The sequence below is a fragment of the Artemia sp. Qi Xiang Cuo genome, chromosome 7 (genome assembly GCF_049724085.1).
Source record: "Artemia sp. Qi Xiang Cuo chromosome 7, ASM4972408v1, whole genome shotgun sequence".
Classification (NCBI taxonomy): domain Eukaryota; kingdom Metazoa; phylum Arthropoda; class Branchiopoda; order Anostraca; family Artemiidae; genus Artemia; species Artemia sp. Qi Xiang Cuo.
The window spans coordinates 68,048,393-68,120,481 of record NC_142800.1 but is presented as its reverse complement, the minus strand read 5'-3'; the positions used below and the strand labels follow the sequence as shown (position 1 = coordinate 68,120,481).

Sequence of the window (72,089 nt, the reverse complement as noted above, 5' to 3'; positions counted from 1 at the left end):
ATTTATTCCTCAATACTTTCAACCTGACGAGCCTCAAATTTCTTGGATACGATTGTGGGAATCAAGCTAAAACTTCCCGGGAGTTTTTTTTGAAGAGAAAGGGGCTTAAAATTTGTTCCGTATGGAAAGTTGTTTTTATCCGTTCCGTTGATTTTTGATTTACAAACAAATTGCCGTCCAGCCATGGCTAATTGGAGAAAAACCAAGACAGATAGTCTAAGTCAGAGGCAAAACTGGCTTAAGGTTTTTTCAGGTTTCTTTAAAAATGAAGTCATTTTCCCTTGTAGATAGATATTCAATAATCCATTCATCCATATATCCTAGGGCAGAGCTATGCATAGTCAAAGAACTAAGAGTTGATCGAGATTTTTGGCTCCTGAAAATTTGTTCGTTTGCAAAAGTGCCGACGTGTTTTAAAATCAGAATTTGAAACAGATTCGTAAGTTTTTTAGGGCATTTAGACCCTTAGGCACAGAAAAACCTTGAAAAAAATAGACTTAATGAGGACAATAAATTTTGAAAGAAAAGGATCGTTATATCGATTTTCGAAACGAACAATTGAATTTTCTTATGCTGTATTTCTTGAAAATTTCAGGCCATAAGAACAGTTAAAGTTTGACTTTATTACTAAGGGAGCCTCATTTAAAACAAAACTCAAACCAAAAATTAAAACGGTTTTTCTATATTTTGTTAAGGAAAAAAAAACAGAACATATTCCGATAAATAGCCTTGATATACATTTATTTAAGTTCTTAATAAAATGGTGATTAAGATACTTTTATTCACGGTATTCAAGGATATTTTCCGTCCTGTCTTTTGGGATGGTTCCAGCTTTGGTTGGAGGACTAAAACTACACAGATTTTTAATTCATATGAATAACAATCCCCCTTCCTATCCAAACGAAATACTATAAGAAACTACTATTAAATTTCAGTTATACAAAACTAATGCTCTTCAAATGGTTCGACTCAATATTTAAATACTTAACAAAGTTTGCATTACAATTTTACATCTCCATTCTGAATCTGAAAAACTTATGAACTTCACAAATATTCCTAAGTCCAGTCAATTATAAAATTATATTACTTAAAAACAAAAAAAAATAACTGAAAAAAAGTTTTCAGAAAAAATTCAAGATATGGTAAAGACCCATGTTATTGCCGAACACGGGCATAAATAAAGTCATTAAATATTTTTAAGCTAAAACAAAAAGTAATTAATACAAATAAATTAGTAATGACCAAAAAGGGTAAACGATGAGCAGAAAGCTATCAAACGGACCAAATTGCTGAGACGAGAGTAGTATCCCCTCCATTGATTCTGGAAGTCAGATAGGGAAATTAACACAGGGAAATTAACATATGTTTGTTGGTTATGTTTGATGTTTGTTGGTTATGTAATTTGTTTTTTTTTGATGTTTGTTGGTTATGTTGGTTGCTGTTTGAGTTCGTGTTGTTTGATGTTTGTTGGTTGTTGGTTATGAGTGTTGGTTTTGTTGGTTGATGTATGCTGGTTATGTTTGATTGTTATGTTTGATATGTTGATGTTGTTTTTCGGTTATGTTGTTTGATGTTTGTTGGTTATGAGAGTTGGTTAAGTGATTTGATGGTTATGAATATTAGTTATGTGATTTGTTGTTTCTTGGTTATTTTACGTTGATGTTGTTTGTTGCATGTTGTTTGGTGATTATGTTGTTTGATGTTTGTTGGTTGCTGGCTATGTATTTTGATATTTGATGGTTATGAATGTTGGCTATCTTACGTTGGTTTAATGATTTGTTGTTTGTTGGTTATGTTTTTTGGTTATGTTGGCTGTTGTTTGATGGTTATGTTGTTTGATGTTTGTTGGATATGTTGTTTGTTGGTTATGAATGTTATGTTGTTTGTTGGTTATATGGTTTGATGGTTATGATGGTTATGTTCGATGGTTATGTTGTTTGTTGGTAATGTCACCAGAAACATCCTCCCCAGGTGCTAGAAGCCATTTTTATTGATCCCCTATGCAAAAATATGCACCCCCAGGTACTAGAAGCTAATTTTATTAATCTCCTATACAAAAATATGCCTCCCCAGGTGCTAGAAGCCATATTGTTTTCCCCCTATACAAAAACATGTTTCCAGGTGTTAGAAGCAATTTTATTGATCTCCTATGCAAATCATGCCTCCCCCACAATGTTTTTCAGTTGAAGGCCTTAGAGGGCTTACCCTTCAAGGATCCCTTTGCGCGGGGAATTGTGTAAATACTCTGCATAGGGAACAATTTTTCATCAGTCTCTTATAACTAGTTGACGAGAATACAACTATTTATAAAAATAATGGATAGTTCCTACCATAAAGTAAGTCAATTTCTCTATTAGAGCTTTTTCCTTTCTCAGGGTTTTTGCTAACCGGGACCTATCCCCCTTCCCCCCCCCCCCCAAAAAAATCTCCACTACGCGTTGTTTATAGTAGTTTGAAAGCATAAATACACTCTTAGTACTGTGTAAAAACCCAACCGTTGACGATTAATTCTTTCAAAAGAAATGATTCCCTTTCGCCAAATATGTGCAATTTTTATGTTTTCTATATTCTAGCTAAAATCGTCAACTAGCATCCGTCAACTCTTTGGCTTAAGTATATTGCTCTCCTATGACGTTAAGCCGCTAATTCTTCAGGGTGGCTTAATCAGTAGACAGACTAAAACCTTAATTATTGCATCCCCTCAAATGCGCATCCGGCTAGCTAAATCTTATAAATTTGCACTGAAGCATAGCAATTGTTTCACAAAAAAGATACTTGTTTCTGTCAATTTGGCGATATATCTTTCTACAGTAAAACTTATGAATTGCAAGAGGGGGCAGGTATCGCTTATGATAAATATTTTCGTATGGTAAATGTAATTGCTTCCATTTTGAGTACTCAGTGTTTATATGGGGGGGGGGAGGGGGCTAAGAAAAAGAGACAAACTTGTGATGAGAAGATATTTCGAAGCAGAGGTCCATTTAAATGATCTAAATTGATACACCTTTTGACCCTAGAGAATTTTACTTTAAATGTTTTGCATTTCTAGGCATGTATTTAAATTTCTCCTAAATGGTAAAAATAGGAACAGTTATTTCTAACATATAACTAAATTTTGACAGGCTTATTTTCTGCATGGAGTGTATTTAAATTTTTTTCTAAATGGTTAAAATAGTAGCATCTCTATCATAAGGCTACTGACTGTCGGGGTGTATTTCTCACAAATTTTACTTTTTGCTTTGCTGAAAAGGGAGGCCTTATCTTAAGGCGAGAGGGACTTTTTTGGGCAATGGCAGATACTTTCTAAACAAAATTATGCCTTCCAATAAATTCTGCTTTTCTTCTGTAGGAGAGGGTATTAATTTTTCTTCTGTAAAAGGGGGACGTTATTTTATACTAAATTTTCTCTTCTTTTTTTGAATTTTCCAATTCTCACCCGTCCATCAAAGAAGGGCTGAACTACTGATAAAACCCCTCTGAGGGCATCAGTTGTCCAGTATAGCCGTTAGCCAAGGCTTTTAGGTTCTTCCACACCAGTGATGCTGGCCCAGACTCCACTTGCATTACAAAAATCAACCCGTCAAGCTGCAGTGCAACCAGCGCAAGCCCCGGTGCAAACGATAAGGAAGCTAAAAAGTGAGTTAGCGGTCGCTCATATGAAGGTGAGCCCTGCTGCTCCAACACCCATGTCCGCGACGTCCCAGGGCCATTACGCAGCACTGTGACTCCACTCATGTCACACCCCTACCTCTGCAGCCTGTCCAAGACATTGGCAATGCCCTGTCGACACAATTAGAATATGTAAGCATTTTTTCAATCTAATTTTTATCTGTCATAGAGCCTTTTATTCTTTTGTCTTTTCGCTATTTTTTCTATGTCTCGGAACCAAGCTATAGAAATATCTAAACAAAACTATTTTTCAACTTTTTTTCTCACCTATTTTTTCACAATTTTTTTATCAAATTGTATTCACTACCTACTAATGGCTTTCTATTCTTTTAAGTGTCCCCTCGGAAATAAATAAAATAACGCTGTGTGTCAGCTTTTCGAGAGCCTACTCGTCAGTTTTTCTTTGGAGGGAGTCTTCTATGTCCCCCTGTTAACTTCATTCATACCTAAATTTATGTTTTCTAGACTAGCTAACTTTTCACTCCTTTCTAAATTCCTTTATTCATTTAAGTATCTATTCTTACCTTTTCAGGTTGCATGCCTCCCTTAGTTTAATAGCATTAATGACATTTATTCACCTTTTCTAGCCTTGCCAGTTCTTTTATTCACTGGCGTTTGGGAGGGGTTATTCACTAAGAAGGTTATTTCGGTGTTCCTAATAAGAGGGTACTCATTTTATAGCTAAGAACATGACTCGATTAGTTTAGGGAGTTCCTGCTAGTTTCATTCATACCTACGAATTTTTTTTTATCTAAGCCGAAATTGATCAGCTTGTGGCCCAATTTATTGGACGAGGAGCTTGAGCAGTCAAGGAAGCCTCAGATGAATTGATGGGCCAATAAATTTCTTACCAGATGACCAAAACCAAATCACCCCTCGGTAAGTTTAAACATTCTTAACCGCTAGTTAAGAGGTTCAAGCAAAAGGGTCTTTTAGAGCATTGTCACATATATAGCAGTAGTTTGGGCATACCTTTCAATGCTTCATAATACATACAAAAGGTACCCTATGGAAGGGGATTACATTTATAGCAGTAGTGTGGGCATAGGACGCCTTTACATACATGGTCACTAGTAGAGGATGTACACTTCCAAGAGGGCATGGTACTCATAATACATTTAGTAGTGTGGGTCTATGACTTCAAAGGCTAATATATACTCATTTTTCTCTTTTTCATAGGGCATACCTTCCAGCGAGCTAATATTCTCTTATTATTTTCCTAGGTTCAAACAACACCTACACCAGAGCCCTCTTTTGAGATCCTGTCATCGAATTCAGAATTCCGTGACATTTTGACGGAGAGCGAACGCGAGTGTGGGGTTTAAGTGTGGGGGTAATTCAGAATAGTTTAGAGTTCCCTGACATTGACTTTAGCACCATAGTGAGGGATCTCGGCCTCAGTAATGATTTTTTGGATAGTGTGCTAGAACAAGTGCCACCTACCGAGGTTGAGACAGTACCCGCCCCTCACAGTGATTTATGGGAGCAAAGTGGAACTGAATCGCCCCCAGGGCTGCTTAATTTTATTTATCAGATACCGCTTTGCGCAACACGCCCGTGTATAGATCCGAGTTCGGTGATCCATTCAATTCCCTATCAAGTGGTAATATTCACACGAATCCTATAAACACGGCATACTCCTATGTCAGAATGATTTGGGCGCTTCTAGAAAACTATATACGGGAGGCGGGCAGGCGAGACTCTTTAAAAGCATCCATCACGTTTAAAGTTGTTTTTTTAAATGCAAGTTCGGTTGTTTTGCGCGAGCATCACATACAAATAAGAATGCAGACGCTGCATCCTAACTTGCATAATTTTGAGGGTGTGTTTTCGGATTGGGTGTGGGAAATTTTTAATAGAATGGAGGGTTATAATGAGAATGGGAGTTGGTTGGTTTTATTATAGAAAAATTAGAAGTTAAAATTAATAGCTTTAACAAGGAATTTGCTTTAATAGACGGGAGAGTGGGGAAGGGGGTTGGGGTACAAAAGATAATAGTAGTTTAAAAGCTACTAGAGATGTACAATGATTCTTTTTCGACACGGGCATGGAGTGTTTCAAATATTCCGTCCTTACGGCAGGACATAAGCCCAAGGTAATGGCTGCCACTAAGACAATGCTGGCCGAATGAGCAGTAAATGGTGGTGGGGAGGGTTCTGAATTTCCAATAGTAGATTTTAGTTGTTTAAAGGGACAATATTCAGTTACACATAAGACATTTAATACATTTTATAGACATTTTTATAGACATTTTACACTTATACGAATAGATGTTTTTGAAAGGGCAAATGAACATTCAAAAGTTGGGGTTACAGTTTTACAGTTTGATGAAGAATATGAAGATGGGGAACTTAGTGATAAAAAAGGGGTAATTTATTCCGTGAGAGCACCGTCCATTGAATTAATGAAACACTGGGAATGGCTTCTCTACGAGCCTGCCAAAGATCCTGAATCAGTTCCATATTTATTTTCAATCCCTAATATTAGCGGAGTTTTAAGTGAAGGTAAGAAGCAAAGTTCACGTTACTACTGTCCAATGTCTCTATCTAAGTTTCACAGTGAATTAAAATTAAATAATCATTTGCGACATTGCAAGCATCATTAGTATCTGTCTGTGGAAACATTTTCAGGGGGCAATACTACCTTGCGGTTCAAAAGCTTTCAGAACACGCAGTTTCAGAGCAACAACGTGACGTTGGACATGGAAGCTGCATCCACGGATGTGTCAGATCTGTCAAATTTGAACTGTCTTAAGGGGCATGAAGCCATTGCAGTTCTCTTTTGCGCATGCGCGAAAAGATTAAAGTAATACCAAGCAATAGGTAGATTTTTTTGAGACGTTGGGTGGTGAGGAATGTGTTGGCACAGTTTTGGTTGTTCTTATTAAAACAGCAAATGAGGCAATTTCAAAACTGCACCATACACACTATCCAGTGAATCTATCCCAAGAAGACGAGTTGTCTATTAAAAATCTAGACATTTGTTGGGTTTGTAAAAAGAAAATTAATGATGGGGATGCAAAAGCCCGCGATCATGATCATTAATGGCAAGAAATTTCATCAAGTTGATATAGCTTTCGGGGGGTTGCGCATAAATCGTGTAATTTAAAAGTTAGACAGCAATACTTTTTAGCAGTTTCCATGTAGAATTAAAACTATGATTTAAAATTCCTATTACCAGCGTTGGCAGAGTTGCAGAAAGGTGAAGTTGTAGATGGTGCACGGGTAGATGGTTCTTTTTCATATAACATCATACCGAAATCATCGAAAAAGTTGCTAGTCTTAGAATTTAAATGGCAAGCTATTGATAATGGTAAAGTGTTCTTGAATAAAATCCGTTTTATTTATTCGTTTAGTTTTTACCCAAATCTCTAAGTCAATGGATTCAAGTACAAAAAATGGATGATTTTAATAGTTTCCCCCTCCTCATAACTCAATTTCCATATAACGAACTAAATGATTTATTAGCACTTAAAGACATATACCCGTACGAGTATTACAGCTCCGCCTCGAAGCTAAGTGAGGAAAAATTACCACACATCGCAGAGTCTTTTGATTCACTTCGCGTTCGTCAATGCATTCCTGCCGATTATGAATTTTCCAAGAAGGTTTGGGCAAAGGGAGGGTGCAAAAATTGGTGGGATTATTGTAAAATGTACCTGGAAAGTGATGTTTTGACGTTGTTTGATATTGTCTGTTAAGAACACAGACACAAAAAAATTATGAAGAATTTGGGTTAAATTTGGGGTATTATTTTTCCGCTCCTCATCTGGTTATGGATTTAATTCTTAAAATCAGTAATGCCGAAATAGGTCAGATCGCCGACGTGGATCAGCATCTGTTTGTAGAGAGATCCATGCGGGGAGGGTATGTTTTCCACGGGGACCGTATCCTTGAAACCGACCCGAATGGACAACGCACCGGTGAAAAGTCGGACGCCGTATTCTGGGATATGAATTCCCTTTATCCATTGGCAATATCTCACTTTTATTTGCCGCGTGGGAATTACCAATGGCTTGAAGATCCTTCTGCTCAAGATTTCCCCAACATTCAGACTGTTGAGGAGAATGGACCATAAGGAGAGTTTTTGGAAATTGACCGTGACATACGTCTGGAACTTCATGACTCGGTAAAAGACTTTGTTTTCCCCTCCATCAATTGACTCTTTACCTAGGTACTCTTTGATTCCCTACAATTTATCATTAGTAGAGAATAAAGGTATGCATTGGACACCTTCAAAACAAAAGCTTATTGCCGACCTGGAGCCGAAACGGAATATTGTTATACACCACGTTCTTTTGCGGTGGATGCTTGCCAACGGTTTCAATGTCACAAAATAGAGCCCTCCAATTTAATAAAAAACCTTAACTGAGGACGTTAGGTGACACTTTTGTCTATAAACAGTCTCAAGCGCAAACAAAGGTCGAAAAAGAGATCTTTAAACTCATTTTAGTTCCGGCCTTTGGTAAGATGTGTGAGAGTGTGCCTAACAGGAGTTTTTGTGACATTATGACTGACCCAAAAGAATTATCTCGAATCATTGCGGATCCAAACTTCACATCATTCACGGTCATAGATTCCAATATGGTCCTTTTACATAGAAAAAAGAGACGAAGTTTTAAATATAAACATTACAGCTGGCAGTTGCATCTTCAAAATTTCGAAAAAAACTCGAGTTGGTAATTTATTACATTGTATGTAAGCACCAATGGCCGGGGTTGGGACAACCCCAGGTGTATATTGGAGACACATATTGACTCCCGTTGAAATTTAAAACAGATAGTCTGCTACATGATTTGAAAAACGGAGAGTACATTAGCTTTCTGATCAATTATACAAACTGGGATGAGTCCTTTTATCCGGAGCTGGCGAAATGCCAGGCCAAAGATGAATTGTTTAAATTAGAATCAGAGACGGGAAGTGACTTGGTATTGCATGGTGTATTTCCCGGTCCGAACGTGTATTGCGTGGAAACGCACAATGAGACTACGAACAAAGTCTACAAGGGGATGCCCTCACACTATGTAAAGGAAAATTTCAACCTGAGTGTTTATAGGAGCTGTATAGAAAATAATTTAGTTCCAAGAGCTAGTGTCATGGTCACTCTTTAAAATATAAAAACTATACAGCTCTGGTCGATAAAAATGCCATGTCCACTATATCAGACAATGTCTATGTACTCGAGGGTGGTGTGAAAGTACTACCGTATGACCACTATTTTAATTCAGATCGAGTTGAATGTGTAAATTATAGAAAGCAACTCGGTCTGGAGAAAGCCTTATAGTTCTGGGAGGGGGAGGAGGGCCGTCAGTGGGGGGGGGAGGGCCATCTTTTCAGTTCTCAGCTCGGCACTGCCTTTTTTACCTGGTGTTTTATACTTATAAATTTTTCTCGTTGCGCAAAGCGGTATCCTTCAAGTGTTTTAAATTGTTTAATTTATATATTTGTTGCGCAAAGCTTTAATTTTTACTTGGTATCACCCTGCCAGGCCTCGTTGTCGGCCTCCGTGGTACCTTACATCGCATCCTTCGGAGGAGCGTCCGGCACTCCGAGCGGCATGTTCAAGCGTTTATGTAAATATATATATTTTATGATGTCATTTTATGAATTAAAGAAACCATGTATATCCTATTTCCTCTTGCCTGTTTATTCAACAGATTGAGCTTAGGTTAGGTTTGTTGCATTTTGACATTAGAAGAGTATATTTCAATTTAAAACACCATTCAGATCTTTTCTTTGCGGACCGTCCAGGTCCGATAAAACAACACTTTGAATGAAAATAATTCAGAATCGTGATAAAATTTTTTTAGAGAATAAAAAAAACCCATTATTGCTATAGTATATGGCAAGAATCTTATGATAAAATAAAGAAGATTGATCCAAGCATAAAATTCATCCAAGGACTTGACATGTTTACTAGTATTGCGCCAAACTCGTGGTTGAATGTTGACGATTTAGCTAAATCTATTGAAGAATGGTTACAGAAAATGTTAAAATTATTCACGGTCTGGTCTCATCACGAAAAAATTTCTGTAACTATTTTTCTCCATAATCTTTTCAATCAGAGTAAATGTATGAGAACACTTGCTTTGAATTGTACCTACTATATCATCTATAGAGTTTTTTGCGATTCTAGTTCTCTTATAACTCTAAACAAACAAATGTAACATGGTGAACCCACAATGTTACTGTCCGCATACAATCAATCAACTAATAAACCTTATGGTTACATATTATTAGATCTGAATATAATCACGCCAAAATAGGTAGTCATAGATATTTTCGATAATAAAATTACTGTATATCTACCGGTGAATAGTTAAAAAGGTCATTAGTTGCAATCATGACATTGTAGAAGTTACATGAACATCGGCATTTATTTTCCGTACTAGCCAATTAAAAACCGCGACTAAGGAAAGCAATACACAAACATGGTGTTGACAAGGAATTTATTAATCTCTTATCGGAACTTTGTTTAAATTTAACAGAAGGTAATACTCAACTCTCAGATCGTGTTAAGCAACGGACAAAGCAACATCGGTCACTTGAACGCACTCTAGCTTGCAAAAAGAGAGCAAATTGTAAAAGAAAACGTCTTGTTCAAAAGGTGGTAATTTCTTTTCATTGTTACTATAATTCCCGGACTTATAAAAACTATTCTCTAGAAATGGCTAAAACCTATAAATTGACGCCAATTGAACTTGCTCTTTCACCAAAAGAAGACTTTGAAGATAATCTTGGTAAATTTATTAACAATAAAAGAATTGCCGATGATGAAAAATAATTTTACTTCAAAATGCCCTTTGTCAAGCCAATAAACATAAGCCTTCTTGTGAGAAACCACTCAAAAGTAAATGCCACTGACCAACCTTCTGAAAATAGTCAAATTTCTTAAACATTTAAAACACTGAAAAGAGAAGATTTATTAACAAGTTCTGTAGACTTGTTCCTCCAACCTATCGTGAAAAAAGTAAACGACTCTTGACGTATCTCGCTGAAAATGAAGAAATTGATGAGAAAAATAATGAACTTATAATCCATTTCAAGCCCTACAATTTAATTGATTTGTCATCGGATCTGATTGCAAATCGTAAAAGAGTCGATTCCCTTGACGGACATTTATATAATTTTGTAACGTCGTCAAATTTTACTAAAAGTCTTATTAGCAATAAGCAATATCTAAAGAAATCGACTCAAGGGAGTCAAATCCCTTGACGGACATTTATATAGTTTTTTTTAAGTCGTCAAATTTTCTTAAAAGTCTTATTAGCAATAAGAAAATTCTAAAGAAATTAAAAGAACATAGTTCATAAAGTACATTAAAGGTAGAAGATGATGAGTCTTAATCTTTCCTTGAAAAGCACGCCTAGTGGCAATTTCACAGGAGTAGCTAGACAAAAGCGAAGACATATTGATTCACCCGGTAGAATGCAAAAGGGTAGCAGACCGTTCACACCACGTTTATGGTCAAAATGGATGAAGGTTTTAAAGGTGTTTATGAAAATATGGGAGAACCAGGAAGTCTAAGTTCTCCCACCACACTTGCTCAGGTTACAGGAATTAAAAAGAAGCTAACAAAAGAGTATTCACAAAAGGAACTCAGTTATACTCTTCATCGAAATCATAGGACTAAGGGTAATAACTATCAAAAAAATAAAGCCTTTTACCCTCTGTATATATTACAAGCAGATCTTTATCCTTTAAACGTGATTAAAATACGTCATTATAAACCCTCAAAAGGCATATTTTACTTGCAATAAGTGTTTTTAGTCGGTATGCATATACAGTTACATTGCAGTGAAAGCGAGGCAATGAAGTTGCTAATGCTCTTGAATACATCTTTTCACAGACCGTGAAAATGAATTTTTTAATCCACATGTAAAAAGAGTTTTATTGAAATATAATGAAACGCTCTATCATAGTTATATTCCTATAAAGGCGGCATTGGCTGAACGTTTAATACGAACAATTCGACTTTTAATTTCACGATTATATACATTGAAAAATACGGCTGTATTTATTCATGATTTAGATAAAATCATATTGATTTATAATTAATGTCCTTATCGATTCTTGTTCGATGCTAGCCCGCAGGAAGTTCATTAAAGTGACAATACACATTTCCTCAAACAATATTCTAATGAAAAGGCGCGGAAGAAAATATTTAATGTTGGTGATTCTGTTCAAATCAACCGTACAAGAAATATTTTTGAAAAGGGAAATACTTGTGGTCGACTGAACTGTTTTAAAGTTTAAAAAATCATAGATACTAAATCTATAACTATCGGCTTCCTGATATGAAAGATGAAGAGATTCTTAGCGGTTTTTAAGATTATGAATTACGAAAAGTTGGAAATATTGAAATTTATAAAATTGAAAAGATATTAAAGACTCGTACCCACCAGGATAAGCGACATTCGCTTGTTCGCTGGCTAGGATACAACTCTGATTTTGATTCATGGATACCCGCTGAAGACGTTCAAAATGTCTGAGGGTTTTTATGTGACATTCATTTCCAATTATTTCCGATCCTCTTTATGACGATTTGAATAAAACGAATGATTTTTGGAAAAAACTTTCTCCTGCCATTAAATTTCATGAAAGTTATGAAGTTGCTCTTTTGGATGGTATTCTTAAATATACATATGGCATCCTAAGAAATAATCGTGTATACAATAGAAAAAATAGACACCATGATTGGCCAAACGTTAGCGATCAATATGTAATTGAAAATATGAATTCATTTGAATACCCCTTTGCCACATTATCATCTAAAGAGTTTGGGACTATGAACGAATTATTTCGTGCTATCAACAAAAAATTTCGTATCGTAAAAATGGTGCCTTTCACTTCCATTGTTAAAAGAAAGAGGGTTAAATCTACATTAGATCACTCATCGAAAATGAAAATTTTATTCACAACGATAATCTAAGAGACGTGCTTGGTTTTAAACATAATGTTATCGATGGTAAAAGGGCAGAAAGTGCTAGTGGTATGAATCGTGTCATTTTCACAGAGTATCCACCCTCCTTGTCCTTGGACAGTTGTATATTTCTTTAAGCTTCCTTTGTCGGGAGATAAATTGTTGGTAATACCAATGTCCCGCTCCTACGAGTTCTGGAACAAAAAACCTCTAATGACCATATTCTGAGCTACAATGTAAAGCATCTTCAATACATTCCAGTCAACACTTCATATTTGGAACTCTGTCAGTTAACATTAAGAAGCGAATTGGGTGATCATCTAGCAATAACAAAAGGTTTGGCTGTAATTATATTTTCGACCCATTGAGTGAGATGGCTATTAGAACTGAGTTTGTATGTCCTGATATTGATTGCTATCCTGCTACTCTTGGACCCCGGCAGTTGGGCCATGGAATGGACTATTATACAGGTTGTTCGTCAATGTCCGGGTACGGTCTCCATAGTTGGTTTGCTAAGCTGTTTCGTCCTCCACTACCCTTGGCTTAAAAAATATATTGCATCGGTTGCAGAAGATTTTGCGTCCTCTACATTGCATGATTGGGGCTCTGCAAAAGATATTCCAGAAAGTATTTCACAAAATCTAAGGCGAACGCGCGATCCCTCGGTGACCGATTGAAACAATGAGGAAAAGGTTTATAAAGGAGGAGAATGACCCCATCACTCATCAGTCTCAAGTCAGCCCGGAAGCATAAAGCATCAAAGTAGATAAAAAGATCCTAAAAGGATTTTTGCCTAGAAAAAAAATATGGTATATGTACCCAATAAGGATTCTCACCCTTCAGTCACCTCATCTCTAAATTTTTTCAATGCGGAAACTGTAGATGTCAGTGTAAAACATGGATACAATGAATAACTTTAGCCGCGACATCCAATCTTTAAAAATTTTAATTTTCAAATTTGTTCTAATGAAGATTAATTCATTGAGTGGACATCGACATGTATTGATTAAATTTTACTGTTAAAAAATCTAACAATGAAAAACCAGGTGCCGCCAAGGGGTTATCCTACAAAAATTGAGAGTCATAAATCTCTTCAAGACAGGAATTACAGTATTTAATTTGCACTGCATTTCCTCTATGCACTTTAAATTGATTGCATAATTTACGCTTTTCATTATAGTCATCAGCAAAAGCACGATTCACACAGGATGACCGGCTGCTCGACGTATACAAGCATAATGGGCATGTACAAAAATTTTTCGATGTTCACACTCTCACTTCCAGAAAGAAACTGATTGTCGATCAATAAAAATGGCTTCTAGTACCTGGGGGTGCATATTTTTTTATAGGAGATCAATAAAAATGGCTTCTAGCGCCTGGGGTTGCATAATTTTGCATAGGGGACCAATAAAAATGGCTTCTAGCACCTGCTGATCTTGTTTCTGGAGATTTGCCTAGGTCCACAAGGCGGTAGTTTTGCCTAGTAACACCATTTATTTCAAATATATCCTGCAAAAATAACCAACAAACAACATAATTAACAAACAACATAGCCATCAAACAGAAGCATCATAACCAAAAAACCACATAACCAACAAACAACATAACCAACATAAGCAGCATAACCAACAAACAACATATCCAACAAACATCAAACAACATAACCATCAAACAACAGCCAACATAACCAAAAAACATAACCAACAAACAACAAATCATGTTACCAACGTAAGATAAACAACATTCATAACCATCAAACATCATACAACACAACCAACAACCAACAAACATCAAACAACATAACCATCAAACAACAACCAACAACCAACAAACAACATCACAATAACATAACTAAGAAACAACAAATCACATAACCAACATTCATAACCATCAAATCACATAACCAACGCTCATAACCAACAGACATAGAACAACGTAACCAACAAACATCAAACAACATAACCATCAAACAACAACCAACATAACCAACAAATAACATCAACATAACATAACCAAGAAACAACATAACCATCAAACAATATAACATAACAATCAAACATCACCATCAAACATAACCAACATACATCAACCAACATAACCAACACTCATAACCAACAACCATGAAACAACATAAACATCAAACAACAACCAACATAACCAACGAACAACAAATCACATAACCAAAATTACATAACCAACATAACCAACAAACATCAAACATAACCAACAAATATATGTTAATTTCCCTGTGCTAATTTCTCTATCTGACTTCCAGAATCAATGGAGGGGATACTACTGACGAGTAGAGAGCCTAGGCAAGGTTCTGGCCCTTAGATGTTTTAGATGGGGTAAAGGTGCTGTTGTAAGTGGTAATATCTGTTTGTTTTAAGTTTTAGTTGATTATTTTTTTTAATTTTAGTTCATTTTGGTTTTCATATATTCATTCATAGTGTTTTTGTTTGGCAGATTTTGGCTAATTTTGGGAGGTTTTGAAATTAATATAAAAGCAAAACAAAAAACACAGAGTCCACTTTGCTCTTTACTTAGGCTGTGCAATCGATCTACCTATCATTATTTTACGATTTCTGCCTAAAAAATTAAACAAGGATGGTTGGTGAATATGATTTGGAAAGACGTAAAACTGTAACACATAAATGTGTATTATATACATTCAATAGTAGAAAAGAGATCAACATGAAAAAAATAGAAACCTCGTAGTAATTTAAGTGGTCCTTTCTCCTTTTAGATTCGAACCCCACATTTTGTGTTGAGACAAAGCTTGCATAGAATTTTCAACATTTTTTGGAAGCTCGCTGTGGCACAACGGAAGTTATGTCCCTAATGTAGATGATGACGAATTAAAAGTCATAGAAGAAAAAATTCGCAGTTAATTTCATATAAAGACAATTCAGATGGGATGAGGGATCAAAATTAAATATGATTTAGAGAAATCTTTTAAATATAAGGTCTACTGATAATCTCCGCTGATGACTAAATAATAGTTGTTACTATCTTTAAATGTGAAAAACAAACCATTAAGTCCAAATATTTGATTCGTAGCCAAATTATAGATTCTTTTTACGTGTTCACCGTAATAAATTTAAATTTTCCATAAGAGTTTAAAGCCCTTTACTTCAACAAAATAAATGCGACGAAGGAAACTGTTTGAATAGACAATTATTCTTTCATTAAGACGCGGATCTTTTCATCTGCTGTAATAAACTGAGATCCCAACGGGAGTACTTAAAGACCCCTTTTCATAAGAAATTCAACCTATTGACGTCAATGCAGTAATCTTGTATTTTGAAATGCTCAAGAAGTTTTAAAACTACTTTTTTCAACTCTAGTACTTCTAAGTATATCCAATTTCAAAGGGTAAAGGTAGCAATTTCATAAACGATCCCTACAATATGGATATAATTATGTAGGGGTTCTGTTCTCTTTTTCTTTATTGACGAAAAATTGGATGCAATAGTTTATACATATATTGAATCAAATAGTTTTTGGTAATTGATTAAATAAAAAAACAAATTATTTAAACTGAAAGTAAGGAGCGACATTAAAACTTAAAACGAACAGAAATTATTCCGTATATGAAAGGGGCTGTCCCCTCCTCAACGCCTCGCTCTTTACGCTGAAGTTTTTTATTGTTATAAAACATAAATTTGTGAGACAGAGTCAAACTTTAGCGTAAAGAGCGAGGCGTTGAGGAGGGGACAGCCCCTTTCATATACGGAATAATTTCTGTTCGTTTTAAGTTTTAATGTCGCTCCTTACTTTCAGTTTAAAAAACTCTTTTTTTATTTAATTTCTGATCGTTTTTTAGTTAATGCAGCTTTTATTTCGGCTCACCGTCATTGAATAAGTAAACAAAATTGGCATAAAAATTTTACTTTTCTTTTGCTAAATGGCTGTCATTAAATTTGGTTCTGACGTAATTTACAAATTAACTTACGTAACGAATTTCTATATTCGTATTTTTTTCTTCTGGCGAAAAATACAAAGTTGCAGATTTTTTCAGATATGAGCAAGAAATCTGTGTAATAGAGTTTTCTGATATGTTAAATCTGATCGTGTGATTTCCATTAAAATTCTTTCACTTTTATGGCGCTTTTCCTCCCTCTTTCAAAAATCAGAGGAGATTTCTCAGACTTTTAGCCTTTGATGAGTACTACTAAACTTAATAGATTTTATATATTTAGAATTAGCATTATAAGCCCATTCTTTTGATACATTTATTGACATCAAAATTCCGTTTTTAAAAGTTTCGATTACTATTGAGCCGTATTGCTTGTTTTTCTTATTATTTTTTTTTATTACGTATATGTTATTACGTATATGAGGGGGATCTCCCCTTAGTCAATACCACGCTCTTTACGTTAAAAGTAAAAAAAAATTTATTCTTAACCCCCTGAGTCACAAAGGCCGTTTAATTAGAATAGATAGCTCTTTTGAAAGCACTAAAAAAAAACTGTAGCGTAAAGAGCGAGGTATTGACTTGGGGGAGAACCCCCTCATATACGTAATAATTTCTGTTCGTTTTAAGTTCTAATTTTGATTCTTACTTTCAGTTGAAAAAACTTGTTTTTTAAAATTTAATTTCTGATCGTTTTGAAATGATGCTTGTAAATCCGGCCCCCCCTTCATAGAAATGTCCCTTACCCCAAAGAAACATCCTCCACGGAAAGATTCTCTCGAGTAACCCCCTCCTCCAGCCCCCCCCCCCACAAGAGAAACAAATCCTTCCTGAAAATGTCTGTATACTTCCCAATAACCAATACTATGTGTAAACAATGGGCAAAGTTCATAACTTGCAGCCCTTCCCCTGGGAACTGTGGGGGATTAAATCATCCTAAAAGACATATTTATTAAATTTTCGACTATGCTGAACAAAATGGCTATCTCAAAATTTTAATTGGGTGACTTTTAGAAAAATATGAGCGTGGGAGGGGGCCTAGTTGCCCACCATTTTTTTTGTCACTTAAAAAGGGCACTAGAACTTTTAATTTCCGTTCCAATGAGCCGTCCTACGATATTAAGTTTTTCAAAGAAAAGTAAAGATCGTTTTAAACTTAGGATCAGCAGATACTAACACCTGTTAAAAATCAAACTCAAAACGACCAGAAATTAGTATTAAAGAATAAACGAAACCCAAAACCAACAGAAACTAAATAAACAATCATAGCAAAAAAAAACATGCAACAACTAATAATATAAATGAATAAATAAGTCTTAAAGCGAGTAATACTTAAATTGAATCTGCAAATCAATCTCAAAAAAAAAAAAAAATTAGCTATTGAAGTATAAATGAAACCCAAAACGAACAGAAATTAAACAAACAATCAATGAAAACAAAAATACAATAGATACTAATTTAAATGAATAAATAAATATTAAAACGAGTGAAACTTAAATTAAATATGCAAATCTAGCTTGAAACGAACAAAATCACTACAAACTAGAGCTTGGGTATCGCTTCCTTCTCTCACTGTAAAAGTCTAAAACCTACTGCGTCATTGGCGCTTTACTGAAAACTATATGTGTCTTGAACAGTCTTGGAAAGTATAAACAAAATTAAATTGAATATTTGATATATAATGATATTAATTGTTGAGAAGGCGTTGAAGGACAACTCCCCCACAGCCCTCAGGGCAAGGGTTGTAAGTTATGCCCTGGGGGCATATAAGGTTTTGTATAGACAACGTTATCGTAGAAACTTCAGAAAGGGCTCATTCGATTAGAAATTCGTCCGGAATGATGCAAACTTTGTTTGCTGACCACGTGCCACTGGATATGGGGCTTAACCCCCTAACTAATCGCTCCGAACAGGGCTGCCCCAACCTCGTGGGTGCAGGTGGAGCCCACCCCAGGGTTTCTCAGTGCCCATGATTTCCCTAGTGTCAATAAGAACCCAGGCCTAGGGACGGTTGGGCTTGCGACCCTCCTCCTGAAAACAATTGCAATGAAAAGAAATGTTACTCAAGCCTCGGATACTATTCGTTTTAACTCCTTACGACCTCGGCACGTCCCCGGACATCTTTTGAACCTTACTGACCAAGGTGGGCTTAGAATAGCCACCTGGAATGTTTTAACCATGAATAACCTCGGATCCAAAGACCTTCTAGGGCTTGAGATGTTGAGATGTGGGATTGACATACTTGGAATGATATAAACCCACTTGACGGGATCAGGCGATGAAGAAATTGCCAGTTCTGATCACAGGTTAGGTCAACCCAATCCAATCAACCAATATCCCCCAACCCAATATCGGATAGACTACTCACTGCCCGCTTCAACCACAAACACGGGAAGATGACGATTGTTGTGTGCTACGCACCAACAAACATCTCTCCAACAGATGTGAAAGACAAATTCTACTTGGCACTGACAGCTGCTCTCTCTCGGATTTCCTCTCACGATGTTTTGGTCATGGTACGCAACTTTAGTACAACTGTATCTGATCCCAGCGGAGCTTTTAAATCTGTAATTGGTCAAGTTACCCCTGATTCTCTGAACGAAAATGGGACCCGGCTGCTCCAGCTATGCGTCATGCAAGATCTGGTCATTACAAACACCTCGTTCAACAGGAAGAGCATTCATAAATCAACATTGCATAGCAATGACGGGCACACACGAAAGATGATCGATTATATTATAATCAGCCAAAGACGGCGGTCATCAGTCACAAAGTGCAGAACCTATCGCTGCGCCGAGATCGGGAATACTGACCATAGATTAGTTGCTGCGAACTTCCGTCTACAACTCAAAGCCCAGCCTACAGAACGACACCAACCAAAGTTGGACACTCAGAAACCAAAAACCGAGGAATTCCGCCAAAATTATTTAGTTGAAGTCCAGAACAGATTTGAATACCTGAATACCCTTGTTGACCAGGACACGTTTTGGCAGACGTACAAAAACAATATATTAGAGGTGGCCACTGAGACCGTCGGTCGAAAGCTGTACTCAAAAAAGCCCTGGCTGTCGCAAGAAGCTTTGTGAATCCGTGAGTAACGCAGAAGAGCGTGGCTGGTCGTAGATGTTCCCTCCTACAGACGGTTAAACGGTGTCAGGAAAGAACTTATCCACCGAGAAATGGAATAATTTGTTGACAAAAAAGCTGATGAGCTAGAAGACACAGCACGAAAAGATGACACTATGTCGCTTTTCAAGCATGTCAGAGAACTCAGCGAGGAGAAAGCTCCAAAGATAGGAGCAGTTAAATCCACCTCCGGCGTAATGCTCGAAGATGAAACCGCGCAGCTTGATCGATGGAAGGAGCATTTCAAAAAGCTGCTGAACGCCGACAGAGTCGACGTCGATCCCGACATAGTCGCATCCGCTGAGCAAACAACAAGCAAAATCTCCCAGAGCCTGAGCCTCCCTCTGTAGAAGAGATACAGAATGCTCTGAGGAGGATGAAAAACAACAAAGCACCAGGAACCTGCGGGATCACCGTAGATCTGCTAAAATTCGCAGGACCGACGATGCTATGGCTGCACATGCTGTTTTCCCTCGTTTGGACAACAGAACTGATTCCACAAGAATGGAAGGAAGGTATAATTCTCCTTCTATGGAAGCGTAAAGGTAGTCGAAGTGATTACTCCAACTACAGAGGAATCACCCTCCTGTCGGTTCCCGGCAAATTATTTGCCATGACTTTGATAGATAGAAGTACCCAGTTCATCCGTAAGTGCCACCGGATTCAGCAAGCAGGTTTCATGCCGAACAGATCCACGACCGAGCAGATCTTCACCGTACGCCAGGTCATCGAGAAAGCTCGTGACTTCCAGCGCACAGCATACCTCGCCTTTGTTGACTTTAAAGCAGCCTTCAACTCGGTCGACCGTCAGTCTCTCTGACTTATACTAGAACGAACAGATCTCGCAGAAAAATACAGTCTCCTGTTCAAGGCGCTCTACACTGGTACAAAAAGCTTCATCCAGGTTAATGGTCGTCGAAGCTCACTGTTCGAAATAAATACCGGTTTACGGCTAGGTTGTGCTGCTGCTCTTGAACTGTTCAATGCGGTGATTGATTATGTCATGGATCGAACCACGAACCGGCTCCCCTTGGGACTAAGCTATGGCGACAGAGTTTTAGCCGATTGTGACTTCGCTGATGATATTGCTCTGATATACACTTCTGCAGCTGAACTCGAAGAAGCCCTCAACACACTGTCGGAAGAAGCCCTGAAAGTGGGACTACATATTAGCTGGCAGAAAACAAAAATAATGATCGTTGACTCCGCAGGTAACACCGCCAACTCACCAGCATTCAACGTATCAGGGCAAACCGTCGAGGTTGTCGAGTCTTTCACCTACCTTGGATCTGTCATCACGGAAAACGGCTCAGTCGAAACTGAAGTTCAGTCGCACATCGGAAAAGAAACATCAATTATGGCACGACTATACCGTTCAGTGTGGTCAAAGTCCAACATCAGCCGAAAAACAAAAATGCAGATCTACAACACCACCGTAACCCAAGTCCTTCTCTACGGTGCTGAGACCTGGCCGGCTGCTGCTTCTGCTCGTGATGCCATAGATGTGGCCCAAACAAAGTTCTTGAGACGTATTGAAAGGATCAGATGGGACGACTTTGTCTCGAACACCCGATTGCTGGCACTAACAGATCAGACCCCCAACTCTCGTCAAGTCGCTGCACGAATCCTACGGTGGTTCGGCCAGTTGGTCCATATGCCAGCAGAAACACCTGCCAGCACTCTCTTCAATTTTGATCCCCCTGCGCATGGCTGGAAGGGCCCCCGCGGAAGGCCCCGGTTCAGATGGGGGGACAGCCTCACCCAGTACCTCTCAATGATCGGCACTGATATACAAGAAGCAGTCACGCTTGCACAAGACCGTTCCGAATGGAGGCGAAAAGTCACGTGTCTCTCTACGCTGGACCACTAGCAGGATCATTAAGTCAAGTAAGTCAAGTAAATCTTTTTAATAGTCGAAAGTGATTCAAAGGTAACTGACATCCCTTCCACGCCCACCATTTTCCCAAAAACATCCAATTAAAATTTTGGTATAGCTATTTTGTTCAACGTAGTTGAAAGTTCTGCAAATTATATTTTTTAGCAGGACACTTCCCTCCACAGCCTTCAGGGGCAAGGGTTATAAGTTGTGCCTTGGGGCATATATGGTTTTTATGGAAGGAATGCTCGTATAAACTTCATAGAGGGCTCAGTTGACTGGAAATTAAAAGTTCTAGTTTACTTTTTAAGCATCAAAAGATATTGTAGGGTAACCAGTTTTCCCATGCCCCTCCCAAACCCTTTTTTCCCAAATGTATCCAATACAAATTTTAAGATAGCTATTTTGTTAAAAATAGTTCAAAGATTATATAACAAAAATTTCGGTGTTGACACAACCCACCAGGACCCGGGGGCAGGCGTTTTAAGTTATGCCCTGGGGGCATATATGGGTCTTATGGAAGAGATGCTCGTATTAACTTCAAAGAGGGATCATTTGATTGGAAATTGAAAGTTCTAGTTCACTTTTTAAGAGTCAAAAGAAATTACAGGGCACCTAGCCCCCCCACCCCCTCCCCGCCCTTTTTTTCTCAAACCCATCCGATAAAGACTTTGAGATATATTTTTTTTTTATAGTTCAAAGATCTCTCACCCTTCCCCTCTCCTGCTGTCTACACTAAAGTTTTCTTCTTATGCCAACTACGCTGCCCCCACCCCAAAGACTTTAATGAGGTAAAGTTTTGTATGGGAAGAAAGTTAAAAGTTTCAAGAAATTTCGAAGGGACGTTAAGAAACATCAAAATACACTAATAAGAACTAGATAAAGAGTTTCCTATCCAATTACTCCCAGAAATTCTCTCAAACTGAAAATGCTAAAATACTTCAAATTACAGCCATACTAAAATAAGGTTGAAATACATACTTAGCAATAAATGCTAAATTATTGTGGCAAAAAATGGAAAAATGTTCTAATCAAAATGATCCTGTTCTTTCTGCATCAACAAATGAAATAGCCTAACTACTGTATTCTGAAGCTATTTTTTCGATCCATTCATTGTTGCGTGAAAAAATCACGTTTGATTTATCAGAGGCATGTAATTAAGTTGTCTATAGCAAAGGCCATAAGGTTTCAATGTTTTATTATTATTATTAATTAAAAAAAAAAACCTTGCATAAAAATAAGTTTTCAAAGAAAAGTAAAGAACCAAATTGAACTCAGGACCAACAGAGATTAATTTATATTATAGTTAGTAGAAAGGCCTTATTGACTACAGAACGAACACCCTGCTGCCACCTACAACTTTTTTTAACACCAAATTTGGGCATAGAGTCCCTAGGGAGAACACGTGGTTAATTAAAGCGATTGGGAATTTGGAAAACCTGTGCTGTCAGTCATTAATCAAATTGTTTCCGGGCAAAGTTCAATAATGTCTGACAGGTACTGTCAATCATTAATCAAATTGTTTCCAGGCGAAGTTTAATAATGTCTGACAGGTGATGTCATGATTGATTGATTGACATTAAAGGGGAATTAATTTGTTGTTTCTAAAGAGAATTGATTCACGAGAGGGGAATTAATTTGTTGTTTCAAAAGAGAACTGTCTCCCAGCGAATGTTTCGATCTTAGTAATGAAGAGATTGATTCACGAAATACCTTTCAAAAGGCATTTCAGAGCAACATCTTTTCTTAATGTCCCTTCTAAAACCATTTTACAAGTTGAAGCATCCATCCTTTTCACCCACATCTTTACTCTACAGCTTTTTGGATGCCTCAACACCAAATATACCTTTCAAAAGGCATTTCAGAGCAAGTTCCTTTCTTAAAGTCTCTTCTAAAGTCTCTTCATTTTCCAACTTGAAGTACCAATCCTTTTCACCCACAACTTTACTTTACAGCTTTTTGAATGCTCCAACACCAAGCGATACCTTTCAAAGGCATTTCAGAACAAGTTCTTTTCTTAATGTTCCTCCTAAACCAATTTTACAAGTTGAAGCATCCATCCTTTTCACTCACAGCTTTACTTTACAGCTTTTTGGATGCCTCAACACCAAGAAATACCATTCAAAAGGCATTTCAGAGCAACTTATTTTCTTAATGTCCCTTCTCAACCCATTTTCCAACTTGAAGTACCCATCCTTTTCACCCACAACTTTACTTTAGAACTTTTTGGATACCTCAACACCAAGCAATACTTTTCAAAAGGCATTTAAGAGCAAGTTCCTTAAACCCATTTAAACCCACTTAAACCCATTTTCCAACTTGAAGTACCCGTCCTTTTCACCCACAACTTTACTTTACAGCTTTTTGGATATCTCAACACCAAGCAATACTTTTCAAAGGGCATTTCAGAGCAAGTTCCTTTCTTAATGTTCCTCCTAAACCAATTTTACAAGTTGAAGCATCCATCCCTTTCACTCACAACTTTACTTTACAGCTTTTTGGATGCCTCAACACCAAGAAATACCATTCAAAAGGCATTTCAGAGCAACTTATTTTCTTAATGTCCCTTCTAAACCCATTTTCCAACTTGAAGTACCCATCCTTTTCAACCACAACTTTACTTTAAAGCTCTTGAAGGCCACAACACCAAGCAATACTTTTCAAAAGGCATTTCAGAACAAGTTATTTTCTTAATGTCCCTTCTAAACCTATTTTCCAACTTGAAGTACCCATCCTTCTCACCCACAATTTTACTTTACAGCTTTTGAATGCTCCAACACCAAGCAATACTTTTCAAATGGCATTTCAGAACAAGTTATTTTCATAATGTCCATCCCAAACCCATTTTACAAGTTGAAGTACCCATCCTTTTCACCCACAACTTTACTTTAAAGCTTTTGAATGCCCCAACACCAATAAATACTTTTCAAAAGGCATTTCAGAACCAGTTATTTTATTAATGTCAATCCTAATCCCGTTTTACAAGTTGAAGTACCCATACTTTTCACACACAACATTACTTTACAGCTCTTGAAGGCCACAAAACCAAGCAATACTTTTCAATGCATTTCACAACAAGTTCTTTTCTTAATGTCCCTCCTAAACCCATTTTACAAGTTGAAGTACCCGTACTTTTCACCCACAACTTTACTTTACAGCTTTTTGAATGCCCCAACACCAAGCAATACTTTTCAAAGGGCATATCAGAACAAGCTATTTTCTCAATGTCCCTTCTAAACCTATTTTCCAACTTGAAGCACTTATCCTTCTCACCCACAACTTTTCTTTACAGCTTTTGAATGCTCCAACACCAAGCAATACTTTTCAAATGGCATTTCAGAACCAGTTCCTCTCTTAATGTCCCTCCTAAACTCATTTTACAAGTTGAAGTTCCCATCCTTTTCACCCACAACTTTACTTTACAGCTTTTTGAATGCCCTAACTCCAAGCAATACTTTTCAAAAGGCATTTCAGAACAAGTCATTTTCTTAATGTCCCTTCTAAACCTATTTTCCAACTTGAAGTTCCCATCCTTCTCACCCACAACTTTACTTTACAGCTTTTGAATGCCCCAACACCAAGAAATACTTTTCAAAAGGCATTTCAGAACCAGTTCTTTTCTTTTGTCCCTCCCAAACCCATTTTACAAGTTGAAGTACCCATACTTTTCAACCACAACATTACTTTACAGCTCTTGAAGGCCACAATACCAAGCAATACTTTTCAAAAGGCATTTCAGAACAAGTTATTTTCTTAATGTCCCTTCTAAACCTATTTTCCAACTTGAAGTACCCATCCTTCTCCCCCACAATTTTACTTTACAGCTTTTGAATGCTCCAACACCAAGCAATACTTTTCAAATGACATTTCAGAACCAGTTCTTTTCTTAATGTCCCTCCTAAACCCATTTTACAAGTTGAAGTACCCATCCTCTTCACACACAACATTACTTTACAGCTTTTGAATGCCCCAACACCTAGCAATACTTTTCAAAAGTCATTTCAGAACCAGTTCATTTCTTAATATCCCTCCTAAGCCCATTTTATAAGTTGAAATACCCATCCTCTTCATACAAAATAATACTTTACAGCTCTTGAATGCCACAACACCAAGCAATACTTTTAAATGCACTTCACAACAATTTCTTTTCTTAATGTCCCTCCTAAACCCATTCTAAAAGTTGAAGTACCCGTACTTTTCACCCACAACTTTACTTTACAGCTTTTTGAATGCCCCAACACCAAGCAATACTTTTCAAAGGGCATTTCAGAACAAGCTATTTTCTCAATGTCCCTTCTAAACCTATATTCCAACTTGAAGCACTTTATCTTTTTCACAAACAACTTTACTTTACAGTCTTTTGAATACCACAACACCAAGAAATACTTTTCAAAAGACATTTCAGAACAAGTTTTTTTCTTAATGTCATTCATAGACCAATTTTACAAGTTGAAGTATCCATCCTTTTCACCCACAACTTTACTTTACAGCTTTTTGGATATCTCAACACCAAGAAATACTTTTCAAAAGACATTCCAGAGAAAGTTCTTTTCTTAATGTCCCTTCTAAACCCATTTTACAAGTTGAAGCATCCTTCCTTTTCATCCACAACTTTACTTTACATCTTTTTGGATACCCCAACACCGAGAAATACCTTTCAAAAGGCATTTCAGAGCAACATCTTTTCTTAATGTCCATCCCAAACCCATTTTACAATTTGAAGCATCCATCCTTTTCACCCACATCTTTACTCTACAGCTTTTTGGATACCTCAACACCAAATATACCTTTCAAAAGGCATTTCAGAGCAAGTTCCTTTCTTAAAGACCCTTCTAAACCCATTTTCTAACTTGAAGTACCCGTCCTTTTCACCCACAACTTTACTTTACAGCTTTTTGGATATCTCAACACCAAGCAATAATTTTCAAAGGGCATTTCAGAGCAAGTTCCTTTCTTAATGTTCCTCCTAAACCAATTTTACAAGTTGAAGCATCCATCCTTTTCACTCACAACTTTACTTTACAGCTTTTTGGATGCCTCAACACCAAGAAATACCATTCAAAAGGCATTTCAGAGCAACTTATTTTCTTAATATCCCTTCTAAACCCATTTTCCAACTTAAAGTACCCATCCTTTTCACCCACAACTTTACTTTACAACTTTTTGGATACCTCAACACCAAGCAATACTTTTCAAAAGGCATTTAAGAGCAAGTTCCTTTCTTAAAATCTCTCCTAGACCCATTTTACAAATTGAAGCATCCATCCTTTTCACCCACAACTTTGCTTTACAGCTTTTGAATGCGACAATTTCATGCAATACTTTTCAAAGACATTTCAGAACAAGTTCTTTTCATAATTTCCATTGTAAACCCATTTTACAAGTTGAAGTAACCATCCTTTTTATCCACAACTTTACTCTACAGCTTTTTTAATTCTCCAACATCAAACAATACTTTTCAAAGACATTTCAGAACAAGTTCTTTTCTTAGTGACCGTCCTAAACCCATTTTACAAATTGAAGTACTCATCCTTTTCAACTAAAATTTTACTTTACAGCTTTTTTAATGCTCCAACACCATGCAATACTTTTCAAAGGGCATTTCAGAACAAGTTCTTTTCTTAATATCCCTCCTAAACCCATTTTACAAGTTTAAGTACCCAACTTTTTCACTCAGAACTATACTTTCCAGCTTTTCGAATGCCCACAACACCAAGCAATACTTTTCAAAAGGCATTTCAGAATAAGTTATTTTCTTAATGTCCCTCCTAAACCCATTTTATATGTTGAAGTTCCCAACCTTTTCACCCGCAACTATACTTTACAGCTTTTTGGATACCTCAACACCAAGAAATACTTTTCAAAAGACATTTCAGAACAAGTTCCTTCTTAATGTCCGTTCTAAACTCATTTTATAAGTTGAAGCATCCTTCCTTTTCACTCACAACTTTACTTTACAGCTTTTTGGATACCCCAACACCAAGAAATACCTTTCAAAAGACATTTCAGAGCAAGTTCCTTTCTTAATGTCCCTTTCTAAACCCATTTTCCAACTTTACTTTTCCACGACTTTACTTTACCACTTTTTTCCACACCCAAACATCCCACATCCCAGACCCACACCCAAAGTGATGTTAGGTTAGGTTAAGTTAGGTTAGGTTAGCCTACGTACGCGCGCGTACGTAAGCTAACCTAACCTAACTTAACCTAACATAACTTAATCTAGCCTAACCTAACCTAACTTAAACATGGAGACCCGGTTAGCTAGCTAACCTAACCTACCTAACCTGCCTTAACCTAGCCTAATCTAACCTAACTTAATCTAGTCTAACCTAACCATACTCGCAGGAAAATCCCCCCAGGTCGACTTTGTATTTCTCTCTCACTATGCATGCTTGTTGGAGATTTTTTATTTTCTTTGAAAAAAATTAGAATTGAACTATAACTTTTTTCTTTTCTCTAAGAAAATTCAGAAGAGAACTTTAAATTTCTTTGTGTCTTTGTGAAATTAAGAACTGAAGTGGAAGATTTTTATTTTTCTCTGGAGAAATTAGAATTGAACTGTAAGTTCTTTAATAAAATTCAGACTTGGGTTAACTTTTTATGATCAATGTAAAACTTTTTCTATCTTCTATGAAAAATTTATAAAAGTAATTTAAAATTTTTCCATCTCTTTGAGAAAAATCTGAACTGAAGTGGAAAATTTTTATTTTTATTGAAAAATAGAATTGATCTTTAACTTATTTCTTCTCATATGGATAGTTAGGAAAAGAACTTGAACTTTTCTTCACATCAATGAGAAAATTAGCTCCTTATCTTCATAGTGAAATATTTACGATCAATGTGTAACTTTTTCTATCTTCTACAAAAAATTTGGAGGAGAATTTAAAATTTATGTCTTTGGGGAAACATCTGAACTGAAGTGGAACCTTTTTATATTATTAGGAAAAATAGACTTGATCAAAAACTAATTTCTTTTTCATTGAGAAAATTCTGAAGAGAGCTTCTAAATTTTAGAAGAGAGCAAGAAAAAAAGCTTGAACTTTTCTTCACTTCATTGAGAAATTTCAAATAGAACTTTAAATATCCTTATGTCTTTGTGAAATTAAGAACTGAAGTGGAAGATTTTTATTTTCTTTGGAGAAATTAGAATTGAACTTTAAGTTCTTTAATAAAATTCAGAAGATAACTTGAACTTTCTATCTTCTATGAAAAAATTTGGAACAGTACTTTAAATTTTTTCATCTCTTTGAGAAAAATCTGAACTGAAGTGGAAACTTGCATGATATTGTCGCGAGCAAAAAAAAAAAATCTGAACTGAAGTGAAAACTTGCATGATATTGTGGTGTGCACAAAAGTTGTAAAGAAACGTTGTGGTGAAAAGGATAGGTACCTCAACTTGTAAAATGGGTTTAGGAGGAACATTAAGAAAAGAACTTGTTCTGAAATGTCTTTTGAAAAGTATTGCTAGGTGTTGGGGCATTCAAAAAGCTGTAAAGTAAAGTTGTGGGTGAAAAGGATGGGTACTTCAACTTGTAAAATGGGCTTAGGACGGATATTAAGAAAAGAAGTTGTTCTGAAATGTCTTTGAAAAGTATTGCTTGATGATATGGCATTCAAAAAGCTGTAAAGTATAGTTGCGGGTGAAATGGTTGGGAACTTCAACTTGTAAAATGGGTTTAGGAAGGACATTAAGAAAATAACTTCTTCTGAAATACCTTTAAAAAGTATTGCTTGGTGTTGTGGGCATTCAAAAAGCTGTGAAGTATAGTTTTGGGTGAAAAAGTTGGGTACTTCAACTTGTAAAATGGGTTTAGGAGGGATATTAAGAAAAAAAGTCGTAAAGTAAAGTTGTGGTGAAAAGGATGAGTACTTCAACTTGTAAAATGGGTTTAGGAGGGACATTAAGAAAGGAACTTGTTGTGCAATGCCTTTTGAAAAGTATTGCTTGGTGTTGGTTGAAAAGGATGGCTACTTCAACTTGTAAAATGGGTTTAGGAAGGACATTAAGAAAAGAACTTGTTCTGAAATGCTTTTGAAAAGTATTGCTTGATGTTGGGGTATTCGAAAAGCCTTATAGTAGAGTTGTGAGGAAAAGGATTGGTACTTCAAATTGTAAAATGGATTTAGGACGGTCACTAAGAAAAGAACTTGTTCTGAAATGTATTTTGAAAAGTATTGCTTGATGTTGGAGCATTCAAAAAGCTTTAAAGTAAAGTTGTGGGTGAAAAGTATGGTTACTTAAACTTGTAAAATTGGTGTATGACTGACATTAAGAAAAAAACTGGCTCTGAACTACAATTTAAAAGCTTTGCTTGATTTTTATGTGTTTAAAAAAGTCTTAAAGTAAAGTAGTTGTTAAAAAAATAAGTACTGTAAGTTGTACAATTTGCTAAACACGAGCATTAGCGAAGATGGTTGCTCTGAAGTGTCTTTTGAAAAGTATTGATTGATCTTGAGGTGTGCAAAAAGTCGTAAAATAAAGTTGTGGTGAAAAAGATAACTACTTCAACTTGTAAAATTGGTTATGAAGGACATCAAGAAAAAACTTGTTCTGAAAAAATGTAATAGAGCCCTTTGAAAAGTGTTGCTTGATGTTTGAGTGTGGAAAAAAGTCGTAAAGTAAAGTTGTGGTGAAAAAGACGGGTACTTCAAGTTGGAAAATGGGTTTAGAAAGGACATTAAGAAAGGATGTTGCTCTGAAATGTCTTTTGAAAGGTATATTTTGGTGTTGAGGTATCCAAAAAGCTGTAAAATTAGTTGTGGGTGAAATGGATGGATGCTTCAAGTTGTAAAATGGTTTTAGGAAGGGACATTAAGAAAGGAACTTGCTCTGAAATGCCTTTTGAAAAGTATTTCTTGGTGTTGAGGCATCCAAAAAGCTGTAAAGTAAAGTTGTGAGTGAAATGGATGGGTACTTCAAGTTGGAGAATGGGTTTAGAAGTGACATTAAAAAAGAAGTTGCTCTGAAATGCCTTTGAAAGGTATCGCTTGGTTTTCGAGCATTCAAAAAGCTGTAAAGTAAAGTTGTGGGTGAAAAGGATTGGTACTTCAAGTTGGAAAATGGGTTTAGAAAGGGACATTAAGAAAGGAACATGCTCTGAAATGCCTTTTGAAAGGTATTTCTTGATGTTGAGGTATCCAAAAAGCTATAAAGTAAAGTTGTGGGTGAAAAGGAAGGATGCTTCAAGTTGGAAAATGTGTTTAGAATGAACATTAAGAAGAGATGTTGCTCTGAAATATCTTTTGAAAGGTATTTCTTGGTGTTGAGGTATCCAAAAAGCTGTAAAGTATAGTTGCGGGTGAAAAGGTTGGGAACTTCAACATGTAAAATGGGTTTAGGAAGGACATTAAGAAAATAACTTGTTCTGAAATGCCTTTTGAAAAGTATTGCTTGGTGTTGTGGGCATTCGAAAACCTGTGAAGTATAGCTCTGGGTGAAAAAGTTGGGTACTTAAACTTGTAAAATGGGTTTAGGAGGGACATTAAGAAAAGAACTTGTTCTGAAATGCCCTTTGAAAAGTACTGCTTGGTGTTGGAGCATTAAAAAAGCTGTAAAGTAAAATTTTAGGTGAAAAGGATGAGTACTTCAATTTGTAAAATGGGTTTAGGACGGTCACTAAGAAAAGAACTTGTTCTGAAATGTCTTTGAAAAGTATTGCATGATATTGGCGCATTCAAAAGCTGTAAAGTAAAGTTGTGGGTGAAAAGGATGGATGCCTCAACTTGTAAAATGGGTCTAGGAGGGATTTTAAGAAAGGAACTTGCTCTTAAATGCCTTTTGAAAAGTATTGCTTGGTGTTGAGGTATCCAAAAACTTGTAAAGTAAAGTTGTGGGTGAAAAGGATGGGCACTTCAAGTAGGAAAATGGGTTTAGAAGGGACATTAAGAAAATAAGTTGCTCTGAAATGCCTTTTGAATGGTATTTTTTGGTGTTGAGTTATCCAAAAAGCTGTAGAGTAAAGATGTGGGTGAAAAGGATGGATGCTTCAACTTGTAAAATTGGTTTAGGAGGAACATTAAGAAAGGAACTTGCTCCGAAATGCCCTTTGAAAAGTACTACTTGGTGTTGAGATATCCAAAAAGCTGTAAAGTAAAGTTGTGAGTGAAAAGGACAGGTACTTCAAGTTGTAAGATGATTGTAGAAGGGACTTTAAGAAATGAACTTGCTCTGAAATGCCTTTTGAAAGGTATATTTGGTGTTGAGGCATCCAAAAAGCTGTAGAGTAAAGTGGTGGGAGAAAAGGATGGATGCTTCAACTTGTAAAATGGTCTTAAAAGGGACATTAAGAAAAGATGTTGCTCTGAAATGCCTTTTGAAACGTATTTCTTGGTGTCGGGGTATCCAAAAAGCTGTAAAGTAAAGTTGTGGGTGAAAAGGAAGGCTGCTTCAACTTGTAAAATGGGTTTAGAAGGGACATTAAGAAAGGAACTTGCTCTGAAATGTCTTTTGAAAAGTATTTCTTGGTGTTGAGATATCCAAAAAGCTGTAAAGTAAAGTTGTGGGTGAAAAGGATGGGTACTTCAACTTGGAAAATTGGTCTATGAATGACATTAAGAAAAAAACTTGTTCTGAAATGTCTTCTGAAAAGTATTTTTTGGTGTTGTGGTATGCAAAAGACTGTAATGTAAAGTTGTGTGTGAAAAAGATAAGTGCTTCAAGTTGGAAAATAGGTTTAGAAGGGACATTGAGAAAATAGCTTGTTCTGAAAAGCCCTTTGAAAAGTATTGCTTGGTGTTGGGGCATTCAAAAAGCTGTAAAGTAAAGTTGTGGGTGAAAAGTACGGGTACTTCAACTTGTAAAATGGGTTTAGGAGGGACATTAAGAAAAGAACTTGTTGTGAAATGCATTGAAAAGTATTGCTTGATTTTTTGGCCTTCAAGAGCTGTAAAGTAATGTTGTGTGTGAAAAGGATGGGTACTTCAACTTATAAAATGGGTTTAGGAGGGATATTAAGAAAGGAACTGGTTCTGAAATGCCTTTTGAAAAGTATTGCTAGGTGTTGGGGCATTCAAAAGCTGTAAAGTAAAGTTCTGGGTGAAATGGATGGGTACTTCAACTTGTAAAATGGGTTTAGGAGGGACATTAAGAAAAGAACTGGTTTTGAAATGTCATTTGAAAAGTATTGCTTGGTGTTGGAGCATTCAAAAGCTGTAAAGTAAAATTGTGGTTGAGAAGGATGGATACTTCAACTTGGAAAATAGGTTTAGAAGGGACATTAAGAAAATAACTTGTTCTGAAATGCCTTTTGAAAAGTATTGCTTGGTGTTGTGGCCTTCAAGAGCTGTAAAGTAATGTTTTGGTTGAAAAGTGTGGGTACTTCAACTTGTAAAATGGGTTTGGGAGGGAGATTAAGAAAAGAACTGGTTCTGAAATGCCTTTTGAAAAGTATTGCTTGGTGTTGGGGCATTCAAAAGCTGTAAAGTAAAGTTGTGGGTGAGAAGGATAGGTACTTCAAGTTGGAAAATAGGTTTAAAAGGGACATTAAGAAAATAACTTGTTCTGAAATGCCTTTTGAAAAGTATTGCTTGGTGTTAGGGCATTCAAAAGCTGTAAAGTATAGTTGCGGTTGATAAGGGTGGGTATTTCAACTTGTTAAATGGGTTTAAGAAGGACATTAAGAGAGGCACTGTTTCTGAAATGCCATTTGAAAAGTATTGCTAGGTGTTGAAGCTTTCAAAAGCTGTAAAGTAAAGTTGTGGGTGAGAAGGATGGGTACTTCAAGTTGGAAAATAGGTTTAGAAGGGACATTAAGAAACTAACTTGTTCTGAAATGCCTTTTGAAAAGTATTACTTGGTGTTTTGGCCTTCAAGAGCTGTAAAGTAATGTTGTGGGTGAAAAGGATGGGTACTTCAACTTGTAAAATGGGTTTAGGAGGGATATTAAGAAAAAAACTTGTTCTGAAATGCCTTTGAAAAGTATTGCATGATGTTGGAGTATTCAAAAATCAGTATAGTAAAGTCGTGGGTGTAAGGGATGGGTACTTCAAGTTGTAAAATGGGTTTAGGAAGGACATTAAAAAAAGAACTTGTTCTCAAATGCCTTTGAAAAGTATTGCTTGGTATTGGAGCATTCAAAAATCAGTATAGTAAAATTGTGGGTGAAACGGATGTGTACTTCAACTAGTAAAATGGGTTTAGGATGGACATTAAGAAAATACCTTGTTCTGAAAAGATATAATAAAGCCATAAAAAGTATTAAAAAATGGGGCCTCAGGGGCCTTTGGGGTGCAGGGGGTCCTTTGGGGGTCTGGGGGGGCCTTTAGGGCCGGATTGTCCCTTGGGGACCTGGTGAGGGCCTTTGGGGGCTGGGGGAGGGCCTTTGGGGGCCCGGGGAGGGCCTTTGGGGGTCCGGGGCCCTTTGGGAGCCTGGGGGACCTTTGAGGACCGGGGGGAGGGCCTTTGGGGGCCCGGGGAGGGCGTTTGGGGATCCGGGGGCCCTTTGGGAGCTTGGGGGACCTTTGAGGACCGGAGCTTCCTTCGGGGTTGGGGTAGGGGGATCGGAACCCTTTGGGGTTGGGGTAGGGGGATTGGAACCCTTTGGGGTTGGGGTAGAGGACCTCACGACACTGTTAAAATACAACTTGTGTATTATAACAACCACAGAGTTTCACCCTCAAATTCTCTTCTAAAATCATCTTTTAAAATGTCTCTAACTATTTCGCCGAAATAATTCCCTAAAATGGTTAAAACGGTTTCGCCCAAATAATCCCTAAACGTAATTTCAGCGTGTTCCTTTTGTTTTGGCATCTCTGCGCTGACACATTTCAAATTATTTGGAAACCCTTACGTGAATCAATCTCTTCATTACTAAGATCGAAACATTCGCTCGGAGACAGTTCTCTTTTGAAACAACAAATTAATTCCCCTCTCGTGAATCAATTCTCTTTAGAAACAACAAATTAATTCCCCTTTAATGTCAATCAATCAATCATGACATCACCTGTCAGACATTATTAAACTTCGCCTGGAAACATTTTGATTAATGATTGACAGTACCTGTCAGACATTATTAAACTTTGCCCGTAAACAATTTGATTAATGACTGACAGCACAGGTGTTCCAAATTCCCAATCGCTTTAATTAACCACGTGTTCTCCCTAGGGACTCTATGCCCAAATTTGGTGTTAAAAAAAGTTGTAGGTGGCAGCAGGGTGTTCGTTCTGTAGTCAATCAGGCCTTTCTACTATAGTTAAAACTCAAAAAGACCAGAAATTACTGTTAAAGAATAAACGAAACGTAAACGAAGAATAAACCAACATAAAGATAACCGGTGCAAACATAAATCAATGAATAAATCTTATGTAGCTTCAATATTTTTTTATTACTTTACCCCAGAGGTGCTTTATATGCAAGGGTTAAAAATACCATTTTGTTAAAAATAGTTGAAAGGTTAAATAACAAAACTCTGGTGTCGACAAAACACCCCAGGGCCCCGGGGAAGGGAGGGGTTTTCGTATAAACTTCAGAGAGGGCTAATTTGATTGAAAATTGAAAATTCTAGTTCACTTTTTAAGAGTCAAAAGAGATCCAAGGGCAACAGCGTTTTCAACACAACCGCCCCTGGCCCGGGGACAGGTGTTATAACCCTTACCCTGAGGGCATATATGGGTCCTACAGAAGGAATGATTGTATAAAGTTCAGAGGAGACTTATTTGATTCAACATAAAAAGCTCTAACTCACTTTTAAAGAGTTAGAAGCGATGAAACGGCCATTTCGCTGTCCCCCCACACCATTTTTTCCAAACCCATCTGATAAAAATTTTGAGATAGCCATTTTGTTAAAAATAGTTCAAACATCATATAATATAAATTCCGAGGTTGACACAAATCCCCAGGGCCAAGTGTTTTAATATATGCCCCGAGGCATATGAGGTTCTTATGTAAGGAGAGGTCATATAAACTTCAGAAGTAGCGCATTTGATTTGAAATTGAAGGTTATAGTTACCTTTTTATGAGTCAAAAGCTATGGAAGGGTATCTACCACCCCCCCCCCCCCCTCCCACACCCACACACATCTTTTTTCTCAAATGTATCCGATCAAATTTTTGAGATAGTTGTTTTGTTAAAAAAAAGTTAAAAGTTAAGATAACAAAAACGCTGGTGTCGACAGTAATAGCAGTACTATTTGCAGTAGCAATAGAAATTGTGTGTAGTCGCAAGTAGCCACTATATCTGTTTAAAGTGTTTACATTCGTAGTTGTTGTAACAGTCGCAAGCAGTTACCATAGCAGTTACAGTTGTGCAACGAGTCAAAAACAAAAGTGAAGAACAGATTATATGCGGTCACTGAAAAAAATTCTAAAGTAATGATGAACGAAATTGAAGGACAAAGACATATGCGGTTAAAAGATAAGCGGCAGCGAGACTTACAGCGAGGTAAAAAAAGTGAAGTACAAAAAATGCGGTTACAAGACACACGACAATGGAAATCAGGACGAATCAAAAATTAAAGTGAAGAACAAAGAAATATGTGGCTAAAAGATATGTGACAGTGGAGATATTGGAAGAAATATTGCGAGACACAAAAAACTATGCCAAAGGTTACATGAAAATGCGAAAATGTCCAGGATAATGTAAATCAGCCTGCTGCTTCACTGGAGCAACAGCCTTGGATACGAGACAAGTCACAATGAAAATTGATATATATAAAAGTCTGTCTATCACATCACAAATAAATAATTGTGAAACACATGTAAAAAGTCAAGGATGATGTAAATCAACCTGCTGCTTCACTGGAGAAACAGCATCGGATATGAGACAATGACTATGAAAATGGTGGAAAGAAAAAGATGGAATATCGAGTGGCTTTCCACTTTCTGAAATCATCTACACCAGGCAGTGCTTACCAAGCGTGGTGGGAGTGTGCAAAGAACGGCGGACCTGTGAGAGCTATACCAAGAGTGTTGGAACTATGCCAAGCACGATGGATATGGGACAAGCCTGGTAAAAGGACGCGACTTTGATCATCACAGCAAGCTGGGAATGTGCATTACACACTTACTAATTAAATTAAAGAGCCGTAATCGTCATATCACTGTCACATCACATCAAAAATACAAGTACATCAAAATGCATCACATAAAATACATCAAACACAAAGATTCATTTATTCCAAATCAGACCAAAATATTTCTTCAAAACCGCTGTTTTCATGCGCTGAATGACTGGTAGATTCTTCGTTGTCTCCCGATCCCTTCTGTGTATTTTTCTTGTTGTCCACGTCAACTAGACTTGACCTTCTTTTCTTCCCTCTTTTGGTTTCTTGAGACGAGCTTGGCTCTCTGATGTTCATATCCTCTGAGACCATAGGCTCTCTGATTTCCATATTCCTTACCAGCCTCGAGTCTAAAATTTCAGGTAGTAAGGATTCTTTCCAGAAAGCTTCAAGCTTTGGAAATATTTTCGCCCAGTATTCTTTTGACCGGTGAACTGTAATTATTTCCCAGTCATCAATGGAGTTAAAACTATTAAGTGGCATAGCTTTCTATCTAGCATCTCGAGTAGGCCTTGTATCTGGGAAAAATACCTATGATTTTTTTTTAACTGAAGACCTTCACTGGATAATTCAATTAAAAATCCTTTGACTAGATTTTTGGACTGAGCAGCATCAAAAATCGTTTTGAATTCTGGTATATTATGTACAGTTTTTATCTCTATAGGTGTGCCATCAGGGAGCAATCCATCTACAGATGCACCAAGATATTGATGCTGTGGATGCACACTAAGTCCTATTTTATCTCCCTTTATAACATTTAAGTTGAATTTCTTTTCATACGCTTCTAGAGCAACTTATTCTAAATCCAAACCCTTATTCATAAGGGCAGAGCAGAATCTAGGTCCCAAATTTCGAATTCGCTTAACAATTGGGGCAACTCTAGTGCTATTTTTTCTAGTTGTAATTCTATGAAAATAACTGCTCGTTATTCTCCTAGATCTCTCTTCAACCCAGTTCTCATTTTTTTATTGCCCCTTGGTATTATAAAACAAACGGCTAATGCTGGCACTATCGAATTTTAAATGTTGCTTAGTATATTTTTGTCTGACTGAGCTTCTTTCATCAGGAGTCATAACTGGCTTATTGCAGTTTGGTCCATAGTCCCGATCGCCAAAGTTGTTATTTCTGTTTTTTAACTTAGCAAAATATTTTCCTCCAAGAGAACTATAATAACTGGTCAAATTACGTTTAGATCTTGAGTGATGTTCTGCTGTTTTTTTGCAATACTTTTTCGTCAAGCAAGAAGGACTGGACCTAAAAATATTTTTCCAGGCTAATTGATGCCATTTCGGACCTGAATTATAAGCAAGGCTGGCTCCATTTACTCTTGCTTGGTATGAACCTCCCTTAGACCGGCTTATTTGCTTTCCCCCGATGAACTTTGCAACAACTGACATGTAGCTTTCAGCTAAGTTTGTAGTTGCATCACTTCGGAGCTGCTCTGATTTTCGACACACAACCTTTACCCCTGTCATAACATCCTCAAACACGTGCATGGGCAAAGTATTCCACCGACTTTCTATATTGTCATTAATGAATTTAGGGCAACCGGAATCGCATTTTGTGTGGTTTCCAAAAACATGGGACGGACCTCTTTTTAACAGGTTCTTCAATTCTTCCACAGTTCCATTATTTTCGGAATTTATTTTGATCGAACCCCTTAAATTTTTGGTCAATTGCTGGAAAATTCCTCTAGGAAGAAATTTGGTGTACAAACCTTTCCTATTTTTGCACAAGTTATATAGATGTGTTGTATTGTTCTTTGTGACGTGATTGGCACATTCATCTTTCCGTATGTTTGAACCGTAAGAGACACACTGTTTTAGCTTATCAAAAACACTTGAATCACCGTCACCAATAAACTCTAAAAACTGTAATCCATGCATCTCTTCACTGGAACGAAAGCCTTCAACTAGAATGTCTGTTTCGATACTCTTCGAATTTCCGTTATAGTTCAGAAAGCAGAAATGGTCTTTAGGACTTACTTTAGAGTTTGCAGAAGAAAAACATATATAACAGTATTTATTTTTTATGCCAACATATAACAGTTTTTTCGTAAATGCATCTATGATAACTGCAACACATCCTTTGGCTGAATAATCATGCCCTTTGCTACGCTTATTCCACCCTCCATCACATATCACTTTGTCCAGTATGAGTCCTCTTTATACCTATCTTCATGAATGGCTAATTGTAAGGCCTGTCGTCCATTTTCTCGCAAAATTTCCGACAAACTATACATCCAAGCACTACCCAGCTGTCTTTCAATACGGGAATAAACTATTTGCGACATTGGCTTCACTTCAAGCACTCCGAAGAGTTCACACAGTGTAGAATATCCACCTCCAGTGCCCATGGCTCCCCAAACGGCCTTCAAATTTAAGCAACCTTTTAAAATTGAGTCTTTTTTTTTTGAGAAAGTAACTTGTTTACTTTCTGTAGTAAAGCTTGAAAGATATTCTTTTACACTTGCTACTGGACATTCTGGTTCATTTTTAATCCTCTTTTCCCAGTTACACTTTTTACATTTAACTTTCAGTTCAGTTTGCAGGCCTTTCTTTTCTAATTGTTTTATTATCAGATTTTCATATGATAGTCTACAAATGATCTTGTGTGTGAATACAGAAGCTACTTCACAGAGGAAATGTCTTAAGATTTATAATGCAGTTTTCATCCGGAATTCCAGATAAGTCCATATCGGTAAATGTTGCTGACCCATCGATAGCAGAAAAACCACCACCGCTTCCCAAATTCTGTACTTCGTTTAGTTTAGGATTTACTGAAAGTTCTTCTGTAATTTCAGATGAGGTTGAAAAATCATCTTTTTGTTCTCCAAGCTGTACCTTCCTAAAAAATAAAAAATGAAACATAAAAAGGAATGCTGGTTGATAAACCCATGATTCACAACATATATACACATAAGGGAAGTAATTATTGATGTATTGGAAACACTACTACTACTAACAACTCACCGCAGCACCAAGTCACCTGAGGCCAACACAGCTACACACGCTCCTTATTCAAAGCCCCCCTTTTTACACCCTCCTTGGAAGTTCCACTTTCCCTTAAATCTTTCTTTATGACATCATTCCACTCCAACCGCAGACGACCTGCTTTCCGTTTAGCCCTAGGTGGTTGGCCGAAAAGAAAAAATCTTCAGCAGTCTGTCATCTCTCATCCGCAGAACGTGCCCTAGCCATCTCAAACTTTCTCTCATTATAGTCTTAGAAAGTGGGATTGGACCACACTGGGACAAATCCGGATTGCTACTCCCTCTTAATTTATTAACATGTCAATACAACAGTTTATTATCATGCCGTCTAGCTGCATCTTCCAGATCCTCGGCAATTTTATCCAAAGTCTCCACTTCACACCTCCTGAGTTCATATTTTATGCTTTCTCCACTTTCATTACATTTTTTATTTTCATATGATCTATTGGAAGTGCTCTGTTTTATACAGCTCATAAGGATAGACATAACTTTACAAATCTCAGGAATAGCTCAGGGATAGATTTTTGTTTGTTCCGTTTAGAAACTACTGTAAAAAAAAGCCGAAGTAAAGCTTATTGCATATCATTATATACCAGAACTCCAGTGTCAAGGCCCTGGGATGTCTTCTTCATAGCTTCACAGGTCTCATAGCTGGAAACCAGGCGCTAGAAACGCCCCCTCCCCCCCCCCTCCTCGCCCAAAAAACAAAGCTAAAAAAACTTTCAAGCAAGTTTGCTTCCTTTATTGGATATCCTGGAGGCAAGTAGTTAATCTTCCTCCAAATCATAAAACATCCTTTCACCTGAAACAGAAATTTTTATTGTTTGTGTATAGCTGGTAAGATTTTTCTGCATCCTCCTCCATAAAATTACATTGTACGTGCCTGGGAAGCCTAATGTGAACTTGTCTCCTAACCATTGTACATATAAAAAAAAAGTTTTTTTCCATAGATTTTAGATTGAAGGGGATTTAAACCCAGAACCCAATGGAAGCAATTTTAAAAGTTTCTGGACTGGATGGAATGAACATAGTATATGTAATATTTACTTACCGGTATTTTAAATTCAGCCACCTTCTGTTTACATTTTTCTTCCTCATGGCTCAAACGTCATTTTGACAGTTTCTATCCGAAAGTCATAATGATATACAGAACAGAGTCCAATCAAAATTGCGGGCTTTCTTCCTATTGGCTGACGAAATAACGCTACCAAGCGGCAAACAATGGGAAAATAACCTAAAAATCGAGCAATTTTTTTATTTGTATTATTTTGCTTTTGTATTTAATTTAGTTTGTGATAGACATCAGACACTTTCTGTAATAATTGTAGATTATAAAATCTGCATACTGTCCAAAATTCTAGGCTTTGGAGCAGATTTCATGCCTTATAGCAAGAAAATACTGAAAACTAAAAATAATTTTTTGCACCTTAAAAAAAAAAGAAATTAATAATTCTGTAACCAACATGTTTTTTTTTAATACCAGTAGAATCAACTGAAAAAATATCTACTTTCATTTCCCATCTAGTAAATTTTTATTCAACAAACTAAAATAACTTATTTTTTTTTTCCACAAAAGATAACAAATATATAGAAAAATTTAAACCAACATTATTTTCCTTTCTAACTCGGGAGTCATCAAAAAAAAATCAGCGCAAAATCACTTGTATCGCAGCAGTTATTCCCGATTTCCTAGCATAGGGAAAATAGCATTAGCCACTAGTAAAGACGATTAGCCTTAACAAAAACATATACAAACATATAAACATACAAATGTTTTTACTTTTATAACTTTAGTAAATCAAATAATATCAAAATTTTGATTACTAAATATCAGTGTATGTATATTAAACTGACAATGCACATTCATTTGTATTCTTTACAGTTAAGTGCAAATTATATTTGCAGGTGGCTAACACCTGGATTCGGCACAAGTCGTGTCATACGTATACACGGAAATCTCGTGAGGGAAGAGCAATGACCAAAATAGATTATCTCCTTGTATCCCGATGATGGAGATCCATGGTGTTGGACCCGAGAGTGCGCAGCGGTGCTGACACGGAATCACAAAATGGATCTGACCACTTCTTGCTGAAGACAAGGCTAAAGTACAGACTTAGCTCAAGGAAGACTACTATGCCAAACCAGAAAATAGACGTGTCGAAGCTGAAAGTAGATGAGTACAGAGGAGCGTTTGTTCTTAAACTCTCAAACCGACTCGTTGTCCTTCAAGATGACACCGAGAAAGCAACCCCGACTGATGAGTGCCCCAACTGCCCCAAGATAAAGATTGAGAAGAAATGAAACAAACTCAAGGACCACATCAATAAAGCTGCGTGAAACATACTTGGGTTTGTCAAGCTTAAAACCAAGAAATAAATCTCAGAAAAGAAACTCAAACTCTGCAAAGGAAACAGAAATGACCGACATGATATCTACCACAGACACAGCGCGACGACAGGAATGTCACAAATCAGGAAGAGCTGACAAAAAGCCTACTGGTTTAATGGTCCCAGTGATATGGAAAGAGCCGCATAACGGAACGATACACGAAAACTCTATCAAATACTTGGAGAATGCACTGGGAAGAAGAAGCAAACTACCATCCTGTCGCTTAAGGTGAAGGTTGGGAAAATACTCACAAGCAGCGAGGAGCATATCGAAAGATGGCGTGCTCATTTCCAAGAGCTATCGAGACCAGAAGACAATAGTAATCGAAAGCAACCACTTACTGCACCGCAGAACCGCCCACGCAGCCAGGCTTATGCAATGTATGTACGGACCCAACCTCCAGGGATGAAGTAATTAAGGTGATCCAAGTTTTGAAAAACCATAAAAGCCCAGGAATAGCTGGGATTCCTGCCGAGCTACTGAAAGCTCTCCCTGATGTGGTGATGGATAAACTTCATAGCGTGATAATTGAAGGCTGGGTCAATGAATACATCCCAGATGACTGGAAAACCTCAATAATTGTCCCTATCTTCAAAAAAGGAGGCCTAATGGACTGCAGCCATGGTAAAAACTACCAAGGTATATCCCTTATCCCCATTGCTGCCGAGCTGTTCCCAGTCATACCTTTAAATAGATTCAGAGACACCAGAAACAAACGAACGGGACTCAACCAAGCAGGATTCAGGCCTGGCATGGGTTGCTGTGACCATATTTTTAGCCTGTGGCAACTCCTTGAACACCGGTTTAAACACCAGCAGGAGACAATCCAAATTTTCATAGACTTCATTACCATGTTTGATTTGGTCCATCGTGATCCAATACGGGAAGCAATGAGAGAGGACGGTGTGCCTGAGAAGATCATCAATCTGCTCAAGGCGTATTATGCTGGAATAAAGACCCGGGTAAAAGTCGATAGCGATCTTTCAGATCTGGTCCTGATCGAGGAGGGTGTACGTCAGCGCTGTGTCCTTTCACTATCATTGTTCAACTTCGTCATCGATTGGATCCTCAGGGTCCTGGACAAGTATAAAGGCGTTGCAGTGAGTCCGTCCTTCTCCGTTACAGATCTTGACTATGCTGACGATGTGGACATGCTTTCTGAATCTGTTGCAGAAGCCCAGGCTATGATAAATGACATGACAGTCACGGAACTCTCGACTGGTCTCCAAATAAGCCTACCAAAAACAAAAACCATGCGAACAGCTGGGATGGATGAAACCCCTGTTGCCCTAAATGTTAATCAGATAGAGGACGTCCAGTCGTTCAAATACCTCAGATTGATGGTAAACCTTGCCGGCAAATCTTCAGAAGAAATCCAGAGCCACATATCGTCCGACTGGAGTGTCTTCCCTCAACTACGGAAGCATGGAAGCAGATAAAAATATCGCCACGCACAAAGCTCCGAGTTTATGAAGCTATGGTTCTCTCTTGCCTCCTCTATGGATGTCAAACATGGTCACTTAAAGTAAACAAAGCACTGAGCTTGAATATATTCAAGCAGAACTGCCTGTGCTATGTCCTGGGTTTCTGCCTCTTAGAAAAAATCTCGAATTAAGAAGTAGGGAGAAAATGTGAGGATTGCCCACTTGTCTCCGAAATTTTTAAATACAGGAGATTGAGATGGTTTTTCCAGGCAGTGTGCTGACCAGATGACCATATAAGTGTAATATGCCTCAAATGTTTACGACTACCGGCATGGAAGAAGAGGGCAGGAGGCCTAAAGAAGACGTGGCTAGCAATAGTTAAGTCTGATCTGGAGCCAATCGGAGGATTCCAAAAATACGGCCGTCGCTGGGATCGCCAGTGGCTTGAAATGGTGGAGCCTGCCCCTCTCGAGCGAAACCTATGGAAGGAGACATGTCGTCATCTTCTGGGCGCCACGATGAGTCTGGATACGGCTTGAACGTGCAACAAGTACAAGTAAGCACAAGGTTGTTATTATACTGCTGTCATAGAAAGAAAGGAGTTTCGCCCAAAAGCTGTGTTGCGGCTCAATTTTATTTATAGCTGTTAGCGAATGTTTCTGTTTTATATTCTATACTTTCAGCTGTGATTTTTCGTCTAACGCTTGTCGCCAGTTTCTATCGAGTATAACTCAAGCGAATTTATTTTAATCGGCCTTGTCTTCTCACTTTTATAGTTCTCGAAAACGTCATTTTTTCTCCAGGCTACTTCTAATTTTTCATAAAACGACAAGATAGAGGAGTTGTTAAATGATTTTAACCCCTTGACCAACCATTTGACTGAGTGTTTAAGGAGATTGACGTATTTTGTTTAACTTTTAAACCATGTAGTTCAAAATAGACTTTTCGTTGCTACAGCCTTTCGGAATTGGTTGCACACACATATCATTAATAGCTATCGAATAACAACGACTCGCATCTTTTTCGCATAACTTGTGAAAATCCCGAAGTGAAAATGAATCTCTATGATTGGTTCTTTACTTTTCGAATAACATAGGTAGTGGTATTGATAATCGATATAAAATTTCTCTCTGTTGACATTCTAATGACGATTTTATTATGGCATATCTTCAAATTGAACTAGTATTAAACTTAGTTTATCGGTAGCGTTAATGACAAAGATGGAAATACTTGCCGAACTCATGCAGGTAATAGACCGCGAGGTAGCGGAACAAAGAAGGACGAATTTCACAGATTTTTTGGCACCTTTTTCACAGGCTTTCAAAATTTATAGTGGCAACCCTGTATATTGGCTAGTTTTCTAGAGGGACACTAAAAGTGTCCATTTTTGGCTGATTTGGACACTTTTGTCCTTAAAAGTTTTGGTAACCCTGAAGCTGAGCTCTTTTAGTAATTTCCGGACCTTTCAACTACATTGAACAAAATGGCTTTCTCAAAATTTTGATTGGATGAGTTTTGGGAAATGGTGGGCGTTAGAGGGGGTTTACTTGCCATCCAATCACTTTCGCCTATTGAAAAGGGCACTAGCCGTTTCAATTTTCAATCAAAGGATTCCTTTTTGAAGTTTCTACGACAACACTTTCTATAAAAAAAATCTTATATGCCCCCAGCGCATAACTTATAACCCTTGCCCTAAGGGCTGTAGGGGGAGTGTCATCCTCAAAATCATAATTTTAGACTTTTTAACTACTTCAAACAAAATGGCTATCTCATAATTTTGATTGGATGTGTAATGGTGGGTGTGAGAGGGGCTTTGGTTATACGCCAATCACTTTCGACTAATAAAAAGGGCACAAGCTCTTCTAATATCCTATTCGAATGAGCCTTTTTTGAAGTTTCTACGACAATGCTTTCTATAAAAATGCCCCCAGGGCATAACTTACAACCCATGCCCTGAGGGTTGTGGGGGAGTTTCCTCTTCAAAAACATAATTTCTATCTGGAAATCAACTACGCTGAACAAAATGGCTATAAAAAATTTTGATTGGATGTGTTTAGGGAAAAAGTGGGCGTGGAAGGGGTGTTAGTTGCCTTCCAATCGCTTTCGACTATTAAAAAGGGCACAAGCCACTCCAGCTTCCAATCGAATGAGCCCTTTTCGAAGTTTCTATGACAGCCTCGATATGAAGTGCCCTGGTCTAAGACCAAGAAACCAAAAACCAAAAAATAAATAATAAATTGTGCCAACATCGTTCATTACTTAGGCGGCGCTATTGCACTGCCTATTATAAATCCTGTATGTAAACAATAGGCAAACTGCATACTTTTACTACCCTTACCCCGGGGCTGTGTGGGGGCCTGGACTCTCCGTCTGCATTGTTATAAGACCTTCTATCCATTTTAAACAAACTATTTTTTTCAAAATTTCGATTGGTGCTGCGGGATAGGGCAAGAGGGGGCTGGTTGCCTCCGTTATCTTTCTAACAACCCCCTCAGCATGGCCTGCAGGGTTCAATTTCATGCTCTTAGCCGTTTTTAAGATATTGGTGATACATCCTTTTGATAACTAAGATACACAAAGTGTATTTTGATTTTGTTCCATCTCATCCATAACAGTTTCTGAAAGTAGTCGCTAGTAAAAGCAACCACAGTACAGAGTAGCTGTAGTTATAGTCGCACGTAGTGGCAGTCACAAGTAGTTCCAGTCACCATCGCATGTAGTCGTGGTCAAAGTTGTAAGTAGATACATCTGCAAGTAGTTGTAGTCACAAATATTTGCAGTTGGGGTCGCAGTAGCAGTAGTAGTAAACCTGCAAGTTTCAAATTAATACCCATATCTGTTCCTAAGATATTGCAGATACGCCAATTGGATAACCTGGATGCACATGCTGTCTTTTGATTTAGTTAAACATCCTCTCAATATTTCCTGAAGTTTAATCTTAACGCTCTTTGCCTTTTCGGACGCACCTTAGACTAGACGTTCCCCTCTTTCGCAATGATAAATCCTGCATGTAAACAATGGGTAAATTGAATAATTTACAATTCTTACTCTGGAGGCAATGGGGGGCATGGCATCCCGGGAGGCATGGTTATTAGTTTTGGTGACTAATTTGAACAAAATAGATTTTTCAAAATTTAGATCTGCATTAAGGGGGGCATCTATAAAGGGCAAGGGGGGCTGGTTGCACTTCGATTACTTTTCAGCATCTTCTTCAGAAAAGTCCAAAAGCTTAAGGTCTAACCCCTAGCCACTCCTGTTATATTGCTGATGCACCCTTTTAACGACCAGCAGGAAAACAACCTGTTTGGATTGAGTTATATATCACACTTAAAATTTATTAGAGTAGTCGCAAGTAGAAGTAGCTACAGTTGCAAGTAATTCCAGCCATAGCCGCAGTCACCGGTAGTCTCAGTAATAGCACCAGCATTAGTGGCCCTGAAAGTTTCAAGTTAATGCCCTTCACTGTTCCAGAGATAACGCTGATATATCTTGATTAAAACCTGGATGAACCTAGTTCTCTTGATTTATTCCAACATAGGCCTACCCCTCAACATTCAGTGAGGATTCACATCAATACTCCTAGCCTTTTCGGAGTTACCCCGGATCAAACAATTTTCCCTTTTCTATTGATAAATCCTGCATGTAAACAATGGGTAAACTGCATAATTTACCATCCTTGTCCCTGGGCTGTAGTTGATACGGTATACACGGAACCATAGCTATTAAATTTTTCGACTATTTTGAACCAAATTTCTTTTTTCAAAATTTTGATCAGTGTTGAGGGGACGGTATCGAAAAATAGATAAACGAATTCTTGAACTCAGATCCCTCTTCAGCATCTTCCTCAACATTTGGTAATGCAGCACCAAAACCTGTTTAATTTGGGCCAGCAGTACTTGTGATACTAGTTGCATTAGTAATTGCTTTAGTAGCATTGTCGCATTTAAATTCTAGTTTTATTAGTAAAGGTACCAGTTGTTGTACAATTTGAAGTTGGAGCAGACGTAATAGGATTACACAGTATAAGAAGAACTAATCATGTGAATATTCAGGCTGCATGCCATACTTCCTTATTTAGTAACATGGCCCCATGTATAAATGATTTGTGAAAACAAGATACAAGTAGTATAAAAACCAAGATTATGTTTTCACTAATTATTCCTGAGTATTTTGCTTACCGACATACGTACCGAGCCAAAATTAAAACTTCATCCACCTGCTAGACTGAACCTAAAACCAAAAAATTATATATTGCATTGTATGTTAATGACTTTAGCCGTCTGATCCACTGCAACAAAAGAGTAAAAAGAGTTTTCATTTCTCCCCTTCTCTAGTTAATTTGGAATCGTAATAGATTTACTTCAAATAAAAAAAAAATCTATTGAAAGTAAGGAGCAACATTAAAACTTTAAATGAATAGAAATTACTCCGTAAATAATATGGGCTATCCCTTTCTCAACCCTGTTTCGTTGCTCTAACGTCCTAAAGCTCTTTAAAAATACTTTTAATTCAAATTAAACGGCCCTTGTGTTTGAGCATTTCTTAAAGAGTTACGATAAAAAGTCAAACTTTAGAGTAAAGAGCGAAGGTTGACGAAGAAATTACTCCTAATAAACAGAGTAATTTCTGTTGGTTTTTGTTCAATACAAATGAATGTGCATTGTCAGTTTAATATACGTATACTGATATTTAGTAATCAAAATGTTAAAATTATTTGATTTATTAAAGTTATAAAAGTAAAAACATTTATATATTTTTTTCAGTAAAGTTCAAATTTTGTTCTGGCCTTGGGAAGGTATAGGGGTTTTGCGCCCAAATTATGTTAATTTCTGCTCGTTTTGAGTTTGAATGGGTTATTTAAGTACAGTGCTAACTTATACTTCTATGGCCTTATGTTCCTTCCTGTGCTATTTCCTTGCCTTATGTTCCTTCCAGTGCTATTTGCTTGCCTTATGTTCCTTGGTACCTTTCAAGAGCATGTACATATGGATTTGCTTGCCTTATGTTCCTTCCTATGCTATTCTAAGGGTCCATGTCCCCTCCTATGCTATTCTAAGGGTTTATGTTCCTTCCTATGCTATTCTAAGGGTTTATGTTCCTTCCTATGCTATTCTAAGGGTTTATGTTCCTTCCTATGCTATTCTAAGGATTTATGTTCCTTCCTATGCTATTCTAAGGGTTCATGTCCCTTCCTATGCTATTCTAAGAGTTTAAATTCCTTCCTATGTTATTCTAAGGGTTTATGTTCCTTCCAATGCTATTCTATGGCATTATGTTCCTTCCCATACTATTTGCTTGATGCTCTACACCTTTTCAAAGAGTGTCAGTACTCCCTCACATGGTATACACTACATTTTCACGTGCACATTTTAAAAAGCGACTGGTTTTTCTGATTTTTTGTAAAATTGCCTTAACTCGAGAGTAGTTTGTTATTAATGCGTCATTGCTAATTAAAAAATTGGATGCTACAATCGGAATTGTTTGATTGACATTTGCAAAAAGGGATAAGGGATTCGTGAATTGGACTGTACGAAGGATCTTATTTAAATAATAGGGGAAAAACAGAGCTAGATAACATTCGCGAATTGGATCGTATGAAGATGGAGAAAAAGGGTTAGAGTGATTAGCAGTTAAGGTAACCCTGAAGAGCGTGTTAATTCATACCTTATTTATTACAAATTTGGAACAATATCAATCTTTGGAAATGGTTAACGATGATAAAATGGTCTTAGGACTTGACCTAGCTTTACTTCTTCGATGTGTTCTGTATAATACACCGGTGGCGTTTGAACAGTGTTGTCAGTTTAAAATAGAGTCTAACGTTATAGTATACTAAAAAGTTGATACTCAGAGAGATGTAGATGGCAAGAAAAGAATTTGAATAATGAAATTCAGGAAAAACCTTAGAAATCCTTGCAATTCAAGTAGTATGGTGTATGTGAGTACGAGCCGTCAAGTATAATAAGCACTAACGACCCTAACCACCAGAAACCTCAACCCCCGAAGGCCCCTATCCCTAAAATCAACGGGGGCCGCCGCCCCACCAACTTTTTGGCCCCCGCCTACATTTATTTTATTTTTTTTTAAATTTTTTTTTTTTTTTTTTTTTTTTTAATGTTATATTTTTTCAACTTTTTTTATATCTCTTAGAATGACATGAAATCCTTAAAATATAAAAAATTCACATTTAATATTTTCCAGCTTCAAAATGGGAATGATATAGGTATGTGTGTCGCGACTTTTACTATTCGAAAAATATTGTTTGTAGTAGCACTTTTTTTTATTGGACTAAAAAATTTTTGTACTTAGAAATTATTCAACTTTTTTTTTACATCTAAATCATATAAGAAAAAAAGAATGAAACTTTTGATTTAAATTTTAAAACATATTCTTGTGCATACCCATACTCCTATTGATGAGGAATGATGGTTCTCATTCAATATTTTCTCATGAAAAACCAACTATTTTTTTTTTTACAAAATTTTTTTTTTTGACTTTTTTTTAACATGGTATTTTTTACAACTTTTTTTTAAATCTCTAAATCATATCAGAAAAATAGAATGACACTTTTGATTTAAATTTTAAAACATATTCTTGTGAATACCCATACTCCTATTGATGAGGACTGATGGTTCTCATTCAATATTTTTTCATGATAAACAAACTATTTTTTTTAACTAAATTTTTTGTGGACTTCGAAACTATTCAAATTTTTTTTATTTTTTTATATTTTTTAATATGGTATTTTTTTCAACTTTTTCTTTACATCTCTAAATCATATCAGAAAAATAGAAGAGCACTTTTGATTTAAATTTTAAAAACATATCCTTGTGCATGCCCATACTCCTATTGATGAGGACTGATGGTTCTCATTCAATATTTTTTCATGAAAAAACAAACTTTTTTTTAGCTACATTTTTTTTTGTACTCCGAAATTATTCAACTTTTTTTTTACATCTCTAAATCATATCAGAAAGTAGAATGGCACTTTTGATTTAAATTTTAAAACATAAAAAATTCACATTTAATTGGAATAAGCAAACACCCGCCCAGACACACAGGCAAAAAAGAGTGAGAGAGACAAAAACACATAAAAATACATAGATTCAGACACAAAAACCTAGAAAGACATGCATTTGTAATAAGCAAACACCCGCCCAGACACACAGGCAAAAAGAGTGAGAGAGACAAAAACACATACAAATACGTAGATTCAGACACACAAACCGAGAAATAAATGCATTGGAATAAGCAAACACCTACCCAGAAACACAGGCAAAAAGAGAAAGAGAGACAAAAACACATACAAATACGTTTGATTCAGACACATAAACCGAGAAAGACATGCATTGAAATAAGCAAACACCCGCCCAGACACACAGGCAGAAAGAGTGAGAGAGACAAAACACATACAAATACGTAGATTCAGACACACAAACCGAGAAAGACATGTCTACGCCCGCCCAGACACGCAGGCAAAAGAGTGAGAGAGAAATAAACACATACAAATACGTACATTCAGACACACATACCGAGAAAGACATGCATACACCCACCCAGACACAGAGGCAAAAAGAGTGAGAGAGACAAAAACACATACAAATACTCAGATTCAGACACACAAACCGAGAAAGACATACATTGAAATAAGCAAATACCCACCCAGACACAGAGGCAAAAAGAGTGAGAGAGACAAAAACACATACAAATACGTAGATTCAGACTCACAAACCCAGAAAGACATGCATACACCCACCCAGACACACAGGCAAAAAGAGTGAGATAGAAAAAACACATACAAATACGTAGATTCAGACACACAAACCAAGAAAGACTTGCATACACCCACCAAGACACACAATCAAAAAGAGTGAGAGAGACAAAACACATACAAATACGTCGATTCAGACTCACAAACCGAGAAACACATGCATTGGAATAAGTAAACATCCGCCCAGACACACAGGGAAAAAGAGTGAGAGAGACAAAAACACATACAAATACGTAGATTCAGACTCACAAACTGAGACAGACATGCATTGGAATAAGCAAACACCCACCCAGACAATGGGGCAAAAAACAGTGAGAGAGACAAAAACACATACAAATACGTGGATTCAGACGCACAAAACCGAGAAAGACATGCATTGGAATAAGCAAACAACCGCCCAGACACACAAGCAAAAGAGTGAGAGAGAAAAAAACATATAAAGATGCATAGATTTAGACACAACAATCGAGACAGACACGGAGAGTACCCCGCGACGGTGCATACATAGTGGGAAAGACATGCAAAGTCAACATAGCCCAGAAACACAGGCAGATAGAGTGAAAGAGACAAAAACACATAAAAATACGTAGATTCAGACACACAAACCGAGAAAGACATGCATTGGAATAAGCAAACAACCGCCCAGACACACAGGCAAAAGAGTGAGAGGGACAAAACAGGTACAAATACGTAAATTCAGACACACAAACCGAGAAAGTCATGCATTGGAATAAGCAAAAAACCGCCCAGACACACAGACAAAAAGAGTGAGAGAGATAAAAACACATGCAAATACGTAGATTCAGTCACGCAAACCGAGAAAGACATGCATTGGAATAAGGAAGTACCCGCCCAGACACACAGGCAAAAAGAGTGAGAGAGATAAAAACACATACAAATACGTAGATTCTGACACACAAACCCAGAAAGTCAAACGTTGGAATAAGAAAACACCCGCCCCAGAAATAGAGGCACAAAGACTGAGAGAGACAAAAGCACATAGAAATAAGTTGATTCAGACACACACACTGAGAAAGATATGCAGTGGAATAAAAAAACATCCGCCCAGACACACAGGCAAAAAACAGTGAGAGAGACAGAAAAACCATACATATACGTAAATTCAGACGCACAAAACCGAGATAGACATGCATTGGAATAAGCAAGCACCCGCCCAGACACACAGGCAAAAAGAGTGAGAGATATAAAAACACATACAAATACGTAGATTCAGACACACAAAACCGAGAAAGACATGCATTGGAATAAAAAAACAACTACCCAGAAACGCAGTCAAAGTAGTGAGTGATAATAAACACACACAAATTTGTGTATTCAGACATACAAACCTAGAAAAACACGCATTGTAATAATCAAGTACCCACCCAAACACACAGGCAAAAATACTAAGAGAGTTAAAAAGGCATACAAATACATAGATTCGGAAAACTAAACTGAGACCGACATTCATTGGAATAAACCAACACCCACCCAGACACTCAGGAAAAATACAGTGAGAAAGACAAAAACACATATAAATACGTAAATTCAGACGCAAAAAACTGAGATAGACATGCATTGAAATAATCAAACACCCACTCAGACACACAGGCAAAAATAGTGAGATAGACAACAGCACATGAAAAAAATTAGATTTAGTCGCGCAAACCGAGATAGACATTAGTCAAAATAATCAAACAACTACTCAAAAACGAATTCAAAATAGTTATTGAGACTAAACACACACAAATATGTGGATTCAGACATACAAACCGAGAAAGACAAGCATTGGAATCAGCAAGCAACCGCCCAGACACACAGGCAAATTGAGTGAGATAGATAAAAACGCATACAAATACGTCGATTCAGACACACAAACCGAGAAAGACATGCATTGTAATAAGCAAGCACCCGCTCAGGCAAGAATGTAAAAAGAATGACATAGACAAAAAAACATACAAATACGTCTTTTAGGTCAAATAAGGTGAGAAACACAATCAATAGAAAAAGATAACACCAACCCCAGACGTACAGGTAAAAACAGTAAGAGGGATGAAAGCATACGAAAATACGTAAATTGAGAGACACACATCGAAAAAGATATGCATTGGAAAAAACAAACACCTACCCAGACACATAGGAAAAAAGACTGAGAGAGAAAAAAACACATACTAATACGTAGATTCTGACTCACAAGCCGAAAAAGACATGCATTGGAATAAGAAAACACCTAACCAGACACACAGGAAAAAAAAGTGAGAGAGACAAAAACACGTACAAATACATAGATTCAGACACACAAACCCAGACAGACATGCATTGGAATAAACAAACACCCACCCAGACACTCAAGCAAAATCAGTTAGAGAGACAAAAACAAACACAAATACGTAGATTCGGACACACAAATTTAAAAAGACATGCATTGGAATAAGCAAACACCCGCCCAGACACTCAGGCAAAATACAGTGAGAGAGACAAAAAACACATACATATACGTAAATTCAGACGCACAAAACCGAGATAGACATGCATTGGAATAAGCAAGCACCCGCCCAGACACACAGGCAAAAAGAGTGAGAGATATAAAAACACATACAAATACGTAGATTCAGACACACAAATAGAGATATACATGAGTTAGAAAAATCAAACCACTACTCAAAAACGAATTCAAAGTAGTGAGTGATACTAAACACACACAAATATGTGTATTCTGACATACAAACCCAGACAAACATGCATTGGAATAATAACATACCCACCCAGACACACAGACAAATAGACTGAGAGAGATAAAAACACATACAAATACGTAGATTCAGTCGCGCAAACCGAGAAAGAGATGCATTGGAGTAAGCAAGCACCCGCCCAAACACACAGGGAAAAAGAATGAGAGACACAAAAACACAGACAAATACGTAGATTCAGTCAAACAAACCTAGAAAGACATGCATTGGAATAAGCAAACATCCGCCAAGACCCATAGGCAAAAAGAGTGAGAGAGGCAAAAAAACATAAAAACAAGTAGATTCAGTCGAGCAAGATTAAAATGACACGCATTGAAATAAGCAAGCACCCTCCCAGACACACAGACAAAAAGAGTGAGAGAGAGAAAAACACTTACAAATACGTAAATTAAGTCACACAATCCGAGAAAGACATGCTTTGGAATAAGCAAACACCCGCCCAGACACACTGGCAAAAAGATTCACAGAAACAAAAACACATACAAATACGTAGATTCAATCAAATAAAGCGAGAAACACAATCATTAGAAAAAGCTTACACCCACCCCAGACCTACAGGCCAAAAGAGTTAGAGGTATGAAAGCACACAAAAACACGTTTATTCGGTCACACAAACCGAGAAAGACAAGCATTGGAATAAGCAAACATCCGCCCAGACACATAGGCAACCAGACTGAGAGAGACAAAAACACATACAAATACGTAGATTCAGACTCACAAACCGAGACAGACATACTTTGGAATAATCAAACACCCGCCCAGACACAGAGGCAAAAAGAGTGAGAGAGACGAAAACACATACAAATACGTAGATTCAGACTCACAAACCAAGACAGACATGCATTGGAATAAGCAAACACCCGCCTTGCATTGGAATAAGCAAAGTTACGTGAGCGCATGTAACCTAGTCTAAATCAACCTTAAAAATGAAATAAAGCTATGTTGACTTAGCATGTCTCTCTCACTATGTATGCGCCGTCGTGGGGTACACTTTATGTCTTTCTCGATTTTTGTGTCTAAATCTACGTATTTATATGTGTTTTTATCTCTCTCATTCTTTTTGCCTGAGTGTCTGGGCGGGTGTTTGCTTATTCCAATGCATGTCTGTCTTGGTTTGTGAGTCTGAATCTATGTATTTGTATGTGTTTTGTCTCTCTCAGTCTTTTTGCCTATGTGTCTGGGCGGGTGTTTGCTTATTTCAATGCTTGTCTTTTTCTGTTTGTGTGTCTGAATCTAGGTGTTTTTATATGCTTTCGTACCTCTCACTCTTTTGACCTGTAGGTCTGGGGCGGGTTTAAGCTTTTTCTATTGATTGTGTTTCTCGGTTTGTTTGTCTGAAACTACGTATTTGTATGTGTTTTTATATCTGTCGCTATTTTTGCGTGTGTGTCGGGACTGGTGAGTGCTTAATCCAACGCATGTTTTTCTCAGATTGTGTGACTGAATTGACGTATTTTTATGTGTTTTCGTCTCTCTAACACTTTTGCCTGTATGTCTGGGCGGATTTTCGATAACTCCAATGTATGTCTTTCTTGGTTTGTGTGTCATAATTTAAGTTTTTTTTTTTGTTTTGTCATACTCCCACTTTTTGTGTTGTTGTTTTGGCGGGTACTAGCTTAACCCAATTAGACTTCTGTTCGTCTAGCGCGTATGACTCTACGGGTTATCATCTTAATTTGAATATATCAGTCTGATCTTCTATGGATCTTTGTATGTTTTTGCTGATGTAAATGCATGTCTTTCTCGGTTTGTGTGTCTGAATCTACATATTTGTGTGTGTTTAGTCTCTCTCACTCTTTTGCCTGTGTGTCTGGGCGGTTGTTTGCTTATTCCAACGCATGTCTTTCTCGATTTGTGTGTCTGGATCTACGTATTTGCATGTATTTTTATCTCTCTCACTCTTTTTGTTTGTGTGTCTGGGCGGGTGCTTGCTTATTCCAATGCATGTCTATCTCGGTTTTATGTGTCTGAATCTACGTATTTGTATGTGTTTTTCTCTCTCATTGTTTTTTGCCTGAGTGTCTGGGCGGGTGTTTGTTTATTCCAATGCATGTCTTTCTCGGTTTGTGTGTCTGAATCTACGTATTTCTATGTGCTTTTGTCTCTGTCACTCTTTTTGCCTGTGTGTCTGGGCGGGTGTTCGCTTATTCCAATGCATGTCTTTCTGGGTTTGTTTGTCCGAATCGACGTATTTGTATGTGTTTTTATCTCTCTCACTCTTTTTGCCTGTGTGTCTGGGCGGGTGTTTGCTTTTTCCAATTCATGTCCTTCTTGGTTTGTGTGACTGAATCTACGTATTTGTATGTTTTTTTTTCCCTCTCACTCTTTTTTTCTGTGTGCGTGGGTAGGTGTTTGCTTAGTCCAATGCATGTCTTTCTATGTTTTTGTTTTTGAATATAAGTATTTGGATGTGTTTTGTACCTCACAATCTTTTGCCTGTGTGTCTGGGTGATTGTTTGCTTATTCCAATGCATGTCCTTCTCGGTTTGTTTGTCTGAATGCACGTATGTTTTTGTGTTTTTGTCTCTCTCTCTCTTTCTGCCTCTGTGTCTGGGCCGTTTTGATTTAGCATGTCTCTCTCACTGTGTATGTGCCGTCGTGGGGTACACTTCATGTCTTTCTCGGTTTTTGTGTCTAAATCTACGTATTTGTATATATTTTTATCTCTCTCACTCTTTTTGCCTGTGTGTCTGGGCGGTTGTTTTATTATTCCAATGCATGTCTATCTAGGTTTGTTGAGTCTGAATCTACGTTTTTGTATATGTTTTTGTCTCTCATTGTATTTTGACTGGGTGTCTGGGCGGGTGTTTATTTATTCCAATGCATGTCTGTCTCGGTTTGTGTGTCTGAATTTACGTATTTGTATGTGTTTTTGTCTCTCTCACTCTTTTTCCCTGTGTGTCTGGGCGGATGTTTACTTATTCCAATGCATGGGTGTCTCGGTTTGTGTGTCTAAATCTACGTATTTGTATGTGTTTTTGTCTCTCTCAGTCTTTTTTGCCTATGTGTCTTGGAGGGTTTTTGCTTATTCCAATGCAAGTCTTTCTTGGTATGTGTGTCTGAATCTCCGTATTTGTTTGTGTTTTGTCTCTCTCACTCTTTGTACCTCTGTGTCTGGGTGGGTGTAGGCATGTCTGCTTGGGTTGGTGTGTCTGAATATACGTATTTGTATGTGCTTTAGTCTCTCTCAGTCTTTTGCCTGTGTGTTTGAGCGGTTGTTTGTTTATTCAAGTGTATGGGTTTCTCGGTGTTTGTTTCTGAATCGATGTATTTGTTTGTGTTTTGTCTCTTATACCCTTTTGCCTGTGTGTCTGGGCGGTTGTAGATATGTCTTCCTTGGTTTGTGTTTCTGTATATGCGTCTTTGAATTTGTTTTTTGTCTCTCTCACTATTTATGCCTGTGTGTCTTGGTCTGTTTATGCATTTCTTTATCGGTTTGTTTGTCAAACCAAGTCTATTTGTATGTTTTTTGTCTCTCTCACTATTTTTACCTCTGTGTTAGGGCGGGTGTAGGCATATCTTCTTCGGTAGGTGTGTCTGAATACACGTATTTGTGTGTGTTTTAGTCTCTCTCACTATATTGCCTCTGTGTCTGGGCGGTTGTTTGCTTATTCAAATGCATGGGTTTGTTGGTTTTTGTGTTTGAATCAAACGTATTTGTATGTGTTTTTGTCTCTCTCACTCTCTCTGCCTGTGTGTGTGGGCAGGTGTTTGCTTATTCTAATGCATGTCTTTCTCGGTTTGTGTGTCTGAATCTACGTATTTGTATGTGTTTTGTCTCTCTCACTCTTTCTGCCTGTGTGTCTGGGCGGGTGTTTGCTTATTCCAATGCATGTCTTTCTCGGTTTGTGTGTCTGAATCAAACGTATTTGTATGTGTTTTTCTCTGTCTCAATCTTTCTGCCTATGTTTCTGGGCGGGTGTTTGCTTATTCCAAATGCATGTCTTTCTCGGTTTGTACGTCTGAATCCATGGATTTGTATATGTTTTTGTCTCTCTCACTCTTTTTAGCCTGTTTGTCTTGGCGGGTGTTGGCTTATTCCAATTAAATTTAAATTTTTTATGTTTAAAATTTAAATCAAAAGTGCCATTCTATTTTCTGATATGATTTAGAGATGTAAAAATAAGTTGAATAATTTCGGAGTACGAAAAAAAATTTAGTTAAAAAAAATGGTTTGTTTTTCATGAAAAAATATTTAATGAGAACCATCAGTCCTCATCAATAGGAGTATGGGCATGCACAACGATATGTTTTTAAAATTTAAAATCAAAAGTGTCATTCTATTTTTCTGATATGATTTAGAGATGTAAAAAAAAGTTGAAAAAAATACCATGTTAAAAAATAAAAAAAAGTAAAAAAAAGTCGAATAATTTCGAAGTCCAAAAAAAAATTAGCTAAAAAAAATGGTATGTTTATCATGAAAAAATATTGAATGAGAACCATCAGTTCTCATCAATAGGAGTATGGGTATGCACAAGAATATGTTTTAAAATTTATATCAAAAGTGTCATTCTATTTTTCTGATATGATTTAGAGATGTAAAAAAAAATTTGAAAAAAATACCATGTTAAAAAAAAATTTAAAAAAAAGTTGAATAATTTTGAAGTCCAAAAAAAAATTAGTTAAGAAAAATAGTTTGTTTTTCATGAAAAAATATTGAATGAGAACCATCAGTCCTCATCAATAGAAGTATGGGTATGCAAAAGAATATATTTCAAAATTTAAATCAAAGGTGTCATTCTATTTTTCTGATATGATTTAGAGATGAAAAAAAATGTTGAATAATTTCTAAGTCCAAAAATTTTTTAGTCCTATAAAAAATGTGCTACTACAAACATTATTTTTCTAATAGTAAAGGTCATGATTAACAAATCTATACCATTCTCATTTTGAGTTTGGAAAATATTAAATGTAAAGTTTTAATGTTTTAAGTAGCCTTTGTTTCATCTCATTCTAAGACATGTAAAAAAAAGTTGAAACAATATAACATGTTAAAAAAATAATAAAAAAAAAGTTAAAACAAAAAATTCAAAAAAAAAATCAAAAAATGGGGGGGGGGGGGAGGGGGAGCCGCATCATGGCTCTTGGCAAGCATAGAGTACAATTGTTAGAGCCATAAGCATATTTCATGTCATTTGATACGTAAAAAAAAGAAAAAAAGTTGAATAATTTCGAAGTCCAAAAAAAAAAATTTAGCCCAATAAAAAAAAGTGCTACTACAAGAAATATTTTTCTAATAGTAAAAGTCGCGAAACATATATCTATATCATTCCCATTTTGAAGTTGGAAAATATTAAATGTGAATTTTTTATATTTTAAGGGTTTCATCTCATTCTAAGAGATATAAAAAAAGTTGAAAAATATATTTAAAAAAAAAGAAAAAAGAAAGAAAAAAAAAAACTAAAAAAAAATCAAAAAAATTTTATGGGGGGGTCAAAAAGTTGGAGGGGAGGGGCCCCCTTCGAGTTTGGGGATAGGGGACCTTTGGGGGTTCAGGTTTTTGGTGGTTAGGGTCGTTGGTGCTTATGATCCTTGACGGTTCGTACTCACATACACCTTACTACTTGAATTGCGAGGATTTCTAAGGTTTGTTCTGAATTTCATTATTAGGATTCTTTTCTTGTCATCTACATCTCTCTTAGTATCAACTTTTTAGTATACTATAACGTTAGACTCTATTTTAAACTGACAACACTGTTCAAACGCCACTTGTGTATTATACAGAATACATCGAGGAAGTAAAGCTAGGTCAAGTCATAAGACCATTTTATCATCGTTAACCATTTCCATAGATTGATATTGTTCCAAATTTATAATAATTAAGCTATGAGTTAACATGCTCTTCAGGGTTACCTTAACTGCTAATCACTTTATCCCTTTTTCTCCATCTTCATACGATCCAATTCGCGAATGTTATCTAGCTATGTTTTTTTCCCTATTATTCAAATAAGATCGGTCGTACAGTCCAATTTGCGAATCCCTTATCCCTTTTTGCAAATGTCAATCAAACAATTCCGATTGTAGCATCCAATTTTTTAATTAGCAACGACACATTAATAACAAAGTACTCTCGAGTTAAGGCAATTGTCCAAAAAATCAGAAAAACCAGTCGCTGTTTAAAATGTGCAAGTGAAACTGTAGTGTATACCATGCGAGGGAGTACTGACTCTCTTTGAAAAGATGTAGAGCATCAAGCAAATAGTATGGGAAGGAACATAATCCCATAGAATAGCATTGGAAGGAACATAAACCCTTAGAATAGCATAGGAAGGAACATAAACCCGTAGAATAGCATAGGAAGGAACATAAACCCTTAAAATAGCATAGTAAGGAACATAAACCCTTAAAATAGCATAGGAAGGAACATAAACCCTTAGAATGCATAGGAAGGAACATAAACCCTTAGAATAGCATAGGAAGGAACATAAACCCTTAGAATACCATAGGAAGGAACATAACCCTTAGAATAGCATAGGAAGGAGCATAAACCCTTAGAATAGCATAGGAAGGAACATAAACCCTTAGAATAGCATAGGAGGGAGCATAAACCCTTAGAATAGCATAGGAAGGAAAATAAACCCTTAGAATACCAGAGGAAGGAACATAGACCTGTAGAATAGCATAGGAAGGAACATAAGGCAAGCAAATCCATATGTACATGCTCTTGAAAGGTACCAAGGAACATAAGGCAAGCAAATAGCACTGGAAGGAACATAAGGCAAGCAAATAGCACAGGAAGGAACATAAGGCCATAGAAGTATAAGTTAGCACTCTACTTATTTATTGTAATTTCTGTTCGTTTTGGGTTTCATTATCGATGCTGATTTGTGGTAGTTTCGAGCTTGATAGATTATTTTATTGTATTTTTGCTCATTTTTTGTTTAATGGAGTTCTTTACTTTTCTTTGAAAAACTTATTTTGTGGAAAAAGTTTTTTTAATTAATAATAAATAAATAATAAAACTTTGTAGCCGTATTGCCTTTAGTATAGGCCTCTGATAATTGTGTCTATGCCAATGCTCAGATCAACTTATGCAACTTGAGAATTTAAAATAGAATTTTTATTTCAATTTTCAATTTTTTTCAATTTTTAATCTGAAAACCTAAAGCTGGTGAAATATTCATTATATTGAGTAAATAAAACCAAGGCAAAATAAAACAAATTTAATAATTTTTCCGAAAAAGAAGTTTTTAAAGAAAAGTGAAGAGCCATATTATAAATAATACGAGAAGGAACAGAGTCCTTTAATATTTCAAGCTTCAAATGACCAGAAATTACATTCAACTGAAACCTAAAACAAATTGAAATTAAAATAAATAATCACAGCCAGCCAAGCAGATACTGTTATAGATGAATAAAGAAATTCTTAAACGAGTAAAAAGTTAATACTCAACTCAAACTTCAAAAGAACAAAACTTACTGAAAATAGGGCTTTGGCTACTGCTCCCTCCACTTCCCCTAGCCTTAAGAGTTCTAAAGCCTATCGCGTCATGTGCACCTTTCTCGAAACAAAAATATTTTGAAAAAATTTACTCATATCTGTAACATTTAAAAAAATACACTTAAATAAAATCTTGAATTGCTAAATTTCTACTGATTAATATTCTTATATAATAACTATTCAGTTTATATCATAAACTCTTTCCAGTCATTTCGATTATTATAACTATTTATTTTCCATTTTTCGTCTATGTTTTCAAAAACTAAATCACACTGTTCAAATATATGTAGTTTTCAACAAAACGCAAACGACACAATAGGTTTGAGAACTTTAACGCTTAGGGGAGGGAGAGGGCAGCAGCCAAGATCTGTTTTCAGTGTTTTTGGGCGTTTTAAGCTTGACTTGAGTATTCAATTTACTTTTAACTCGTCTTAGGATTTTGTTTATTCATTTATGTCAGTTTCTTTGCATATACTATGGTAATTTATTTTTATTTCTGTCCATTTCGGGTTTTATCTGACGATAATTTCTGATCGTTGCAAGCTTGAATTGTTATAAGAATTTCTATGTTCGTCTTAAGATTAATTTGGCTCTTTACTCTTCTTTAAAAAATACTTGTTTTGGAGATTTTTTTTTATTAACGACATTTAGCATGGATTTTCATCCTAAGGAGGTGAAAAGAATTTCCATCGAGTACACTGGTTTAGTTAACTCAAAGGGCTAGTAAAGGACTTTTAGTGAGTTTTCAGGAAATCTGATGGAAAATTAAAAAAACATATTTGTGTGATTTCAGAAAAAAAGAAAGTTTTGGAGAAGCAATTAAACATTCGTGTAATTCTACCAGCAATTTAAGAACAATAGCAGACATCATGCTTGAATTTTCAATTTCCTTTCACGTAATAAAAGATCAAACATATATTTTTCCAACATTTTTGCTGCAATGTTGGATCATTTAGACACTTTTGGACACAGAACTTCTGGAGAATAATTTGAGGTTTGCTCATACTAGGGATTAAAATTAGCCAATGGCGAAGAAAACTGAACAAAATAAAAGAACTGTCACCGAATTTTTAACTTGTTATCCCTTTTCTCCCTTATTTGTGATAGAACCGATAATGGGTGGTCACACAAACTTCGGGATATGTATTGACACTTTGAGATCTAGGTTATTCAAATAACTAATCAGACTGTGCCACAAAAATATATTGTTCAATTTCCGCTATGTGGTGATTATAACTCAGTTGGAACCGAATTAATTTGTATATTATAAATTGTATCTTTACCCCCCCCCCCTTTATATACCAATTATAGGTAATTTGTGTAATTGGTGTATTGTTTAGGGCACGAGGGGTAGGTAATTGGTGTATAGTCTAAGATTATATATATCTTTATAGTGACAAAGTAATTTATCAAGGTAAACTTAATTTGAGGAACGTCAGGCTTTTCCCTTTGAATACTTATCCTATTTATTTCGGATTTTGGTAATAAGCCACCCTTCATAGGTTGGTCCAAAGAGAATAGTAAATCTATAAGAGTCCCATCTTCGGCTTATTAACATGAGAAGGTAGAAACTAAAATGATTAGTCACACAGAATGTAGTATCTGTTTACTTCGCTACAATAGTAAGAAGTTTCTAAGGAAATTGAATAAATGACACAATTAATATGCATTTTTTTCGATTGAAGTTTAAAACCATCTGTAAGTGATAATTTAATCTACATTTTTATATTCGTTTTCAAGAACTATTTTCGGTCAAGATCCTGTCTACCCAAAGTATTTCTAGGATAGTTTGGGAAAATCTTAGCATGTTAAGTAGGCTAGTTAATTTTAAGCTTACAGGTTTACTGGTAGAAACTTGTGCTTTCATTGCCCTTCTCAAGATTTTAAAGTACCTGAAAAGTATTGAATTGTTTAAGGCAGGCTAAAAAACGAAATTCGTGCACAGGTTATTCCTCTTTGAAACTAACTTTAATTTTGTACAAGACAACTATGATAATATACTACAGATTTGTTTTGATTCATAAAGGATTTGTACATTTGACTTCAGTTGTGCAGGATTTCTTTCACAGTTACACTCTCCAGTTTTTGAAAGGTATACCCTTTTTTATCCCTAGTTACCCCATTAATAGCGTCCGTTTGTTCGAGGAGGCAGCTGGGCCCCTCCCTGTTTTTAAAATCCCCTAGGTTACCTCCCCTAGGTTTTAAAAATATCAATTTTTGGTGTTTTAATTCAAAAATACATTTTTTCCCTGTAATTTTCACTGAGAAAATGGAAAAGCAACAAAATCGCCCCAAACCCCTAGATTTAAAAAATAGATTTTGCCCCCCCCCCTTTTTGTGAATTGACGACAGTGTACTATATTTTCATTAGTTTTTCTGTAAATTGCTTTACATTTAGATATAATTTAGTTGGCATGTCCCTTTCCCCTCTTACACAGTCTATTACAATTATTCGTTTTTCCCATCATGTTAATTAATAAAAAACAAATTATCCCCAAGTATCATCCATAGTTCCCTTTCTCAACGATGGGAGAAAGGGCTTTGGTAAGAAAAAGGCTTATTTTACACAGTTGTATTGCCTAATTAGAAAGAGAAACTTCTCATTTCGGTTGTTTCCAGGAAGTATAAAAATAGCGTTTGCCTATTTCTGTTCCATTTAGCAACTCCGTTTAAACAGTTTTTCTTTTTCGGAAGCTATCGGTTTCGGTTTCCGTTAAATTTTCTATCCCCTCTTTCATTAATTAGGAAGATGATTTTTTTTTTTTTGCCAGCTCTTTAATAGAATTTAAAAAAGGAAAATATGAACATTTTATTGCAAGGAAACAAAGATAAAAATTAACTGAAAATCTACTAGATTACTTTGACGCTAGAACATTTTTTGAAAATGAAGTAAATTTTTTTTTGTGATACTATAATAGAATTCTGCTGGAATTTGTTTGAATGGGCCAAAAAAACTCTTTATTCGTTTTTGCTTTGGGCTCTAGCGCATATTTGAGTTTGTTGATTTGTAGATTTATTTTAGTTTTGATTCATTTTGTTTTAATGGATTGGTTTGAGGTTTTAGGGTTATAAGTCTTACATTGGCTGGTAGTGTTATAATTAATTAACCTTTTTGAGATTATTATAATGCTGATATTTTTAGGGTAGCCTTGATGCAGATGATGTGGTAATAACAAACAGAGAGAAAATTTTCAAGATAAAGCAATCAAACGGGAGTACGATCAGTAGAAGGAAAAGACAAACTAAAGCAACGCAGATAGTTCGCCTGCATAAAACAAGGCGCCTCCAACGCTAAGAAGAAGATAAAATCTAAAATAACCTAAAATTATATAGAAAAGAAAATAAAAGAAAAAAAAAACAATATCTATGTTACAATTGTTGCTACAGTGATTCAGCGGCAAAGAAGCTAACTTGAATTGCTTCAATGAGAACACTGAAACAACTGGAGAAAATATAAGAAAATTAATAAGAAATTAATTTTTTTTTTTGCGAAATAATCTCCTTGCTAGCTTTCACTGCTTTAATTCTCCTAGGCTTTGTATTTAAACTAGTCCCTGGTTATTTTCTAAAGCCTTATTACCCTCATTAGCTTGGTTCACTATTGGTTCACTTTTAAGAAGAATGTTGTAGATCGAGTCAATATTTAAATTACCTGTATCTCTATTTATTGAAAGATTAGCAAGAATATGTTTGATTTTTTATTATAATGGCTTCCCTAGCCCACTGTGTCAATCCTTCCCATAAATTAAATAAAAAACACAAGTTTTTTAAACTGAAAGTAAGGAGCGACATTAAAACTTAAAACGAACAGAAAATATTCCCTATATGAAAAGGGCTGTCCCCTCCTCAACGCCTCACTCTTTACGCTAAAGTTTTTTATTGTTTTAAAAAATAAAGTGTGAGACAGAGTCAAACTTTAGCGTAAAGAGCGAGGCGTTGAGGAGGGGACAGCCCTTTTCATATACGGAATAATTTCTGTTCGTTTTAAGTTTTAATGTCGCTCCTTACTTTCAGTTTAAAAAACTCGTTTTTTATTTAATTTTTGATGGTTTTTTAGTTAATGCAGTTTTTATTTTGGCTCACCGTCATTGAATAAGTGAACAAAATTTGCATAAAAATTTTACTTTTCTTTTGCAAAATGGCTGTCTCTAAATTTGGTTCTGACGTAATTTACAAATTGACTTACGTAACGAACTTATATATTCGTATATTTTTCTTCTGGCAAAAAATACAAAGTTGCAGATTTTTGCAGATATGAGCTTGGAACCTATGTAATAGGGTTTTCTGATATGCTGAATCTGACGGTGTGATTTTCATTAAAATTCTTTCACTTGTAGGGGATGTTTCCCCCCTCTTTACAAAATCAGGCAAATTTTTTCAGGCTCGTAGCCTTTGATGAGTAATACTAAACTTAATAAAATTTTTATATTTAGAATCAGCATTATAAGCCCATTCTTTTGATACATTTATTGACATCAAAATTCCGTTTTTAAAAGTTTCGATTACTATTGATCCGTATTGCTTGTTTTTTTTATTGTTTTTTTTATTACGTATACGTTATTACGTATATGAGGGGGTTCTCCCCTTAGTCAATACCACGCTTTTTACGTTAAAAGTAAAAAAAAAAATTAATTCACAAACCCCTGAATCACAAAGGTCGTTTAATTAGAATAGATAGCTCTTTTGAAAGCAATAAAAAAAACTGTAGCGTAAAGAGCGAGGTATTGACTTGGGGGAGAAGCCCCTAATATACGTAATAATTTCTGTTCGTTTTAAGTTCTAATGTTGCTTCTTACTTTCAGTTGAAAAAACTAGTTTTTTTTTTAATTTAATTTCTAAACGTTTTTTAAATAATGCTTGGAAGTCCGGCGCCCCCTTCATAGAAATGTCCCTTACCCCAAAGAAACATCCTCCACGGAAAGATTCTCCCGAGTAACACTCTCCTCCAGCCCCCCCACCAGAAAAAAAAATCCTTCCTGAAAATGTCGGTAGGCCTATACTTCCCAATAACCAATACAATATGTAAGCAATGGGCAAAGTTCATAACTTACAGCCCTTCCCCTGGGAACTGTGGGGGATTAAGTCATCCTAAAAGACATATTTATTAGATTTTCGACTATGTTGAACAAAATGGATATCTCAAAATTTTAATTGGGTGGCTTGAGAAAAAAATGAGTGTGGGAGGGGGCCTAGTTGCCCTACCATTTTTTTGGTCACTTAAAAAGGGCACTAGAACTTTTAATTTCCGTTACAATGAGCCCTCCTAAGATATTCTAAGACCACTGGGTCAATACGATTACCCCTGGAAAAAAAAAAAAAAATAAATAAACACGCATCCGTGATCTTTCTTCCAGCCAAAAATGGAAAATTCCACATTTTTGTAGATAGGAGCTTGAAACTTCTACAGTAGGGTTCTCTGATACGCTGAATATGATGGTGTGATTTTCATTAAGGTTCTATAGATTTTAGGGGGTCTTTCCCCCTTTTTTCGAAAATCAGCCAAATTTTCTCAGATGCGTAACTTTTGATGGGTAAGATTAAACTTGTTGAAACTTATATAATTCAAATCATAATTAAAATATGATTCTTTTGATGTATCTATTGGTATCAAAATTCCATTTTTTAGAGTTTCGGTTACCATGGAGCTGGTCGCTCCTTACTTACAGTTCATTACCACAAACTGTTTGATTAGAAAACTACTTAATGATCTAATTGACTCAAAGCATGTATTAATGTTGTGTTTACATTTTTACCTATTATATTTACTATTTTATGATTATATTGATACATACTAGCCTATGTACCTGGTCGAGGTGAAAAATTTAAACGCATTTTACGCAGATATAACATTGATCCATGCTTCTAGTTAATTAGACCATTAAGTAGTTTTCTAAATCCTGGGAAGGGTCGGACTCGTAGTAATTTTGTGGGGGTGTCTATAGTACTTCTTGTTCTTCCGGAAAGTTCTACACTGGCAGAACCCATCAACAGTTTGGTGAACGATTTACTGAGATGTTTTCTCTGAGATGATTTTTCTCTCTCTTTGTTTTTGTCATGACTGGCCAGCTCGGCTTTAGATATTTCGATGATGATAATTGAATAATAGCATAAACTTCGTCTTAACCTTTTCGATTAAGGAAATCAAAATTTATTTATGTTTTCTAATTAGTTTTGAGGTTAAATTTTGGAAGTGAAATACTTATTATTTATTTTATTTTAAAATATTTTCATTCCTTTTAAAGTACTTCAATGCTATAAACATCATTATTTTTATGAGACATACTGATATGTAAGGAGTATATAAACACATTAAAATATTAAAACTACTGAATTCAAAACATGTGTCCAAATAGATATGTATGTAAGAACAAATACATTTTCAATTATATGATAAAGCTGTGCAAATTTATAAAAATATATTTTCTTAAAATTCAATCTACTTAAACTAGGTAAATTCAGCTAAATTGAAGAAACCATATTCACTCATTTAAGTTACAATTAATTAAAAAAAAACATAATTTATCAATTCAGTTTGGAAGCTGTTAGGTATTAGAAATTTGGGATTCATCTTTATATTTGAAACAGGGAAATTTGAGAAGTACATACTAAAGACCTTTCAGACTGAACAACTGACGCAAAAGGACCAATACCACGGCTGTGCAGAATCAGAGTATAATCCATGTAACATATATTTTTTTTTTTTTTTTCACCATAAAGTACAGTCTAACCTACTAACTAGTCTAATGATTAGTGGATCAAAACTGGACATGGTATAAAATTCTATTTAGTGCGATGTTCGATGTATTCACAATCGTCGATGTATTCACATCGTCGATCGTCGATGTATTCACAACGACGAAAACTCTGCATCGTATGTTTGGGTGTTGGGTGACCAAGCAGCCTGAAAATTAAATAAAAGAATACAGACCAAGTCTCTTGAAAATAGAAAAATCACTGGCTTACTTAGATCACTTGAAATATTTGCATCAATGTCATGCTTCCGCCATCCAAAGTGTTGCTAAGGCCTTAAACACACTTGGCTTTTAAAAAATAAAGAGTTCACAAGACAATAAAAAAAAAACCTTAAAACAAACACTAAACTTATTTGTATTTTTTATTATTTTAGTCTGCACTGAAGACAGCTGAGCGGAAGTCTCGACCGAAATATTGGCATAGTTTTCTTCTATTTTTCCCTGGCTGTGATTATCCTCGTTTTGTCTTCTTTACCATTTTTTGTTCTGTCACGCTTAGCCAGTCAGGCCTCAAAAACTATTTATTAGTTTAAAGCACATAAATTTGATTAATATTCATATTTTTCATTTATTATAAATAGGCTTTGATTTGTTTAGGGTCGAAGACGGGGCTAACTTGGGCCCAACTTCGTGACACATTAAACTTTCTTGAATTACAGGGCATTTTCTAATCAATTTCCTAGCATTTGTTTTCTTAGGAATGCCTGTTTGCATCCCAGGGAAAGAAATTCATTTATGACTTACAATTTAGTTGTTTTTTTTTTGTATGCTATACTCTCTCAGCAGACACAATCTTTAATGGCCCAATGCGTGCGTCGTGGTTCTATCCTATAGACCTCCGAAAACGGTGGATGAAAACGCCGAGCGAGTGTGTGAGCATTCCTTTACTTCCATAGATTATTATCTCGGTAATGCGTTAAAATTAATAATCGTTTATTTTACCACTTAATTATTGTAGTGACAGTTGGCGGCTATATTGCTGCCGTTGGTGTTTGTTTTATCGAGTTTTTTTTTTTTTTTTTTTTTTGCCGCCCAATATGTACCAAACATTACTATCCTATAGACCTCTAATAAATCTTCGATAAGGAAAACTCCCTGTAAAACAAACGCTTTAAAAAAAACAAAGTGTGTTCTGGACCATTTAACAGTTGCTTATCTGTAGATATGGGAAAACGTAAAAGCCGGCTAGCAAAACTTTACCTTCAGCCTTTCGGGCGAACTTATGACTTCCTTGAAATAAAAAAATTAAATCCTTATTTCTAAATTTTGTCTCAAACGTTATTTAGAATTTCAAACAAGCATAAAAATTAAATCAATCTAAATGAAAAAACAAATTATATTTTTATTCTTATGGTTAAAATTTTCTCAAAATCACACTAAAAATATATCGACAGATTTTCTCTCTAAATTTCTCATTTTATTGGAAAAGTTTGACAAAAAATGTTTGTATCAATTTTCTGTTAGGTCGTGGGAACGTTTGTGTACCTGAAAATGGCTAACAACAGTTTTTTTTAAGATGGCAAAGACACATTATAAATTTATATGCTTATCCATTTACTTGCTTGGCCAAAACATTACGTTTCCTCAGCCTAATGAAATTATTGAGATATACTTCAAAGCGAACCACCGCTTTGTAACACTGCATTATTATATTGTAGAATGAAGAATGACTCTTACGAAATCTCACGGTAGACAAACCGAATTGAAGTTTTGGTTAATCTAGTGCTCCGAGTTCGAAACTTGAAAGTTCGTTATACTTGATATCCATATTCTATTCTGGGTCATTCTCCAAACAAAAGCCCTCTCGCATCGTCTCATGTTCCTGACATGTAGGAATTAAGCTCAAACGCAAATCCCTCAATGTCTGTTTTGGATGAAATTAAAGGGAAATTTCTCTCCTTTATACTAGTAAGCAGTAAGAAGATTAGTTGCAGTACGGTATAATAGGTTTATTTCAGTTCTTAGTTTTACTATATTCCAACTTCAACATTTTGTTCCTAATAAGAATGCTAAGCTATCTTTGGCAGAACTGAGAGTATTTGGGCTAATAAGCTATTGAAATATTTCATAAGAGCCAGAGACACAAAGAAGAGCTTGGATCTTCTTTCCAATGAAGCATATGGCTCTAAGACTTCAAAATGCTTCATTGCAGCATAGAATGTGGTAAGGTAAGGCTTTCAGCCTGTTATCAATCAGGCCGTGGTAACGAACTGTAATTTTGATACCAATAGAAATATCAAAAGAATTAGCTTATTATGCTGATTCCCAAATATATATGTTTCATTAAGTTTAGTGTTACCCATCAAAGGCTATGAGCCTGAGAAGGTTTGCCTGATTTTCGAAAAAGGGGCAAAACTCCCCGTAAAAGTCAAATAATCTTAATGAAAATAATACCATCAGATTCAGCTTATCAGAAATCCTTACTGTAGAGGTTTCAAGGTCCTATCCGAAAAAATGTGGAATTTGTATTTTTTTTGTCATGTTATATACCCCGGGGGGGGGGGAGGTAACATGCCCCCCCCCCCTTGGCCCCTGGGGAAAGGTCTTTAAGTTGCAAAATTTGTCCATTGTTTACTCATAGTATTTATTATCGGGAAGTATTCATACATTTTTCGGGGTGGGGGGGGTTGGGAATTTTCTACTCAGGGGATTTTCCAAGGGGATAATTTTTCATGGAGAGAGAAAATTCCAGGGGATGAACTTATCAGTGAAAATTTCACACTGGGAGAATTTGCCAGAATTCATTTACGAAATTCTTTTTATATGTCATGGTTTTTCTTTGCCGACTTAATGTTACGCGAGGAGATGTTAAGAGTAATTGTCCGGGGTAAATTTTCACCGGGATTGAATTGTCTAGGGGTTATTTCTGTGATGGCTATGATTTCTGTGATGATAGCTGTGTTGGCCTCAGGCGGCTTGGTGCTGCGGTGAGTTGTTAGTAGTAGTAGTAGTAAAGTAAATGCTTTTTGGAGGTGGAGCCATATTTTCTTGCATTATTTAAAAAACGATTGGAAATTGAAGTTTTGTCAACTGAGACTAAGGAGAAACATCAAAACTTACTTACTTACTTACTTAGAACTTAGGTCTTCCAGAGCCATCCATGGCGCATAGGGCATCAACGAAGCCTCGGTAGAAGTGACGTATTGGCGCTGCGGCGAGTACATCCTCCCACTGGGGTTGTAGTGATGTGCGAGCACTACGTAGTTCACTCATCCTACGTGCGTCTGAGCGTGTCTCTTGGTCTTCCCCTCTGTCAACACCCATGCGCCTGCCATTGTTGAACCTAGTAAGGGATTCTGGACTCCTCCATCCAAAGGACGTGGCCAAGATAGCTCCATCTCTTCTTTTTAATCACTTCAGTAGTAATCGGCTGGCCAGTTCTTCTGCGGACCTCGATGTTGCTGACTTTGTGACGCCAACCGATATTCAGCATGCGTTTCAAGCACATATTTTCGAAAGCTCTGAGTCTTTTTTCTGTCCTATCATCTAGTTTCCAGCACTCACTGGAATACAATTGGACAGACCAAACGTTGCTATTAAGAAGTTGCAGCTTTCGTGCAGGCGAGTACTTCTTTGATTTCCATACTGGCTTAAGTTTGTTGAAAGCAGCATTTGCCATGCCAATTGTTCTCTTGACCTCGTTTTGCACCTCTCCTGTGTAATCGACCCAGCTTCCGAGGTGATTAAATTCATAGACTTGTTCGACTTGTGTAATTTTTGTATAGGAGCTCTACTGGCGAGCCTGATGTTGCCATTGATTTGGTCTTGTTTATGTTCATGTTTAGGCCGACTTTCTCCGCTTTAACCCTCACTTTGTTAAGGAGCTTCTGGAGTCACTGGTGTGTCCTTTCCAGAAGTGCTGCATCATCAGCAAAGTCAAGGTCCAAGAGGATTTTATTTGTTATTCCAACGCCAGTCACTTCTCGCAAAAAAAAGTCCATTAGAATGACAAATAAATAAGGTGATAAAACGAATCCCTGTAGCACTCCTGACATTATTTTGAAGTATCTAGTTGTTCCGCTCTCTGTCTTTACGCAACATTAAGTATTTCCATAAAAGGCCA

The 72,089-nt window shown here is 36.4% G+C and overlaps 2 protein-coding genes and 1 pseudogene across 2 annotated transcripts; 2 read left to right on the top strand and 1 right to left on the bottom strand.

Moving 5' to 3' along the window:
- Positions 1–18,903: 18,903 nt before the first annotated feature.
- LOC148950633 (protein CFDP2-like) lies at positions 18,904–19,593 on the top strand. The gene has a single exon (XM_089091910.1). The coding sequence runs from the start codon at positions 18,904–18,906 to the stop codon at positions 19,591–19,593; it is 690 nt and encodes a 229-aa protein (XP_088948036.1).
- Positions 19,594–20,825: 1,232 nt separating this feature from the next.
- On the top strand, positions 20,826–21,503 carry LOC148950632 (uncharacterized). The gene has a single exon (XM_089091909.1). The coding sequence runs from the start codon at positions 20,826–20,828 to the stop codon at positions 21,501–21,503; it is 678 nt and encodes a 225-aa protein (XP_088948035.1).
- A 15,116-nt stretch (positions 21,504–36,619) lies between these two features.
- Positions 36,620–39,348, bottom strand: LOC148950631 (uncharacterized; annotated as a pseudogene).
- Positions 39,349–72,089: the final 32,741 nt, after the last annotated feature.

Coding starts and splice junctions, on each gene's coding strand:
- LOC148950633 (XM_089091910.1), top strand. CDS start 18,904: ATGACGATTGTTGTGTGCTACGCACCAACAAACATCTCTCCAACAGAT.
- LOC148950632 (XM_089091909.1), top strand. CDS start 20,826: ATGATCGTTGACTCCGCAGGTAACACCGCCAACTCACCAGCATTCAAC.